At 45.3% G+C, this 71,717-nt stretch overlaps 1 protein-coding gene across 2 annotated transcripts; it reads right to left on the bottom strand.

Moving 5' to 3' along the window:
- Positions 1 to 44,556: 44,556 nt before the first annotated feature.
- GATA3 (GATA binding protein 3) lies at positions 44,557 to 65,329 on the bottom strand. 2 transcript variants are annotated; one of them, XM_086744780.1, is made up of 6 exons: positions 65,162 to 65,329; positions 63,963 to 64,567; positions 60,788 to 61,324; positions 57,811 to 57,956; positions 52,153 to 52,278; positions 44,557 to 45,954 (listed from the first exon to the last, which is right to left on the bottom strand). In XM_086744780.1, exons 2-6 carry the CDS (start codon positions 64,201 to 64,203, stop codon positions 45,670 to 45,672), a joined length of 1,335 nt encoding a protein of 444 aa, XP_086600906.1. In that variant the 5' UTR covers positions 64,204 to 64,567; positions 65,162 to 65,329; the 3' UTR covers positions 44,557 to 45,669. The 2 variants fall into 2 exon arrangements, with proteins under 2 accessions (XP_086600906.1, XP_086600912.1); XM_086744786.1 differs by having other exon boundaries at positions 57,811 to 57,953.
- Positions 65,330 to 71,717: the final 6,388 nt, after the last annotated feature.

Below are 71,717 nucleotides of genomic sequence, written 5' to 3'. Positions count from 1 at the left end.
TGGACATACAGACACACATCTCCTGTCCATCACACTCCAATGTGGAAAGAAGAAACATTTCAAAACCACAGGCAGAGTGGGAGAGATACCACAGGTCTATAAGTCAGGAGGGCAGGTTGCATGGAGAGATTAGGTCATAAGTGGCATGACACAGTGCACTGGGCAATAAGAAGGACTTTTCGTAACTTCCCCAGAGAGAATTTCATCACCTTTAAGTGTAAAAAAAAATCATGACTATAGCATTTGTTTTCCCCCCAAGGTGCACTGTTCCAGTTTTCTTGGGCCATTTCTCTCTATGGCCACCAATAAAAGGCCCGGGAGGAGATCTTGAGCAGATGGGCACCTCAGGACAGAATCTCACTGTGGACTTCTTCAGAGGGTCTAATTTCTGACTTAGCTCTGCTCCTAATATATCACTGGGAATCTCTGCCAATAAATTTAATAGTGGAGTTCAGCCAACACCGAGCACTTCGGAAAATCCCAGCCTGAAACCTTTTCAGGTGTAAGGGATGGGCTGAGAGGAGATCAGATGATTCTTCCTGAAGAGTTAACTCCAGCCATGACATTGGGATATATCATTGAGTGCTCTGCTTTAGAAAATCAGGTCATTTGTCAGATTTTTTCACATACCTGTGCACACCAATTGTACCCACGCGCCATGATTGTATTTGCTGAGTGACACTGAGCAACACATAAACAAAAATCCACTGTTTCTGCTGTAGATTATAATTGGAAAAGTTTTGGCAGTCTTCGTGCCGACAAATATCATATTCTACATCCAAAATCTTGAAAGTTCTCAGGGCTAAGAAATCTCCATGGAGAAAAGCACTAAGGACTTTTTGTTATTTTTATCCATTTCTAAATATGTATTCAGAATCCTAAATTTAGGTCTCCACTTGAAAACAAAATTCCTGATTCAAGTGGTTTCAAAAACACATTCACATAAGAAGCCCAGGGGGGGAAAAAAAAAAGTAATGCAGACCCACACTGGAAGCAAGGGACAGTCATTTCACTCCTTTGAGTTTTGCAATCTTTACTTGTGGCTAAAAGCAAAACCAATTACAGTAAACAGGAATCTGGAATCTGTTGTTGACACCGAGGTCTTGGAACAAGGATTTCAGCCAAAATTTTATACTGAATCAATGTCTCAAGGTCTGTTTTCAGTGGGAATAAAAAAAAAGAAAAGGATTCTTAACTTTCATGGCCAACCAGATTGAATAAAGCAAACATGAAACAGTGGTGGCTCTAGACACTCCCAGAAACAAATTCTGGAAACAAAACAGCTCCATCTCTATCTGGACTGTCTGTAAAGGAGTGATTGTCACAAGTCCTTCCCATAATCAAACTCTTGGTGGAGTCTTCCGATATGAGCTGGAATCCTCCGTTTGAATCTACTTCTGCTTCTGAGTGGATCAAAGATACGGGCCTTTTGAGATCAACTCTAACTAGCAATTCGTGTTCAGCATCCAAGCCCCCTCTATACTTTAATCTGTTCCTTCTAACTTTAATCTGGTTAAAAACAAAGTTACTATGCCTGTATGGCATTTTTTGTATGAATTAGCTAACTCAAGTAAGTCAATACATGAGCAAGAAGCACTTCATGTAATCCTACATCTGCTTTATCAAAGTATTTACATATGCTTCTGTCTTTAAGCTCAGCTATAAGTGTATTTATGTGCTTTCAGGAACTGAGACATACAGTTTTAATGACACGAAATCAGAGACGTCTTCCTATCTGAAATAGCACCTCTACCTTCCCCTGAGCATTAGAGTTTAAACAGTAAACGACTTTGATCTCAGCTACCCTTCATTTTGGTCGTGGAGTTGCAAAATGAAAACCCACATGACAAGGCTATGCCAAACAAATTAACACATCGCTTTGCCTGTCTCTGCTGAACCCCCAGCCTGTGAATGTTAGACAGAGTTTTAGTGTAGCCTAAGTTCTATTGGAAGGTAAAACACATGAAATCACATAGAATATTGTGCATCTAGGTCTAGTGGGACTCTTTTGGGGTGTTTTGGTACAATAGACATTTACAGGGCCATGCAGGGGGAAGAGGATATGGGAGATATCTGAGAGTCATTTCTAAAAGGAGAATTGGAGAAAAAGATCTGAAGTTTTTCTACATTTAGTGCTACTCAAAGTAAAATATAGCATAGACTCATTTTTAGTAGAGGTAGGAAAGTCAACTATGGAGGTAAAGATCATAGAAATGATGTGCAATGATGTATTGAGTAAATCTCCCTCTGACTTTGTTTCTTGCCAAGTTACCTTCACCGAACCAAAATGAAGAATGACATGCTCCACTCCTAAGTGGGCTGGAGCATTTCAAGTACAAGTTTGGGTAAGTATTTCAGGCACCTAGCAAATATTAGTTGTCCTGTATATAAGCTGGAAAGTGGGTTGGAGGTTGGTCTTCAGCACAATGTGCTCTATGGCACTAGCACTTTTCTGTTGACTGTGAAATAAACAGAGCTCACTTCAATCACATCCATGACTTCCTCTCATTGCTATCATCTCCTTCAGACTGACAGTGGATCTCATGTTGACACATTGCTGAAAAAAACAAGCTTTATTTTTTTATTCTGGATCTGTTTGTTTGTTTGTTTGTTTGTTTTCTTTTTTTTGACCAAGTGAGTTTATGACCAGATCAATTCCCTGATCTGTATCACCATGCAGACTCATAAACATCAGTGTAAGCACAAAGAGAATGAGCATCTGTAGAGAAAAAGGGACTCAAAGGACCCTTCCAGTAACTCTTTCCACTAGATTTTTTCAAGAGCTATATCAGATTAAAGCATTACTTAACCACAGCATTAAACAGTCAGCCTTTACTCAGGCAAATTTTCCATTATCAAAGGACTATTTACGTTAGTGGGAAAAATCCCTGTTCTCAAAGGACTCTGGAAGTGCAGTGACAGGAGCAGTGCAAGTATTTATAAAAGTTTTCCAGGAATCTGGTTTGTACTGAAAAATACGATCAATTGCATCTTGATTTAGGTTGAATGGGCCCAGAGTTGTCACCTTTGTACCTGTTTTATGCACCATTCTCATAGCAAGAAATGTATCTTTCCCAGAAGGTTTTCCCAGGGCTGCTATGTAAGATGGCCTCATGGAAAAGAGAATCACACTGAGAAAAATCTGTCACACACTGCAAAATTGATGAGATTTATTTATTAGAAAAATTCCCAGTCCATCAAATGCAAGGCCAAGAAAAATGGGAACATGGCTTTCCCTTACACCTCCAGTGAAGTGTTTCGTGCCATCTCTGACAAACCGTGTGTAATCTCAGGGCAAGCGTGTCATGGGACAAGAGGCTGTTTATGCCCCAGGACCATACACGCTGAGCTGAATCAAGGGGAATCTTCCCCACAACAGAGACAGCTTTTTTGTGGAAACAACAAAACAAAAGGGAGTGCTGGGACAGGCTGCCCCCTCGATTGGAGGAGTGGAGGGTGTTGTTTCCAGCAATCCACCTGCATGTTCATATCTGTCTCATTTGCATGCGTTTGTTTAAGCTTTTTAATTAGCAGAGGGCCAGATCCTGATTACATACACACACAGGTACAACTCAATTGATCCCAACGCTGGTCCATCTTGCTGACCTTACAAACCATCTACCAACACCTTTCATTCAGCCGAGAGACAGAAGACACATATCAGGCACATCAGAGAGAGAAGGGAGGGAGAGCACCCAGGAGTGGTTTGCTGAGGAGATAACAACAGCTCTCCTCCGTCTCTCTGCACCTCTGTGGGATGGGATGGGGCTAGGCATGACCTGGCAAGTCCTGCTGATTTGCTTCATCCCACAGATTACCCAGCAGCCCTGCATCGGTGTAGTCCCACTGCCAATCACATGATATCACCCCAGCATAAATGCGCTTAAATTGCTCAAGAGCCATATGCAGCCCAAGAGCCCCCATGGGTATAAAGTATCTCGCTTTCCCATGCAGCGAGATCAGAATCAGGCGCAGTATTGGGTTAGGGAGCGGCAATAGTTGTTCCATAATTAACTCTGAAACCGGGTTCTCATTAGACCTTGCTTTTCATAAACACCCTTCCCTCCACGCATGCCTAATTTCCTACTACTCATCAGGGAGGTTAATAGGAACTGAAGTCAATAGTAAGCTCTCATGGGTTCCACTAAGGCAGATTCACACCCACATAAAAAAGGGCAGTGAACTGGGTGCATTTCTTTGACTATCTTCTTTTTTCCTAGATATATGCGCAGAACCTAGCAGCACGAAGATCAAGCAAGGCTGCTGCTGCCAATGAATGTTAAATACCTGTCACAGTGACAATCTGAAAGGGCAGGATATTATATCACCCTCCACATTGTGTGAAGTGTTTGCTCAGTGTCAGCTCTATTCAAAACCACTGTCACGTCTCTTTTAGATTTTCTTTATTATCTTTCACTGCTGTTGTTCCTTGGGAATATGCATGTATTCTCATTTATTCACAGCGCCCCATATCTACAAGGCAATAAATGTGGGCAGATGTCTCATCCCATATAGAGCAGACCCTTTCTTATATGTCAAAATCAGGCTCATCTCATCTTTCTCTGAAATGGGAGTTTTGCCAAAGAGAAGAGACCAGGAAGGACAGATGCAGCTAAGGTACAGGTGGGAGAATGGGTGAAATAGAGGTGGGAGGCAGAGAGCATTTACTCTCCAAGGGGATAACTCCAGCTCCAGTTCTTCTTTTGGGTGTGGGATTCATGTCATCATTGGAGAGTAAGATGGGCACTTCATTTGCTCCCCCCCAGGCATTTACACTGGGTAAATCTTAGCCCCCTGTTGCAACAGGATGTTCTTCTCCCAGAGGTACATGTCCCTCATCTCTGTCTGGAGAAGGTGCTACAACCCATCTAGTTTACCCCAGATGTCTGACATCAACCTGCTCAGCATTAGGCAAGCTGCGTCCCTCCCCTGGTGCCTGCTCCAGCGGCAGGGTGCTACCCACGGGCAGGGAGGAGGTAGGAGGCAAGGAGAACACAGTTAAGCTCCTAGTGCCTCTCCTCCTCCACTCCGACCCCGCAAATCCACACCCTGTTTCATCTGCTCATCAAGGTGGGGAAAACGTATTTTTGAGCCTCTTGAAATTAATTAACCCTCCACAACTTGATAAAATTTTAGCTGAGGGATGGCTTCTTAGCTGATTTCCAGCCCGAGGAACTAGTGAAGGGGGTCAACATGCAGTTTGAGAGCTCAGCATAAAGCAGGGATACCATGATGAATGGAGAGTGGTATCCAAGGCCACATTTCTAAGTCCTTTGGTCACTCAGCTTATGACTTCAGAAGAGGAAAGGACCTTGCCTCACTGTAGTCACCTATGATGTCTCTCCACTCACTAGGATTCCCCATCCCAGGACTGGGACTTCCAGACGATCCCATCTTTCATCTGCCCCATCTTCTGAGAAGCCTTCCTCCCACTCCACCTCCACTCGTCTCCACCTTAGCCCCCCACCTCCCTAGCTGCCTCCCTTCCCATCAGCCTGAAAACCGGCCACAAAAATACAAGGAAAGTTTCTGTGCCTGGGTGGTGATGAACAACACAGCCAAGTGATTGTCTGGCTGTAGAGGGTAGAATTTAATTGGAGAGAGGCTTAGTGATTCCTCCTGCCAAAAGAGTAAAAGGAAAAATTCAACAGAGCAAATTCAGAGTGATGACGTCCTCTGGCCGGCCCGAGCAGATGCCAGCTGCCTGGGAAAGCATGGTCCCAACTGGGAAGGTGACAGGGGCAACAGAGTCCTTTTGGCTAGCAGTAGTGTCTGTTCAATGTGTAGAGGGCATGTGATCTCCCCACCAATATAACGTATTCAACGATGGCAGACAGGAAGGAGAAACAGATATGAAGTGACATGCCCTAGGCCATATGGCAAGCAAGTGGCAGAGCCTAGCACAGCCCTGGGGCCAGCTGTACGGTCACTGCTAGCCTTCCCAACATCCTCCAGGTAGTAAACTGGAGACTCCCCGGGAGTGCTGCACCTACAGATCTCAGGGGCTTCTCCACCAGAATCCCCCAAGCCCAGTATCTCTCATGGGATGCCACAGTAGCCATGAGCAGGTGTTCCTGTTGGGCACAGTGTAGCTCTCCTCTCACAGGACATCCTCAACTCATTTAGTCAAGCAGGGATGGCAGAACTCTTCACACATTCAAGGAAATGATTGTGGTGTTTTACTTCTGATTGAAACAATTTCTTGGCAAGAAGATATAAACTCTATTCTCCTTTTTTTTTGGGACCAGACAGCTAGGGTGGTTCATTAACTATGCTCCATAGGTCAGCCCAGAACCTGCTTTTAAAGCAGTGGTGGACCTGAGAACTGGTCCCAGCACATATGTAAAATATGGTGAATATATGTGAATGAGTTCAGAGCCAACATTACAGCTTCGGAGGAGCCAATCCAACATTGTTACTCATCTAATTCCAAAGAGCAGTTATTCCTTTTAGTCAAAGTTTTATTTTTATTTCAAATGTGATGTGGTTACAAACTCATTCCCTTGTATAATTTTGCTTTCCAAGTTAATTACAAGATGTTCTAATTAATTATATTTAATGATTAACGTACAAACTCACAAGGAATGAACATAGCTTAGAGAACGTTTGCTCTCGAAAGATATGTCTAGACTAGTTCGGTTTGTCAGGAAAAGGTTGAAAAAATTAAAATGAGAGAGAGCCAGAGAGTGAGAGCAAAAATACACTGTGTAAGAAAAAATAACAATAAAAAAAGAAACCCAATTATGTCCAAACAAGAGCATATTTTTCTTTGGAGTTCAAACACCACCTTTAACCATCTCCCCACCCAGGATCTGATTACTTTTAATGGGACTCTGCTTGTGATTTAAGTTGTTGTTCATTTGTACAGTAATTAAGTTGAGTTGAGTTGGTGTCTATTACATCATGGTTTATATTATGAATTCACACTGCAATTATGTGTGTGTGCAAGGGTAAGTGAGCAGAAAAAGGACCTTCTAGTTAAGATCAAAATCGATAACTACAGCAGGCTGGGTTTAGCTCCAGTCTCAGCCATGTCACTTCCAGACACCCAAGTGACACATACAGGAGTGGGGACATTGCCTCCAGACGTCCTAGTAACACATACACTGGAGTTAAATGCCCATGAGGAAGCAGAATCCTCAGAAGAGACTGTGAGGTTAATCCTTCACCCTTCAGACTAGACGGCTGCTGACACTTGGGCACTAGTCACTGAGCAGGGAAACATCTAGCCCAGCAGGATCGTGATTTTAAACAGGGTCTCTGTTGCCACTGGAATCAGTTAGGGATTATAGAATGAAGCATCCACCCAGAGATAAAGAATGCACATAAATACCTATTGCACACACTTCTGCTTGTAACACACACACGATGTGTGCATGTATAATACACACCTAATTTCTAATGCAAGAAAATTAGACTTTATATAGGCAGAAATTGGAGTGGATTAAGCCAAAAATATGTTTCAAAGCCAGAATTTAAAAGCTTAATTTTTTTCCCTTCTACATCTTTTTTGTCCAATTCATCAAATGATCAATGGGCTGAAAAACTCCCCTAAATATTAACACCAAGACAGCCGCACTGAAGATTTTCAAGCAGCGTGTTCAGAGCCCCCTGGGTTTGAAACATGTGCATGCACTGCTGGGTTTAGTGTTTGCGGTGTCATGTTGCTTGGCAAGCTGGCTGGGGACAAGGACACCCCTCCACGAGGTGCTGCACGAACACAGGCTCTATTGTTCACCTGGGCAGCTGAGTGCTGGTGGCAAGGGACACAGAGATGCCAGCTTTCATTTTGTGCTGTGAGAACAGGCCAGCATCATGTCCCCGGATTTATTCTCACCAGCACAAATGCTGAAGTCTCATTACCACCTTTCATCAAATATTGCACTGGGGCAGGCTGGAGGGAGAGGAAAATCTTGTTTCTCCAAGTTATGACAAAGATGTCAAACACTTCTGACAAGAACCTGAAGGAAAACACCACAACACCTTGTTCCTGCTAAAAACTTCACTTCCATTCTGGTGCTAAATAATCCTGACTTGCTGCCCCAGTTGTCCATCTTCAAGACTTTTACACTGTTGAGAGATCTTGGAAGCAGCCACAAGTGGATTATGAGGGTTCAAGAAAATAACAGCAGTAGAAAAGGGCAATGAGGAGTGTGATCCCTTTTGGGTCTTCCAGAAATGAAGCTGTGCAAAGCAGGTCTCTGGGAAGGAATGACTTAATATCTGGATAAACTGAGCATCACTTTATCCTCCTTTCTTCTTCAGTGCTAGGATCCCAGCTATGCTCCCAAGTCCCTATTTAGCATCTCAGGCTACATTCTTGAAAGCATTTAACTTCACCTATTCTAGTAAATAAGACATGCATGGGGCTGTTATTTCGCCCAGAGGCCAATTGGCATGGACCGACTTGCGTCCGTGCTGATAAGTGTCTTTCCTTCCAAAACCGGGGGGCTGCATCTGAACCGCCTGTGGTGATGCTCCTTGGCCCGAGCTGTCCCTGGACTGTGCCCAGGCATTGTCTGGGAGAATGCTAGTTGGAACAGGACAAAATCATTGTCAGGGATCATGCTAATGGTTGAATAGTTTGGGAGATCATGTGCCAGTACCTGGGCTTGAGCCCTGGTCTTGTTTAGTTTATAGACACAGCCATAGATTTAGGTGCTTAAGTATAATTATTTAGGGACCTAATCCCCATGGATCTACCTGTAGAAGGTGCCTAAAAACAGGTTACATAGTAGTCTGCACATGGCTCAGGAGCCTGCCTAAACTAACCAATAGAGAACACCACAGAGAAAAGAGAAAAAAGGAAACCTTTTAAATCCTGCCTCCCTCTAGGATGTAGGTACCATATTCTGGGTGGCAAGAAGACATCTCCCTTCCCAGAGGACTCATGGCCCTGACTTCTCTTCTGGAGTTAAGCAAAGATTTTTCTCTCAGAAATCTGAGGAAGGGGTATGCACTTTCCTCTTCCCCACCTCTTTTATCCCTCTTCAGAAGGACCTCACAGCAGATGTGTAAGTACTGGGTGAGCTCATTCCTTCATCTGAAAAGACTTGAACCATCTTTCCAGGAAAATGCATGAAAAAAGGTGGAAGGAGAAAGGTCTAGGCTGCTGAAGGAAGAGGAGGAGAAATATAAAGTGTTGAGAGACGCTAGCCAGGAGGGGTTGTTATTGACATGTAAGTTATTATTAATAAGCAATTGGGAGCAGGAGGGAGAAAAATAAAAAGAAATAGAGATTGGAAGACAACCTAAAATATCATAGTAAAACAAAACTTTGCTTTATTGCTAATCCCACTGAAGTCTCTAGCCTGGTGTTGTCTCAGCAGAACATACTCTGAGAGCTTGGGAAGTAATTTGAGCGTCTCTGAAGTGCTTTGTCTTTCATTGGCTCATCCAGTATTAAATCATCTGGCAATGAAGAAAAGTGTTTAAAGTTAACTTCCATACAGAACAAATTCCTCTGGAAAACTCTTGTCATTTAGCCCGGTTTACCCAAAGTCTGGTAGAATTGATTAGGCTGGGGTTAGGTTTGAACTTTTTAATGTGTTTTCATTTTTTCTGTTTAAAAAAAAAAATGCAATTAAAAACCAGTGCTGTTAACTTCTTTGGACTTAGCCACTTGCTGGAAAACTTAGCAGGCAGATGTTTGAATTGGGGAAGAGAAAGTTGGTGGTAGGCTCCTGACATGCTTGTCTGTCATCCCTGGACAATGAGACTGCAATTGCAGCTCCCCCAGGACACAAAAGTCCTGTGTAGGTGACTCTTCAGACCCAGGGAAGCAAGGTACACCCCTTCTCGATAAAACGAAGGGCTTTGTAATTAGGCCAGAGCCAGTGCTAAAAGCAGCCTAGTATCCCTGCTCAGGGGTAGCCTAACAGGTCTCCTCCACCTCCGATTCCATGCGTGGGTCTTTTGTGTCCACATTAGTCTTTTCTTCTCTACTTTTCAAATGCCAGGGAGGCAAGGAAGCCTTTGATGTTCCCAAGAGCTCTGCTTCAGTGCGTTTCTCTGCACACACCCACCAGTGTTCAGCCAACTCAGGGAGCTCCTGGTCCGCAGGCAGCTTGACGCGCCCTCCCAAAGGGCTAGCACTGTGCCTCCTCCACACATCCACCTGGTCCTAGCTGGTCCCGTCAGTGGCTTGACACCTGCTACTTGCTCTCAGCTGCTTCCACCCCCTTCAACTCCAGTCACCTTGGCTTTTTTCCCTTGTTTCCAACCCAATTCCCCGTTCTCACTAGCTATGCTGACAGTCCTGTTCATGTCTTCCTACCCGCAGGCTTGGGAAGCTGAAACACCCCCGTCAAGTAACACACCTATCTAACTGTGTAATGCTGTACCTATGGGGCAATTCCATCCCAGCAACCTGCAGGGATCCTGATTACACCCTAAAACATGATATTTCAATTTCATTATCTGATCGGGCATTAGCAACGAGCACCACTAATGAGTATATTAGTCAGTTCCTTTATTAAACTAGCGGCAGCATTTGATGCAATGACCTCCTGATGTAGCTCTTTGATGCCATGTGAGTTGACTTTTATTTCTTTTTTTTAATGGAGAAAGATATAGCAAAGCAAATGGAAAAATGGTGAGGAGCAGAATTAGCACATTGACAGTGCAGGCAAATACATGTTCGCAGAGGGAATGAGTTTTACAGGAGCTGCAGAAACGGCAAGTGACGAGCTCAAGCTAGCTAGCTAATATTTGAATATACCCATTCATTACTCCTGTCATTATTATTATGAATTTGTTGTTGTTGTTATTCTATTATGCAGCCAGTCCTGCGGACTGGTTTTGCCATCTATAAGCTGGCGATCTTTCACCCTTAGCAATTGTTGTTTGGCCGTATTACCACAGGGCTCGTTGTGCAAGAAGCTGTGCAAGCCCAGAACAAAAAGGGGATGTCAGCCCCAGGGCATTTCCAGTGTAAGTGTCAGATGAGTGACAACAGGCAGATACAGACGGACAGAGGAGTATGAGGAAACGGGGACACACGTGGGGCTGATTCAGAGGTGAAGGTTTGGAGCACAGCTTCAGGCTTAGCCAGCTACCAACTCCATCAGGGAAACGTTGCATTTAGGTACATAAATTTCCATGCTCTGGCAAAACTCCAGGCTAGGGAATAACACAGAACATCCTACCAAAACTCCCGTTATAGTTTCCACAAAAGAAATCATTGCACTTCTTCCAAGGTACTCTGGTAGTGCAGTCACAGCCCCAGATGACTACTGCAACCCTTTCCAATCATGACTGCATTTTCACAGATTCCATCTCAGGTCCAATTCCAACCTGATAATCATGATAGTGTTCAGGGATCCTTCAGATAATTACTGGAAGTATTAAGCTAGCCCAAACTGAAGCATTAGATACTTTGCACCCATGCAAATGGCTTGCATGGGCTTGCATAAGAAGCATTGGCACTGGCCATAGATCATTTGTGGCACTGCACCATCGTGCTAACACGTGAAACACAATCCTACAATCCATCTGGCTTTGGGATTTTGAGGCTAGCTCACTCAGGCTGCTGGAAGTAAGTCACTAAATACACAGGAGATCTTAATAGAATTATTTCTGCAGTTGTGTTCCTCCAAGACGCAGCAAAGCAAGCTGGGAACATGAGGAGAAAAAACAGCTCTATGGATATGGTAAGCTTTGAAAGACCCAACCTGCCTACTTGCTACATGACCTTGTGTCCAACAGGTTAAAATACTGTTGCCACTGTGCCAAGCATGTAGTCTAAACCTACCAGTCATGTGCCACCAAGCTATTGTCTTCTCCTTCATCAAAGGGAAAGCCGTCTTCTCCTGGCTGCCATGGAGGATGGTGCCTGCACTGTCCCTACTGATAGTCTCCCAGCTGGGGTTTGTGCTGAGTCCAGCTCAGATTTCTTTTCATCCAAAAGAGTCCTACATGAAGGTCAGGATCAAAATACTACAAAATACTACTACAATCTTCAGATAACTGCAGTAAAGGGCCCATGACTTCCCTTGACCAGGGCTGGCAGGTGAGCACTTCGCCACCCACTTCCACATTAGCTGGGAACTGCTCATTTTTCGGGGATACCTACAGAAGATTTGGGATCTCCTTCTGGTATGCTGGAGTAGCTCAGACAAAGAGTCATTTTTTTAGTAGACCCTCTACTACAAACCACCCAGCCAAGCCGTGTGTCCCAGCAGCCCTATGAAAGCCAAGTCAAAACCCAGCATACCCAGATCTGTAATGGGCCAGCTTCCATCTGACTGCCCAGTTAACATCCTCCTGCTACCTCCTTAATTATAATCACTTTATTTTATCTAACCCCAATTGTAACAGTTGGTGAATCACTAGGCTCCATAACAAGATGATCAGGACACATTTCATATTACACTGCAGTTTTCATTCCAGGGCGTGGGCTGAAGGCGTTGTTTATTTATTTTAATTTGGTTCGGTTTGGGGCTTTCTCACATGTGATGGAGTACAGAGATTTAAGCAAGGGGTAGAAGGGTGGAAGGGGTAAAAAACAAAAACAACCTCAATCCATCTGGATCAATTAAATCTTGTTGAAAAGTTTTCAACCCCAGGGTTGCCTGAGGTAGGTCTAATAGTCACACTCTTTGGCACTTAATGAAAATGCTAATGATTTCTCCTTTGGAATATATTTGCACTTCTAGTTTGAACAAGATGCATCTCTCCTCCAATCAATTCCACAAGCTCTTTTTTTTTTTCCCTCCCCATTTTCGCGCGTGCCCCTTCAGGGCAAATTAAGAAATTATTGCCTCTATCCAAAAAGTAGCTGAAATGCGCAGCCTTATGCTTCACGTCACACGGGTGGGGAGGAAAAATCTTTGCATGGTAGCAACAATCCCATTTGTGTCTGACTTCCATACGAAAAAAATGGCATCAAACCATTCTCACCCTCGTTCACCAGGGAAAGCTGTGGGTGCAGATCTCAGCTGGTGAAAATCACCATCAAGTCAACAGAGCTTGCTTTAGATTTGCAGCCACTGAAGACCTCGTCTGTAATGTTCCATTTTCTGGTTAGTAGTTCATTGCAGCAAGAATAAGACTGAGAAAGAGAAAGAGAGAGGTTTAAATATAGGATGAGACTCATCTCCCCTAATTTCTAAGGGACTGGAATAGAGATCAGTGCTTCAGTTCATCCATACATGACAGAAAAAGGCAGATTCTCCCCACCCCAAACTGGGCACTTTTTGATGTCTGAAGTACGATGGCTGAAACAAATGCACCGAGCAGGAGAATTGCCATAAGTCAAACTCAGTTAGAATTTGCAAAGGAAATTCAAACAAATGGCAAAAGTTTCCAGTAAAGGATGTGAATACTGAACATGGGCTTAGAGGCATAAAACTTAATGGGAAAGAGGGAATGGAAGTAGGAAGTCCCTCCTTGAAACTGCTGTCAGCTCAAGGGGAAACTACGATCTCCCTACAGAGGTCTGAGAGAAAAGGCACAGAGAATCGTTAGTTTTGCCTGTACTAGTACACTGAACGAGGCCAGGGAATGTGATTGCTTTGCTCTTAGCTGAGTTCCCAGCAAGTTTTTTCCTGTGGCACCTGGCATGCTGAGCCATGGTTTAGAAGACACCATGTGCCAGGCATCGTTCCCAGTACAAAGTACCCATGGGACCACTCCTTTTTGGTGAAGAGGTGGATGTTAGAGTTTAGGTGTACCGTCTCAAGCCATGCCCTGCCATTCATCTTTAGGATCAGAGAATAAGCCCTGGACCATTTTATTTCTAAACATAGGCACAAAGTCTGACTTTTAATAATTTTAAGAGGTCTATCAAGTCCTAGGTTGAAGGAGTTGATCCAGAAAATGTGGGCTGGCATCAGCAATAAGTCAGACTTTGGAATACCTTCAGCAGTAATAATTAAAGACATGGATGTAAATGAAAATTGCAATAAAACACAGCATGTCTTCTGACAAAGATAGATCACTCTGAACTGACCTGATAGTTTGCTTTGATAAGATCACTGATTTTCTAATGAAAGGAAATGCAGCAGATCTAATCTCTCTGGACTTCAGAAAAGCATTTGTTATAGTACCTCATGGGAAATTATTAAGAGGTAAAGTATGGAGATTAGGAGAAGTTTAGGATAGAGAAGGGAGTCCCTACAGAGGAAATGACAACAGATGGTGTTGAGAGAGGAAGTATTGAGCTGTAAGGAAATTATGACTGCAGTTCTTCAAATATCTGGTTTGGAACTGACTTTATTTAGTATTTTGTCAAACATCCTTGTCACAAAAAGCGGGGCAATGTTATTAAAATTTTCTGCTAGCAGAAACTCAGAAGGCACTGTTGTTAGTGCATAAGAGCATAAAGTTATCATATAAGATGAACTGCATGTTCTTGAGAACTGGAGGTTCAGTACTGACAGGGTCATGCATCTCTCCTAACTTCGTCTATGTTGAACATGTAGTCCAACATAGCTGGCTAAATTACAGCTATACTCAAGTAAAGACACAAGTAGACAAATCTGTCTCCAAGGGTGTCTTTTTTAGACACTTATATTAGGATATGATACCTATTTTCTGTCGTGTGTCTGTAGAAGAACCATAGACAATTAGCTCAGGCTGGACAACAACCCTATGGACGTTCAAGATGGATGCATTACTAGATTACATACCAATCTAGTTTTTGAAGCTATTCAATTTTTAAAAAGGTCTGAAAAGTGGGATACATGGACTAACTATTAGAAGAGAACACGTGACATGACTGTCCAAAATGTGTCTTGCAAGGTATTTCTAATAAGGATACTTCTGTCTTCATCTACACAAAACACACAGAGCACAGCCTCCAAAGTACCAGAGTAATTCCAGAGTACAGAACAACCCTAGTTGCCTGTATTTAGGACAGATGAACTCGAGAGTACAAAGCTGAAGTACTGGGATGCATCAGGAAATGGTGCTTCCATGTCAGGGGAAGATAATATATGTCTTGGCTTGTTTAGCTGACCAAAGTGAAGACTGAGACGACAGCAATGATTTATAGAAATATATCAAGAGAGTAAACAGGGAGAAAAAAAAAGATCCATTTAAACTAAAAGATAGCATGGGCACAATAAATGGCATAAATTGAAACTAAATAAACACAAGCCAATGGAATAAAGACTAGGGTGAAGGACCTGAACAGCTTCCAGTTAGCATACTAGGAGCAAAAACACGCAGACAAGAAACTTCTTTACCCATGAACACTTTTCAGCTTATGGAAGAGATTAAAAGAAGAAGAGAGATGACTTAGAGACTCAAGAGATGCCCTCCAGTTTTACGGGTCTGTCTGGGAGAGAGAACAAGTAAACTTTCTGAAAAGGAAAAAACCCGTCTGGCATGCTATACCAAAAACTGTATGGTTGTCCTTTTAGTACTTGGTACTTCCTTCTTCTCACTAGGCTGCTGGTATTTCACTTGAAACAATACACTAATTGAATAGCGCGTTGACAGATTTGCATGCCACCGTCCTCCCACTTCTGATTTCTTTGTTGCATTTGTGTACATCTAAGCCTGGAGAAAAAGAGGGGGAAAAAAAAAAACCACCACGCCAACAACTAGCAGGAGAAACAAAACAAACACATGCACACAGCACTTCCAAACTGGTCTTGAGAGCAAACAATAGTAGGAAGGGATAACTACCACTCTCAGGGCTCTCGGATGATCGAGTCAGTGAAGCAGACACAGGAAAGGGGATTTCGAGAAACAAATAATACCAGTGCCTGAAATGGGAGCTTTGCTGTAAAGAGAAAAGAAACATATGCTCTTCAGCTGGAGTGGATGTCTTATGTTGCTCAGAAGTGACTGGCTCATCCTCAGTGTAAAGGACCAGTGTTGTATTAACCGTTCTGTATCAGTTTCCCTTCGAGTCTCCTGCCTGAGCCGTCAGGTTATATAATTTCTGACAGGCAGCACAAACAGGAGACTAGAGTAACTCAAGTCCCGACGCTGCTGAGCAGACACCCATCTGTGCTTCCTGGGGGCACATATATACCCTGTCAGGGCTGGATGTGGCTGAACAGCTCTGGCCAGGAGTTGGGACAAGTGGTGACAGTGGACTGACAAATGCAAGTCCCTAGTTTTCACAGGGTACTACATTAGCTTGAGGCTCTTGTTAGGATCCCTGATGTCCTGCGTCTTCTTTGCAAGCTGATCTCAGCCAAAAGGGAACCATGCAGTCACAGCATCCTTCTCGCTCTGCTCACCCGAAGCAGCAAGTCCCCTGGGAACGCATGGACCTGAGGAAGCTCTGCCAGAGCTCTGATTACCAAAGCACAGGCAAAATGTGTGCTCTGCAAGTAGTTTAACAAATTTTGGGCCCATCATCATTCTCCTTGCTCGCATATGATCTTGTTTATGCTTAAGCCAGCATTCTGAAACAGGCACTGCCAGGTTCCACATCATGACGGCTACAGAGTTGGCTCTTTTATTATGTATCCATTCCTAACAGAAAAAAAAAGGCATTTGCCCCAGGGGAAGAAGGAGGTGAGCTACCGTCTGAGCTCTTCTCTGTACCACCCTCTACCTCACATGGCTTCAGAGCCAACATATACAAAATTTCCTTTGCCTTCAACCTACGTAGCCAAACGCAGTTCCACTCCCAACTATTCCCTCCCTGCAGTTGTTTGCCCACTTCTCAGAGTTACATTTCAGCTGTATATGGCCTGGATCCAGAGGAGAAAAAAATCTCCCAGCACCGATGCCGTTGTTTGCCTGGATTCACTTGGTACTGGAGTGTTCACTTCCTTGATAGACCAAGACTCAAGCTAAAAGTTAGGACATTTTCCTGGAACTAGAGCTGGGAATTATCCCCAAACTCTGCACTTAAGCAGAATAACGTCAGGGGAATCTGGACCTCTTTTTGATCTTTATAGTATCAGCCCCTCTCTATCCAAGCTCAAAGCAAGGCAGATTGTGACTTGCCATCTTGGCCCACATGAACATCAAGATAGATGCTGAAGACTTCTTTGTTCCTTGAACATCAACCATAAGTGTGAGTCATTGTGGCTTCAGGAAGGAAGGAATCTTTCAGACAAGGTCTTTCTGAGGGACAGATGGGATTTGATAGCTGATGTAGAATATCCAGTTTTAAAGATACGAAGCTAGATTCTCAAAGGCACTTGTTTCCCATTGATTCCTAAGCGCCTTATAAGATCCAGTCATAATGACTGAATCTGCAAAGAATTAATTTTGAGGGAACCTGAGTGCTTTGTTTCACATTGTTACAGTGCTTAATAATACAGAGTATCCATATATTGCCTAGATAACAGCTCAGAGCTCAGTTGTACTCTTTATCTCCTGATGAGTGGTCTCTTTCTTCACAACCAGATCCACTCTCTTGCATTGCAAGATGTGATTGTTCACCTCTCGATACAGGTCCGTGTCTTTTTCTCATTAAGTGAATTCACTGGGATTTCTTACATGAGGGTGGAGTAACTTAACAATGAACAACTTGGCAAAATTGGGCTTTATGTAATTACTTGAGGATTTGGCCCAACATACTGGTACAACATGAGATGTATCTCATGATCTTTCACTTGCGTAACCCTCTTCCTCTTGTTGTTTATTGTCATCCCTTGCTGGGTTAGTTCCTTGGGGCAGAGACCTTTTATTTAATTAGTCTGGAAAGGGCCTGGCACACCTACAGAGCCATATTAATAATGAGAAACAGTACGAACCTCCCCACAAGAAGATGTGAGCTTCCTTGCAAGATATGTGGCAGGGTACAACCACAGTGATCAGTCGTGCTCTGAACCAATAGGGCTCACCTTGGTTTGTCTTGGGTGGGAAACGTGTCACCAATATGTCCCCAGGCTTTTTCTCCTCTTATGTTCAGAGAAATGTCATTATGATAGATCATCTGCCGATTAGATTTACCTCAAATAATAAGATAATAAGTGTTTCTTCCAGCCTCTGGAACTCCCTTTCCAAGACACTGGAAGAGGAAAAAAAATAGCAAGTGGACAGCAGGTGTCATGGAGCTTGTCTCCAAGTGATATTTATCTGATGGTTGACTGACTTGTAATAGGGTAGCATTAAGGTTGCAGCTGGAGCTCCCTTATTAGTCATAAAAAAGAAAGAAAGAAATGAAAGAAAAGAAAGAAAAAAGAAAGAAAGAAAGGAAGAAGGAAGGAAGGAAGGACGCAAGCTAGCTTAAGCATGTGTTTGTGACTTCCTAGATGCCACAGAGAAAACAGAAGCAAGCAGTGATTTCTGAGTGTTTCACAGAGCATAAATTCATTAAAGCTGTTGCTACAGGTAGTGCATTCAAAACATCTTCTCTGTGTGGATTCTCTAATGTTTAATGGGGGCGGATCTCGTGTTGCTGCCTTTCTTTCAACACAACTTCCAGCTCCAGTCAGTTGCCTGTTTTCTGACAACTTGCAGGAGCTACATATCTTTAAATCTTTAGCTCTGCTGTTAAATGTGATTGAATTTGGCTAATGGCTTCCAAAGTTACCGGGTGGACAGACACGTAGATGTGCACACACATCCCAGCACAGAGCATGATCTCATGAGCCAAGTTTCCATCAGAAAGGAAGCCTAACAAGAGCAATGTGACCACTTCCCCCTTGCTTGCACCCCAGATGTGAAACATTGATCTGCACCCACATTGAAGATCAGACTTTGCAAAGAGCCTGGGAACAGGCAGCCCAACAGTCCTCATTTAGCCCGTGCGTCATGCCTTGCCAAAAGTAGCATGCTTCCTTTTGTCTCTACTTCAGGAAGAGTCTAGCTTGAATCAAGAGGTGTCATTGACTTTCCCTTTTTGTCCCATCCAACAAAGCCAGTATGCTAAAACAGAACTGGAAGAGCATGCTGCATGTGTGGCTTTTTGCTGTTTATACTGCACAGCCTGAATTTCAGAGGCCGCATTTTGGAGGCTCTCTCTACTCTCAGTTAGAAAAGTAGACACCTCCAAAAGGCAATTCAGACATTGCATGAACTGTTCAGCCTGGAGAAGAGGAGGCTCCGGGGAGACCTTATAGCAGCCTTCCAGTACCTCAAGGGGGCCTACAGGAAAGATGGGGAGAGGCTATTCAGTAGGGCCTGTTGTGAAAGGGCAAGGGGTAATGGTTTTAAAATAGAGGGAGGTAGATTTAGATTGGATATTAGGAAAAAATTTTTTACAATGCAAGTTGTAGAACACTGGAACAGGTTGCCCAGAGAGGTGGTGGATGCCCCATCCCTGGAAACATTCAAGGCCAGGCTGGATGAGGCTCTGAGCAACCTGATCTAGTTGGGGATGTCCCTGCTTCTTGCAGGGGGGTTGGACTAGATGACCTTTGAAGGTCAGTTCCAACCCTAACTATTGTGTGATTCTATGAATACAGTCTTGTTAGTCAGAGGCCAGAAGGAAGGAGGATTGAATCAGATCAGAATGTGATTTTTTTTTCCTTTTTTTTCAGTTAAAAAGGACCCCAAAGTTGTCAAACCTTACCACCTCCCTCAGTTCGCCTGATTCTTTTGGTAGCTTCCAGGCTGTGGATATTAGCTTTTTATCTGTGGATATCAGAGACAAAAGACAATCTCAAAGGCAACAAAACTATGCTGAGAATAAAACCAAAGTCTATTTCAGAAAAAAAAAAAAAAAAACACAGAAAGAGAAAAAACCAATAACACACGCTAAAATATTCCATATGCTCTTACGGTGGGTTGCCCTCGGCACATAGAGAAAGATTGTAACTAGGCATAATCTGATAAGGCAGAATGCAACTGCTAACTACTAGGCAACCGCCAAATAAAGAGAAAAAAAAAGGACAGAATCAGCATACACACAGGAAAGAAAATGGTAGAAGAGGGAGGTGAAGCTGAGTTTCTGTGCATAAAATATTGCTATTCATGGAGAAGCAGATGTTAATAAAAATTTGCAAGGGTTTCCAAGCGAAGCTGTGAATGACGCTGCAGTTTGGAGGCCGCACAAGGATGCCTATTGTAGTCTAGCTGGTTTTCTTTCCCTTTTTGTTGCATGGTGGAGAAACACACGCTAACCGCATAATCACAAGACACTCTCAGCACCTCCTCCCTCTGTAGGTCTCATCCCATTGTCAAGCCTTGTCATTAATAGAAGCCTTGATCCTGCAATATGAAGCACGCACGACATGGCCAGTTCTCACACATTCAGCTGCTCTTCACACGGAAAGCAGTTGTGCACCGGGATGCTGAGGAAGAGTGTTGCATTGTACAGATTCCAGCCAAGGTCTGCAAAGCTAGTTTTATTCCCAGCTTACAGCTTCCCAATAAAACCTGTGGACGTTAGCACATAATTAGAAGTTAAATTCTGATGGATCTAGACCTGAGATCTCGAAGGACAATTACTGTTTCCTGGCACAAGAGCTCTGATCACTGATTAGGAATTCGATGCACTACTGCAATGAATATTAATGCTAATAATAATAATGCGGTAGATCTAAGCTTGCAGCTCTGGTTCAAGCAGACTTCCTACTGAAATTAGCCAGGCCTCTGTGCATCCTGAGAAAGTGCGTCTCCTTACAAAATGGAAATGTGATCTTGCAGTCCTACCCCATGGTAGCAGTCAGGCCCAGGAACAGCGCCAAACAGCTCAGCAAGATGAGCCTGTACAAGGGCCGTTTTACATAAAGGAGTAATCATGGAAACATGGCTCTCTGGATTTGAACCAAGCCCCTGAGTCACAGTGCAGGACCCCCCTGTTGTAGTTTCTGTAGAAACACACAGGAACGTGGGAACATGGCCTTGTGTGAGGAGACGAAGGGCGAAATCTCTTATTCTGGGTTTTTAAGGCAAACTCTTTCACATCAACCTGCTTTTTGGCTTTGAGCAAATCACTTTGCTTACTTAAGTTTGTTTTTAAAAAAAAAATTAATACTGAAATGGGTTTCGACACATTTTTCCTCACGGGGGTGTTGGGAGCCTGAGTTAATAAATGCTTGCCAAGCGGTAGAAGATTCTCAGATGAATCTCACTTCCCCTGGATGTGTACCATGCTCATTGCGGCTGTGTCTGAACACTTACGCATGTATAATTAAGAAGGACCATGATAACAGAAAGTGCAAAGCACTGCTCGTTTCTCACTGCATAATCATGTCTTGGAAGTGGGTGGCCCAAGAGGGAAGCATTGCATCAGGTGCGACAGGGTTTGCTGCTGAGGTATGTTCTGGGAACAGTCGTTTTTTGTCTTTCACCAAATTGAGGCTAGGTACAACCTTTAGATTTTTCACTATATGCTAATTAAACCTTCCCTGGGCATTCAGCTATTCCCTCCAGCCCCTGGTTGCTTTCTGTGCACAAACCCTCTACAAGCCTACACAAGCACCCATCAGCTTTCATTACAATTTACCTGCAAAATCCACGCACTCCTGCTTTCATGTAAAAAAAAAAAAAAAAAAAACCCAAAAATACACCCCAAACCTAAGTTATAAAAACCATTGTGAAAGCCAGTGAAATAATCTGTTGCCTACAAATCAGGCCTGGGATGGCAGGAATTAGACCTCCCACATCACATTAGCTTGGAGGGCTCTCCCTTCCCCTTAGCCTGCAGTGGAATTCCCATTCCTACCACTGCGGTGGAAGCCAGTTCTGGCCCGGTGTCTGCATACCACCCGTCCTGTAGCTTCAGTGTGCTTACTTCATGACTAAAAAAATCAAGGGGAGAAATGATTGTGAACTAACAGCTGCCTCTTTGTTGTGTGTGGTATAGGCAGGGCAGGTGGAAGAATCCCACCTTGGTCAGAGGCCAGGTTGCACGGCCTCCCCGATCTTTTGTCACTGAGATCTACGTGATCTCAGGTGAGGCAACGTGTTAGAAAGGGAGAAAAGGCAGGCTGGGTCAGGCAGTCTGACAAGGTGGGGTTGGTCTGTTCCCTAGTGTCTTGTCCAGCTTCAAGCCCCCTATACAGTAAAGTCTCTACTTTTATAGAACTACTCCACTTCCCTCAACCTCTCACATCAAAGAAGATCCTTTCTGATATGTAAGTTCAATCTGAGCTCAATTTTGCCCCATTGCTAGTTGTTATAATACATAGCCATGGCACTGTATTATCTCAATGCTGTTGGTTCCACAATTTGTATTGCCAAAGATAACCCTGCACACATGTAGACAGCTCTAGATGGTTATCATGTTATGTGTACAAAATGGAGATATCTCCTAGCCAAGTGCTACAATTCAAGCTCACGATGGCCTCTCAGAGATGAGGGCCTCACATGATTCAGTGGCCATCCCAATACTGTGAGGAACACTGGGTTGTTCTTGTCATCTGTGTGTTGTTCCTGTTTCCCTGCTCATGTCTCACTCTGCCAACCAAGACGGTCTCCACCATGATGGCTCCCATCAGCACTCTGTGCACTCATGCGCCAGACTCCTTGATGAAAAGAGGAAGGAGGAGGAGAAGGAGGAGGACCGTGAGCAAAGCCAGTGCTCCAGGTTCTACCGTCTGCAAAATTGAGGGCTTGAAAATACTGACTCAAGTCAGTGGATGCCAACTCACCGAAGCCCGTACCGCACCCTCTCTTTTTGGCATACCTGAAGCAAACACTGGGGAGCCTTCAAAATGAGGGCTGTACAGTCATTGAGATCTACAAAATGGCTTGCAGGACTCTGCCAAAATGGGTGCTGCAGCAAGAGCTTGGGGAAAGCTGGAGTCAGGAGGATGTTTTTGGAGAAGGGAGGTATTAGGAACTCAGATATTTGAGCATTTCACCCACTGAGGTTTCTGAGAGAGTACGACAAGGAGTAAGTGGATGTGAGCATTCAATGGTGAAGCCAGTTGATCCCCCAAAACTCCTACTCCAAATACTCCCCTAAATACACAGCAGCATATATTACACAGTAACAGGCAGCAGCAGCTTTTGTGCTGGGATCTGGCCCTGAGGAAAGGAAGACTGCAGAAAGGGGAGCAGGAGCACCCAAAGAGGGATAAACAAATCAGTTTAAGAGGTGCAGTAGGGTACAGAAGAAAAGCAGTGAAGAACTAGTCTAACAAGCTTCAGACTCCCTGAGCTAAGCGGGGACCCCTCCTCAGTGAGGAAGAGGCCATGCAGAGAGACACAGGTTCCCATCCAGAGCCATTAAGGATTTTCCTAGGGGACTTGAAGGGGATTTTGGATAACATGCTATAAGAGGGCTTACAACTCTGCTGAGCCCTGTTGTGTTCACTAGTGCAATAGTTAATGAGGAAATTATTTCAAAAAATCAGAAAGGATGACAACAGGGATTTCGATGTGATATACAAAAATCAGTTGATTCAGGGTTTCCCACTGCACACTTTTGCATCATGATGAGGAAGACAATATACCACCACCATATCCAGGAGGAAAACAAGGAAGTGGACAGGCCATCTCTCTTTGGGAGCTCCTGGGCAGAGAGGATATATAGAACCTGGACATGCAGAAAGTCATTTATAGAAATGGGATACACTTGTGTCTCTTGGATATGATGGGTCTGCAAGAGCAAAGATGCCCCTTAGCTTCTTTTGCATAGCTAATGAATTTGGTAAATATGATTATGAAGAGTCTAAAGCAATACTCATAGACCTGTCAACAAGGCAAAGAGTTACAGTTCTTCCCATTGAAGATCCAAGTCCTCACATAGCTTATGCCTGCATTCAGATCTCATATCTCATTGGTCCTCATTGGATATCCCACATGGTGGAAGATTAGAGGGCTGCCAAAGCCCAGTGGAAAAGCCGCAACCCCAGAGATGCATCTAGGTTCATGAATCTCTTCGATAGTTGCATATTTTTCCCTTGTGGTTTGCCAGCAAAGGAGATACCTTCTCAGCCGTTCCCAGCTATAGAATGGTTGGCAGTTCTCTGACAAATTGAGCGCCTCGCTCATGATCCTCCCCTTTCAGTTATCCAAAAATCAGATCGTTATTTTCCATAATGGGTAACGGCTGTTTGCCTGAGGGGCAACTTATGATCTCCTCGGCTTGCCATGTAACTAATAAGTAATTGGTGGTTTAGGGATACTGTGAAGTCTTGTGTTTTTCCTTGGAGACATCAGACAAGACGAGAGAAATAATTTCCAATGGTGAGTGTATTAAGGAAGAGGAGGTTTGAAGAACCACTGACAAATATCAGCCCATAAGGAATATAGCTGAATCAGTCTTCAGGCACCTCAAGGTCAGAGTGAGAGACTGACTTCTCTCATCCCTGAAGTTCCTTCCCAAGTTATTTACTGCATTTGCTACTTCTCCAGGAAAATATTGTATTTACTTCCATTCTGCTCTCTACAGGTCCCCATACTACTTCTCTCTGGAGGTGTTCAGACACTTTTCAGTAATGCTGGAAGGATCATGACCAATATCTCCCTGTTCAGTGGCATCCACCAGAAGCAAGCCAAAGGCAGGCAGCAGAGGCAACAGCCTTCATAGATACCCAGCTCAGCAACCTGAGGATCTCACACAACCTCTGGTTGGAAACATTGCAATGCTTCTGAGCCACCCAGGACCTCGTCTACCGGGACCAGTTTGCTGCGGTCTCTTGCCACCTAGCTGTACTGTTTAAAGACATAATCAAACAGATTCCTGAAAACAAGCCCTGACTGTAAAGTTCTACTACAACCCCTAACACACCTGCTAACGCAGCTATTGCCTGGCTGTGTGCTATCAAAGGTGTAATAACACGGCCGTATCCTGCTAAAGCTCCAGGGGAAACCTTGAACAGAAAAGCCTTCATAGTCTTAAGGCAAGGAAAATATTATTGCACTTCCACAAAGCAGCTTCCCTTCCTCCAGAACAACCACCTCAGGTCTTTCATCTCAGCGAGCTCTTGGCATTTATTATTTCAGAGCTTTTTCGCATCAAGAAATGATTATTTTTATTCTTGCTTTGAGATCACTCTTTATTGTTAGTTAAATAAATGAAATTGGTGGAGAAAACAGCAAATGCTTAGCAAAAGTGTATTTCATCGAGCTGTCTGATCCTGAGGAACCCAGCTATTTATTTGACATGGAAAACCTACTCAGTTGGATTTATATACACATATATACACACATATATATGTACACAGACATACACATATATATATCATAGGTGTGTGTACATTCCTATGATGGCTAGTATCAAGTCTCTCTTTCTCTTTGCTGCTGGGGGTGATCATGTTTCTTGAGTGCAGACCTAAAGACTGTCTCTTTCATAGGCAACAAAGAGCAAAAGTCCCAGAGACTTCCATTGATTTCATTTCCCTTGGGAAATTTAAGGTTTGTCAGCAAAAGTGGAAGCACTTCACTGGCAAAGGAGAAGAAATGAGATCATGTTCCCATCTGCCTCACTCTGTGCTTGTCCAGCAAAACTTCTCCAACAGACTCTGGGAAGGCTGATACAGATGGTGAACCTGAAAAAAAAATAATAATCCTAGGTTTCTGAGGGACCTGGGAAATCCTGCACACATCCCTGGACATACCATCACATGTTGAGCATCCCTTAGTGCCTTTCAAATGCTGCGGTTTCATGGAGCAGATGAATATTTGCTTTTTATTCACCCTTTGATCAAGAACAACTCCAGCAGCAGCCAGTGGGCTCTGCCGGCTTCCCTTTTGGATCTGACCCATTTTGGGTACTGATTTCTGCAATAACTATCCATGCATGCTTTAAGGCATGTTTTTGTTTCTCATCTATCTATTCACTTAACAAATTAGCACAGTCTAGTCTTATGCAAATTGGAGGTTCGATTTCCTTGTGTACATTGAAACTCTTCCTCTGCCCTTACCAGCCAACGTGCAGCTACTGTTATTTCCCTGCTAGAATGGTTTTTCATTGTTCGCTGCAGGCTGTAGAAGTTAATACGTGTGAATACAATGCAAGTAAGCTGAGCTTGTGTTTTACTATATACAGAAAGTAAAACATGGGGATAGCAGAGAGAAAAGAGATGGGGGGCAGAAGAGAAAGAGTCAGGTTCATTTTGCTTCAGATGATAGCAAAAAAAAAAATAAATAGGAAAAAAAAACCCTCAAAATTGGATAGTTTGCGAGGAGAGAGTTCAACTAATTACCTCCACTGAGGTCAAACGCAAAATGGCAGCTCCCTGCCTAGATGTCTTTAAAGAGAGATGGAGGGTACCTCTCACATATGAGGGCAGAGTACAGGGAAAGCAAGATATAATTTCCTTTCAGTAGCACCTAGATATCATAGAATCCTAGAATCATTTAGGTTGGAAAAGACCTTTAATTAAGATCATTGAGTCCAATCATAAATCTAACACCACCAAGTCCCACTAAACCATGTCCCTGATTGTCACATATGCATGTCCACAAAGCCCATGGGTCAGTGTTCTAGGAGAAAAATAGAAACCTGTTTATCAGGCCCACAGAGTGTAGAAACAAGAAAAAGGAGGAAAACTTTATGAAGGCAGGAGAGAGATTTCAAGGAGACGATCCCACAGTAAACCATGGACTAGATCCTACAGCCCCTAAACCCCAGCTCCAAGCTCTGACGACTGGACAATAAAACCTGCCACCCAACTGTTGTTTTCACTTGATTTCAGCCAAGCTAAAGTGGGATGTGATTTCCATGTAACTGTAATTTTGTCAGGGGGATTGTGATGTGTCCTTTGCCAGCACAGCTAAAACACCGTAATAGATGCTATTCTGATGACAGCCATGAAAATAAGTAGATAGATTAACAGACAGATAGACAGAAAGAGTTTGAAGTAAGGAAGATACACACAGAGAGAGAGAGAGAGATGGATAGATAGATGAGCAGGAAGAGCTGGGAATATAAAAGATTATATAGATAGATAGACAGATCTTGGCATAAAGCACATGCATCAAGGTGCAGTTGGCAGCCCTGATTTAATGCATCATTTGTTCAAAGGGCTCATCTCCCTCCCTTTAAGTAAAACGAAGTTGTTTGTTATGTGTTACGGAACAAATCTGTGTGTGGGCTCCCTCAGGGTCATAGGATTGCACGAGGTGAAGGGCCTGATCCTGCCAAGTTCCCAGCACTCTCGCTCCCCTCTGAAGCACAGGGCAAAGGGATGGTGCCCAGCATCCTTATCTGAAACGCCAAATGCCCTGGCAGCTCTGGTTGGCGCTGGAAGGAGGGCCAGGACACAGGGAGGAAGGAAGGAGGGTGGATTACGACTTACTCACATCATCTCACAACCTGCCTCAAGATGTATTTAAATTATAAATAAGTAGTAAGATTCTTTCTGTCAACACATTTCAATTTAGGACTTCTGGTTTGGCAAACAGTTTCACAAGAAAGCTCCTTACAGTACCCAAGACGATGTGAACACAGAGGACTCATGGCCACTCTTCTGCATCACAGAGCACCCTTTCCAATTTCACCTGAGAAATACTTCTTGTAATTTGTTTAAACTTTGAGGCTCTCAGGAGGCTGCCTACCCTTGATTTTCATTTAAAGTAACTATACCTTGTTTCTGTGCTGCATTAAACCCCAGTGTAAATGCCTTTTTGTCAATCCAATACCATGGCCCCGCACAATGTTTTAACAAAGACAGCTTTATGCAAAGCTTGGAGCTCAGGAAAAGAATCAATGCAAATAAAAAAAAAAACCTGTAATTCTCCTGTTAAATACTCTTGCTTTATTCTCCCTGACTTCTCCCCTGCCAGTCCATATCTGTCGGCCCACCTCTGCTCTGTTTCAAGGTAGGGGTAAAATTCACTCTGATTTCAATGAAAGCAAAAATTTTTGCAGCCTTAAATAGGGACTTGACCAGCAACAAGGCTTAACTGTAAAATTCGTTTAGGAGTCAAGATTTTATTTCACCCTCTTTATGTCTGTAAACCAGGATCATTCTTAGTCACCCATAATGAAGAATCAATTTTTACACCTAGGATGGCGAGGCTGGGTGAAGGTTTCAACTCATGGGAAAAGCCCCACCTCCAAACCCGCTCATGAACAGGAGTCGTCCTGAGCTCTGCAGAAGCGTGCTGGAAACCTACCCAGACCAGACAGCCCTTTGTGGTATTTCAGCACATCCTGCTTCTTGTCCTACCTTGGAGGAGTGAAAATGAAAATATGAATATACTTTCCAAAACCTCAACATAGTTTTGGTGTAAGGGTGGGGAAGGCAAAGCTGTGGGTTTGTTTGCTTTGCACATCCACAGAAAGTTCAGTCTTTTTTTTTTTCTCCAGTGCCTGATTATCCTTTGTGAAATGTCCCACACAAGGCACCACTGGGGCTTGGAACACGTCATCTGTCCATAGAAAAAAAATATAATTTCTTAGCCAAATTTACCTACTTGTTGCAGTGGTTGTTCTTGACCACTTTACATGGACGGATAACCCCAGCAGCGATGCAGAATTGCCTACTGTAATTTGAGGAGGAAATACTCCAAGAATTTCAGGTTTTCTCCTTCCTTGGTAAACTGACGATCTAAATATCTCCAGCCAGGTCACATAAAATCTTGCATTTATTTTGTGGTAATAGCTTTCTCCCTTGGCACTATGTGGCAATGCTTAATTAAGAAATGCTCAGACCTGAGGAAAGACGTGAAAGACTGGAGACGTTTAAGGTGTATCACCGAAAGTAGTTTCAAAGAGGTCACCAGTGGTGATTCACTTCAGTGAATTACTGCATTTTCCAGCAGCATGGCCAAGCATAATAAGTGCAGAGGAAAAAAAAATGACAGCAGCAAAGCAAAGCAAAACGGAAAGTTTGAAGATTTTAATTTGGTTTTAATGAAATAAACAAAAAAAAAAAAAGTCATTTGAGTGAGCCCAAAACATTTTCTTCAACAGAAAATGAAAAGCTGAGTATCATTTGAAAGTCATTTAAAACTTTTCTTTCTTTCTTATCTTTTTTTTTCTAAATTATGTCAGTCCTTCAAAGAAAATGTTATTTGGAAATGAAAAATACAAAAACTTCAGTTTAAAAAAGACAAATCAAATTGTTATTTGCCAAAAAAATATCTACATGCTATGATTTTTAACACTTTATTTATTTCTGTCACAAATTTCTTCAGCAAATTCAACCAGTGTTTTAGAACTTGTTAAAAATATACTATTTCTCAAAAATATATACATTTCCCTCCACACCATACAGTACAAAATGCTAATTACTTGCTACCAAGAACTGAATTTACTAAGTAAGCATGAGACAAGACAGTGTTCCAAATCATCACCAGTGCTCTGGCAAAAATACCCAGCAAGTAACAGACTGTATCAAACCAGACCAAAACTGGAGGAGGTTTTTTGTGGCCATTATCCTAGGGAAGGGGCTTACAAACAGCATGATGCCCACAGGCAGAAATTCAGGGTCTACACACCAAAAAGTTGTTCAAGTGCCAAAAAAAAGGGCTACAGACCATGACCCTCACATTTCCCCTAGTGGTCCTCATAGCAGAAAGTTTGGAAATGTAACAAAAAATCACTCCTCCCATGGCCCTTTGGACATTTCTGCTAATAGTAGCACTTCTCAGCTTAGTATCAGGGTAGTTGCCTACCTCAAAGGGTGGTGATGGGTAGGGGAATAATCAGAGTGTTGGGATTTTCTCGAAATCTTGGGGTCAAATTATGCCTATCCCACTTATGAATATATGCCATTAAAACTAAATTTTTTTAAATAGAAAGTGTTGTTACTCTAAACATGCTGCACAAGAGAAGGTTTATTCTTACTACAGGCTTTGGAATACTTTCGGCTGAATGGCCACATTTGTGTCACGTTGGATGCTGGATATTTTGCCCCTAGGGCAAGGAGCACAACCCACGTATTTATGCATGTGCTGAAGCGCAGTTACCCTGATCTCTGTATCAGGCTATCTCATCATCAGCACCTCCATCTGCCTGTATGTTTTATCTCATCCTTCTCTATTTATTTATATTGCCATGATATCTGAGATCCTGCCTACACTCAGCTGCCAACGTCTAGAGCTCGTGTGCTGCACGGGAGGGGAAGGCACGAGGAGAGGGTGCAAGGCTCAACCTGACCAGACACAGTTGTATAACGAAGGCAGATTTGAAGCACCATCTTGCCTCTACAAAGTGCAAAATCTGTGTGGGTTTATCTTTTTTTTTTCTTCTTTGGCTGAGAGGTTGTTTTTCTGCAAGGTGTGCATGTGGGGAGGTGCAAAAAGGTATTCAGCTCACTTCCAGACAAGCTCAAATTCACCCAACTAGGGTCAGAGATTTAAAAAAAAAAAAAATTATCTCCAACATTTGTTTTTCAAACATTCGTTCCCCAGCTGTGTACTTTGCTCATCTCTGAGTGTTAAATGCAGGGAAGCAACATCTAATTGTGGTTTTCCTGAGGGTGGTGAAACATTTAAAATGCAGACCGGCTCGAGGTCAGTGTCCTGGAAGTGTCAGCTTTCTCCCACAGAGGAAGTAGGTGCGAGTGGCACCTCATGAATCACTCTCCCAAGGCCGTATACCTGAGATTCTCAAATTCTACCTGAAGGAGGGGAGAAACGTGGCTCAAATGCTATTTATCACCCCTGTCTTTCAACAGCACTAGCAGAGTCATCCAATATCTGCGGCACCTCGAGAGACTCCTGTCCACCTTTTCAAGGAAGGTCACACAGAGGTAACCGAGCACTGCTGCAGTTAACCACTTCTCTTGACCTGATGGGTTGTTTCTCCCTTAAATCAAACTCTGGGCCCAGCCTGGGTATGTTCCCTGGGGAATTTTTTTTTTTTTTTTTTTTGGTGCTTGTCTCTCTAGAAATGGGAGGTAAAAGGCAATATGAGAAATTTATTTTTGTGGGCTCTCTGCTGGGTGTCCTCATGGCAGGAACCCCCAGTTCCAGGCTGGTAAGGTCTCTGTTAGCAAGAATTAAAATGAAATGGCAATGTCAGCACTGTTTTTCTTACAGCATGTTTGATCCATGCTGTATTTTACTTGTAAGACCCAGATGGCCTTACAAATGTCAGTGAGCTATGCCCAATGTCAAGTAGGTGGAGCTATTATTAGTAGTAGATCAAACATAACTAAGATATTAGATTGGGATTTACACCCCTACATTCCTGGATTACAGGGAAGCAGCTGAAGGACTTGTGAAAATACACAGCTTTGGCTCATCTAGGCTTACTTCTCTTTCCCCATCAGAACACCATGCCTTGGAAGAATCTGATGTATGACTACGCCTCAGCAGCCTACCTTCCAAAAATGTCTCCTAACAAACTAAAACAATGTCCAATCCACGAACCTGCCAAGACACCTACCTTTCAGGATGAGCCTTCTGGAATCATTTTAGACCGATGCCTTGCATTGCACAAAGCCTAGAGCTGTCCCTGGAGTGCCTCTGTCCAGATAAGTGAGTCTTTCGGAAAGGCAATGGTGAAATGGTTCTACTTTGTTAATTTGGGGAATTTATTTTTTGCATTTTGACTCCAGAACAACCAACAGAATGTTCCCATAAAGTGCTAGAATGTTATTTAAGGTGAGTCAGTACAAAAAGAAAGGCAAATATCCTGGGCAGAGGGTAAATGGAAAAGGAGAAGGAGAAGGAGAAGGAGAAGAGAAGAAGAGAAGAGAAGAGAAGAGAAGAGAAGAGAAGAGAAGAGAAGAGAAGAGAAGAGAAGAGAAGAGAAGAGAAGAGAAGAGAAGAGAAGAGAGAAGAGAAGAGAAGAGAAGAGAAGAGAAAGAGAAGAGAAGAGAAGAGAAGAGAAGAGAAGAGAAGAGAAGAGAAGAGAAGAGAAGAGAAGAGAAGAGAAGAGAAGAGAAGAGAAGAGAAGAGAAGAGAAGAGAAGAGAAGAGAAGAGAAGAGAAGAGAAGAGAAGAGAAGAGAAGAGAAGAGAAGAGGAGACGAAGAGACAAAGATACCTAGTGAGCTATTCTGTTAGTCCAGGCAAACTCTCATCTCCTCTACTTGTTAGTGCTCTTTGGGAAAGATGGCCTCAGAGATCGTCATGCCAAAAATCCAGTGGGAAGTGGGACAATTATTTTACAGTTGAATTGATAACTATATAGTCAAAAGCCCTTAGGTTTATAGGCCCAGCAAAGAAGCCCATCTTTTCACTCTGTGCATGTGCACACACACTGTTTTTACATGGTATCATTATTATTGTTCATCATTCTGCCTGGACAGAAATGGGCAATCTCATTCATTGGTACTGGTCAATATGTCACTCACAGATGAAATAAAGATTTCCTTGCACTGGACATCTTTATAGGGTGTCTAAAGAGAGCAGTAAAATGTCCCGATCCCTGTTAATGATGGGATTTCTGAAGTCAGGCGTGTTGGCCTAGCTTGATTATGATCACAAACAGAGCAGATTAAGCCCAAGAATGATCTGGGGGGGGGGAGAAATTGCTAGAAAGAAAGAAGGGATTCCATTAAGAAATTGAATAAAAAATTAAGGAGACTTAACATTCATTTTAAATTTTGTGCTGAAAGTTTTTTTTTAATTAATTATAGTTCAAGGCAAAATATTTTCTTCAACTTGACTCTTTAATTTTTACGTTGATTGGCCTTATTAATTTCTTTTTCCTTTTTTTTTTTTTTAGGTAAGTCAGTTTTTTATGAAGAGTGTCTTTTCAAAATGAAAAATTGTCCTGGTTTTGGCAGGGATAGAGTTCATTTTCCTGTCAGTAGCTGGTGTGTTTCGAATTTTGTGTGTGAAAAATGTTGATAAACACCCTGATGATAGGAGTTGTTATGAATGAGACCAAGGACACCGTCCTGCTTTCCAAGTCTCGCTAATTTGCAGATGCAGGAAGCTGGGACAAAGACGGACAGAATAATTGACCCAAACTGGCCAAAAAGAGCATTCCATGCCATAAACGTCATGCTCAGTATAAAAGTGGGGGCTGGCCAGGGCGGGTATCTGCCTTCCTGGCATACATCTTTCTCCCTCGTTTTGCTGACATCGTTCCCTCTACCTTGCTGGCTCCCTTTTGCTCCTTTGCTTGCCGCTCGGTTTTGTTTCCATGATCGCTGCTCGGGATGGGCTGTATCGGTCATTGGGACATCGGGTGGTGAGAAAACATATATTGTTCACTTTGTATATTTTAATATCCTTATATTCTGTTATTATTGTAGTAGTTTTCCCCTGTTATTTTAGTAAATTGTCTTCATCTTGACACACGAGTTCTCCTTCCTTCCCAATTCTCTCCCCCATCCCATTGGGGAAGGGGAGGATGAGCGAGAAACTGTGGTAATTCGGGCTAAACCATTACAAAAATCGAAACAGTTTGCTTTGGAAACATGAAAGAGTCTGCATCACTTTTACACATTATTTTTCAGTAAATCTAACTTAAAAAAATACCCAGTTGCAAGGAGACTACAAACTTGTTTGCTCCACCAGGAACTTAGTTCCTGTGAGAAGAAACCAAGGCAGTGCCATAATCTAACACCATCTTGAGTAGTCAGAATTATTTTTGACACTATTAGTCTCTAACATTTTGAGATCAGCAGCTGAAACAACCCACCGATTTTTGCAGTCATGCTGTTCTGGTTTTGTTTAGTGAGGGGGGGCCTAAGGTGGCAGCTTCTGTAGGACACTGCTAGAAGTTTCCCCTTTGTTCAGTGGACTCGTCTGGGCCTAGGGCGGACCCACTGCTAGCCAAGGCCGAGCCGATTGGTAGCAGAACGTTCCCTGATAACGCCTCTGCAGTAACGGTACTTAAGAAGGGGAAAACAGAAAAAAAAAGAGAGAAGATGTGAAGCAGCTGAGCACGGGCAGAGAGAGGGAGGCACAAGCCTTGTGGGCCTTGCAGGCCTCACCCTCTGGCCTCCTGCCGGGTGGCAGACTGGGCCCAACTCAGCCCGGCTGCAAGAAGTGGAGGGGAGATGAGATGTGAATGAGATGTAAAAAGGATCCTGAGAGGCATCTGCCAGCCTGTTGTGAAGAATTTTTCTTGAGAGGAATGGCTGCAGATGCCAAGGTCAGTGAAGAAGGAGGGGGAGGAGTAATGCGGCTCCCGGCCAAGATTCCCCTGCAGCCTGTGGTGACGACCATGGTGGAGCGGGTTGTCCCCCTGCAGCCCATGGAGGTCCACGGAGAGGCAGAGATCCACCTGCAGCCTGTGGAGGACCCCACGCCAGAGCAGGTGGAGGCCTGAAGGAGGCTGTGGCCCATGGAGGCCCCGCTGGGGCAGCTGTTCTGGAAGGACTGCACCCCATGGGAGAGATGACCCATGCCGGAGCAGTTTCACAAAGGACTGTGGCCTGTGGGAGGGACCTCACGAAGGAGCAGGGGAGGAATGGGGGGAGTTCTTCCCCCAACAACAAAGTAGCGGCATGAAACAACGCGTGATGAACTGACCGTGACCCCCATTCCCTTTTCCCCCACCCCCGTGCCGCTCGGGGTGGGAAGGTAGTAGAGATAATGTTAAGCCCGGGAAGGGGAAGGGGGAGGGGTGGGGGGAGGTTATCTTGTTCCCTGTCTCATTCTCCTGCTAGTTTTAGAAATAAATGAGTGTTTTTCCCCAAGTCGAGTCTGTTTTGCCCATGACAGTGACTTTAAGGATTTCTACCTGTCCTTATCTCAAACCTTGAGCCGTTTTTTCTTATATTGTCTCCCGCTATTCTCTCGGAGGGTGGGGGAAGTGAGAGAGAGACTGCGTAGTCTGGTCCTGATCGGGGCTGAACTATGCTTTGTGGGTTGGCATGCTTGCAGATTTAGAAGAGTTATCAGGACTTTATCCTCAGAAAACAGTATTTCTCAGAGCATCACCTACTTCCCACCATGGCAAAGTACCATAATATTAAGTAGGTGTGTTGTAAAAGAGGTTTTGACATTTCTGAGGTCACTAATTGGAGTTGGATGGGGTCTGTGCTGTTGTGCCAGCCACTTTATTCTTCCCTTTTAGCTTTGAAGCTTTTAACATCACACTCAGAAATGTATTGTTATTCTTGCATAATGAAGGAGATACAATACTTTGCATCTCAAATGGTTTCGCAATCTTTGATGACATAAGGCTAATTAGCCTCATTTTTCAGATGTACAAAAAGGTGAGAACGTAACAATTTACAGAAATAGACATCGGAGCCTAAATCTCTCTTCCACCATCCCAGATAAAACCTTGAAAGCTAATGTGGGCAAGGAAAAAAATGCACATAATTAATTAAGGGACACTTCACAGATTTGTGTCTACATGACCATAATTTTGTGACTGGTTAAATGCACAAATTAAAATAGGACTCAGGAGTCCTGACTTGATTTTTGTGCTTTAACAGTGCTTTAACAGTGAAATAGCATCCCCTTAAGATGCGTGATCCATTAATTCTGTGTAGCTGAGAATCAAAGCATTATGTGTTTGTTTATTTACTTATACAATAGCATTTCAAGCTCCTTTAACATCATTGCTGTGTCTGGGTGCCCTCCAATTACATGCTCAGATGTTAGATAAGATAAATATTAAAATAATTTGTGTCTATAATTATTGCTGCTGCTGCCAGAAGCCCTTTTGATACCACGACTAAGACCAAAAAGAAAACCCGATTCATGTAAATTAGTTGATCATAATAAAGTTAAGGACGAATCACTGCAGCACCGAGTATAATATTGACAGCACTGATAAAAAGAAGGAAACTCAGATCTGAAAAGACTTGGCCATTGGGGACTGGGAAGCCATTTTAGGAGGGGATTTTTAGGTGACGAGAAATACGACTCTCCTTCCTACTCTACCTACTGTATTCCTTGGAAAATTCCTTACTCTCAAGTAGCACTGGACCACTTTCAAACTAACCAGAAAATCTTCTGTGCAAAGGCCAAGTGCCAGCAAAGAGACCCTTGCCTTGCACGAAGAGAATTCTTGCAAATTTTGCACTGATGCCTGGGGTGGGACTTACCTCTCCTACCTCCAGGTAGTGGCAAAGCCAATATCTTCCACAGAGCTACTCCGCAGAAAGAAATGGGCACTTTCAGGATGTGGTTGATATCCTAAAATGACTGTCTAAAATATGTACAAGATTCAAACCTTAAAAGTGTGTTTTTCTCTGAACTTACTGTTGAGAGACTCCAGACAACTACCGGTAAGTAAATCTCTCCTCTGTAGGGTCCAAAGTTGTCTGTGAAGAAACTCAAGTTTGATAACATATGATAGTTGACTAGATATATCAGAAAAGGACATTTCTCCAGTTGAATATTTAGCCTAGTCTAAGGACCAAACTCCAAGCGTGAGGAGGTAGAGGAACGTGCAAAATGAGCCAGGTAACACAGCAAGCACAGTCAGAAACTTGTCATAAGAGACCTCAGGGGAAAGCTCAGTTATTTTCTGTGTCCACAATGAGCCACTGGCCAGCTCCCGTAGACACTGATGAAGGTTTCAGAGATCAGAGGACAATAAATATACATCATGTTTCAGAAACAGGAGCATTGTTCCTAGATATTCACTACAAAGAGAGTCTGAACACAAATGCTGTTCCTATTGCTTGTGGCTCTACTGGTGGGTATAATTCAGGATATAATTTCATTCTTTGGATTAATTCCAGCCTTAGTTTCACAGCTCTAATACCATTAAAATCAATTACACTGATGCACTTGAGGGCAGAGATGGACTTCTCCTGACCACCTAAAAATGTAAAGGGCTCAGCCTAAGTGCTGACCCCAGTCCAATATAAATAAGGTGTAACTCCACCTCCCTTAGCTATAGAGGTTTAAATGTACCAGGATACCAGTATAAAAAAGCAGTGCCAGAGAAGGATCAAGTGACCTCTTCTCTATCTGCTTTTTTTTGTTGCTTGAGGACACATGTGCTGTGAACATTTTGAAGGAAAACTACTACCATCATAACCACCTCTCACTGAATATCAGCTGAGTGTGGTTAAGATTACATTCCGGATTTGAATCCCCTCCTGGTAGTTTCTTCTTCTTCTGCCACTCCAGGGCAGGCAATGGCATTTATTGATCACCTCTGACAGGTTGTCTATTCCTTTGAGGACCAAGAATGGCTGACAGCCCAGGAAATCCAACATCTGACCCTCGGTCAGAGCTGATCCAAAGCCGACAAATTTAACAGGAGGCTTTCCATCAGCCCCAGTGGGCCTGGAGATGGACCTCAAGGGACAAGAGAGAGCCTTTTCAGCAGCAACATCTTCCAGAAGATCAGGATCTGAGTTGATTCACATTTCTGAATCAACTGCTGAATCAACTGAATCAATCCTGCTGCACTTACTGCTGCAAGCTGCCTCTGCTTCGCTGAACACAAATAGCAGAGTCAGCAAATCTTTACTTGAGCAAAGGCTAGAGGCCATGGGAAAGCCTTAAGGATAGAGTACATATGACAGGGGAATGGAGTCAAAAATGACTGAGCAGACACTCGAGTGCAGGGTCTTTTGAAATGAGGTCATGCGTTTTTACACATAGGAAAAGTCTGGCTTTGGTTTAGCAGAAGAGATGTAGAATAAACTATTTTGTAGGTCGATCTGATTAATTGTATTTGCAGGTGCTCATCCACCTGACATATACACTGATATGCTGAGATGTGGTAGAGTTCATGCAGCCCTGTGAGTTTGCCACACATATAGCTGCTCCTGAGCCATTACTGCAGCTAGTGTGGACACAAATGTCTCTACACTCATGAGCTGTGAAGAGGGCACATCCCCTCTTTAGGTAATGCATTCCACCCATGTTCCTAAGCCATAGTCAGTCAACAAGCTGAAAAATAGTCAAAGATGTCATTTAAAATGTATTACAGAACTATCTAAAAACACCTAGAAATCTTTGCGATTGTCCTGCAACAGTAGGAATATGTTTTTCTGGGTTGATCTTAGCCCAAGCACTTATCAAAATCAATAAACTTCTATAGGCATGATAGATGTTTTCTCTTCCATACCACGGGATTCTTGTTGACTATAGACTTCCCACTCCCTTAAAAGAAAAATGGTTCATGTTCCTAAACCAGCAGGAGATTTATGGTGGAGAAGAGCAAAAATGTGGGTATCCAATGGCCTGAAGGGAGAACTTAGTCAAAGGAACCCAGCACTTCCTGGGAGTGAGCAGAGAATTAGACCTGGCAATTGATTTTAGCAACACTGGGATGGAGACTTGATCCTCAAAGTTTGAAGGTAGATTTGAGTTGAAAGGTTATTCGCTCTACATATGCAGTAAAGATGCATGAGATCGCATCAGAGGTGTGGATCAAGCAGACCACAGGGAATGGAAAGAAAATTTGGTGAAAACACAAGATTCCCACATCTCTCCAAACATCATAAATCTTGTCTGAGCGGCCAACGCACTCTTTGCTATTCCATCATACCCAAGTAAAGCAAGCACTTACATGCTTGACCAGCCTGAGGTCTTCAAGAAGGCAGAAGGCATGAAGATATACCACTTGAAGGCTTGGGAAGCCTGCTGCCTCCTACCTGTCTCCCAACTCAGTTCTCCCAGAAAAAAAAATCCTCCCAGAGACCAACTGCTTGCCCTCAAACAGGTCAGGAACAGTTTGAGCAGATTTTCTCCGCACCATGGGCAAATGAAATCTGAGACACACTACTAAAGCTACAAGCCAAGTAAGACATGAGTGTTGTCCACTCCAAGGGCAAGAGCTGAGAGAAGGGACACTTTGAAACAGTGACTGAGATTAGAGATGCTGAATTTGATGCTCAGAGTTTGTGTGATAAAACTTCAAGTCAATTTGCCAACGAGGTGGTAAGGACAGATGTCCTGCACCCGGCTTTTACATCCCCTGATGCAAAGGGACAACTCTGTACAGCAAACATAGCAGCCATTCCTGTGTGACATCCGTGAAATACCTATGCATACACAACAGGGACAGATATACGTCATCAAATCCATAGGCTTTCACCTTCCTCTCCCATGACCCTTTTGGAAAAGGTCTGCTAAATACAAACAAGGTTGACAGGTCCATATGCAAGCATAACTTTTTTGATGTACAGGATTTTATAAAATAGCCTTTCTACGGAAATTAATAAACAACAATATCCCTATTATGCACATACATACAGGACAAACTGTATGACAATTCTTACAGAAAGGTTATCAGTGTCTGACAAACTTAATTGGGTTTTCATAAAGGAAAACATCCTGCCTGCTATTAATGGAAAGACCCTGGATGACTGTTCAGAAATCCATCATAGGTTCAGTCCCTTCTTCCTCATTTTTCAGCTTTCCCAGGGGTCCTGTTCAATTCCTTCTTGAGGATCCTCCTCTCTCCATGCTCAGCATGATTTTATATTCCACTCCGCTTCCTCTCCCATACTGGTACTTTTTTTAAAAGTCTATTATGAAGCAGCTGCAATCAAGAATCACAGTTCAGGACCTGTGCCTATTCATTACTGTTTCCTCAGAGTCCCTAAATATAGTTTAAAATTTATGATAGAATCTATAAATCTGCTCCAGTGCGACTCTGCAGGAAGTATATTCCTCAGCAGTCATTTCTGCATGCATGCAGAAGAGGGATGGCCTTCTGCAAGCAGCTTAAGGTTTTGCGAGTGAGACAACTTCACCTCTTGCAGAGAGGGATCCTCTGTCCTCCCTGGCCATGGGCAATCTTGGCACCTGGGGCAAGAAACCAAAAGTCTCAAGAAGCCAACAGTCATCAACCCCCCCTGCATTTACAGCAGTTCATGTTGCTTTCTCCTGACTTCTTAGTTGTTCATAATGACCTCAGACAAGAGAGGAAGCTCTCCTATAACTGGTGAATATTAGGGAAGAGTGTAATTAAAAGCAGAATTGGAGCTGAAGGGTTGTATCCTGACCTGGAATAAAGCAACTGAGATCTGCAGTTGATGAGACCACCTCGATTTACACACTGGGTGATTGGTGGCTTATCGGGAAAAGAGTCATCCAATAAAGTACTATAAGAAGATTAATGTGGTTCTAATACAGAAATAGTTAAGCAAACAATTGCACTATAATATTGCAATATAGTATTAATTGGGAACTAAAACAGTTCATGGGCTAAACCTAAATACTCACGCAGAAGGTCAGCTAATTATTCATGCTAGCACGAACATCAGCCTGCGAGGCTCACAAACAAGCTTTCTCTGAGCATTTCAGTCACTTCTGTCTTCCCAGAGGACAGGTTCTCATGAATTATTTCAGTGCCTCTGGAGTTGACAGTAACCCAGAGTGGAAATGTAAAAGGACGGGTTAAATAACCAGGTGTTTTGTACCTTGAGAGAAAAAAAAAAATGAGTTGAGCTTCAGGTCAAAGACTTAATTTAAACTTATAGCAAGGGAAATATACTTTTACAATAGAATGATCCAACATCCACCCAGGAGCCTGCATAGCCTCAGGGGATTGTGTGAAACAGGTATAAATTTGCTTTACATTTGTGTTGTGCCTTGGTTTCTGTAGAGCTGTAGCTTAGAAATCAACACAGGCACACACAGAGCATCCCACAACCAGTAAAGACAGACAGGTGACAAGAGATGCCCTCCAGTTCTCTAGGTATAGACATGCTTATGCACAGGCATGACACACACTGCATTTTATTTGTTGACAAGGTACGCAGTCCATACCACCGATAAGCACCCATCTATACCTGTACACGTATAATTTTACAGAAGCATGCAACTAAAAATATACATTTTAAAAAAAAAAGTATGAAGATTAAAAGATCAACCACTGAATTGTTAGGAAACACTAGACTGAATTATTCATCCTCCCTCCACCTCCGTTTTTCCTTCTACAAATGACAATAACACTCTTTTTTTTTCCTTCGCCTCATTCAGGGCACAGGGAGGACATTGCCCTTCATGAACTGTGGACCTGTGTTTTGCTCACTGCTCAGGCCTGCCTTCCAGCAGACCTGCTGAAGCTGATGGGTTTTCCATGGTGCTCATCAACTTGCATCCAAGCACTTCACAAGTGGCTGATTTCTCTTCACAACACATCTTTGAGGAAAGAAGGAGTTATAATCTGTTCTCCAGTCGGGGGTGGAAGGAGGTGGAAGAAATGAAGCCCCAGGTTTGCAGTTCAGGCTGACAGAAACCTTATATTTTTAAAGAATTTGGTATTATGTAGCATTAATCCAGGCACAAGATCTCCTGGCTTCATGTGCCGCTGAGAGCAATGAATATTTATGCAAAGCAGAACTCAGGGTCTGAAATTAGGCAACCCCAAAAGGGAGGATCACGTGAGTTTTCCAATGCCATATAGAACCTCTATGAAAGAGGTATGGATAAATGTGACATTTTTTAAGGCTTAGTTTACAGGTTTCTTCCATAAGAACACCTCCCACACTCTGCAAAAAAAAAAACCATGAATGGTTCCCTCTAGTCCCTTCATCAACCTTATGAATTCTTCCCCAGACTACAACAAATCTAGAGTGAATCAGAAGTTTCCATGACCAGAAAGGTGTACGAGAACGTGTAGTTTGTGGCAATGTGTGCATTAGCAATAGGAGTGACTCTGGAGGTTAAAGCAGTCTGTGCTGAGGATCCAAAAACTGTAGTTCGGAGTGTTGCTTCAGAGTAGTTTTAGTCCAGCCCTATGGCTTGAGTTCCCATTAGTGTAGTAGCACATTAGGTAGATGTCCAAGGAAACTACGTTGCATGAGTCAAGGTAAAATCTCATCACTCTGAGATTGAATTATTGGGAAATCACTTCAAAAGCACACTGCTAATCTGAACCTAAATGCAGGTCTAGTGGCATCCTAAGACAGCTTGTAATTCAAATGCATAGGACAAAACATAAAGATTTTGTAGATGGTGTTATTTACAGCATTTCTTGTTTCTTCAACCTTGAAGCATTGAGCTTGGTAATCTTAAAAATATCCCTTCAATATCGCATGTGTGTCTTTGTGCGCACATGTGTACTACTAGCACAGGATTGATACAGCTGAAAAGTTAACTAAGGCAGATAAATCAAGGCGATAACACTGAAATTAATACTTAGGAGGTCTTGATTCAGGTCTTATTGCATTACTCATTAGGAGTCTTTCCACTGATGTCAATGGACTTTTGCTGGGATCATGTGTAAAATGTAGTTACCACAGTCACATCAGCAGAGCCGCCATTACTTACGCAACTTCCCAGAAGGCATTCTGCCTGTGAAAAGACCACAATTTGATCCTGCTGATGACTTCCATGGTGTTTTCTACATAATACAGGTTATCGAAGTGGAGCCATGACTCAGAAGGCTTTCCTGCTCCAACCTGCCTATCATCAGCTCTTCCCTGCGATTTTGGAAACTGGGAAAGGAAGAGCTGCCATTCACAAGATGTTTGCCCAAGAACGACAATTCTTGGCCCTTTCTGTAAACCAGCTTTTTCCCATGTGTTAAAGGGAAGGAAAGAAACAAACAAAAAAAAAAACCCAAGCAAACAAACGAAACAAAGCAAACAAAAACATTACCAAAAATAAACAAGCAAACAAAATCATTCAAGACATCAAAATTCTGCAATATTTTCTCTGGGAGAAGAAAGAAAAAAAATGTAACTGAGAAAATGGTAGACCACTCATGTTAATTCAGCATCTCAGGCAGTAATCAAGAGTATGCGATGAGAGAGGTCTTATTTATCCTGCTCCTGGCATCAGACTACAAGATAATGGATGTAAGAACTCCCTAGACAAACTGTATATGTTTCCTAGAGTATATGCAGACAGACTGTCTGCATTTGTGTCCTTTTCAGGATGCCCATCCTCTGACCTGGCCCCATTCCTGCTTCATCTCACTCAATGCCCTTAAGATCTATGAAAGAACATCAGAAGGAAACTGCAAGAAGGTGTTTCCAGTTTTTAGGAAAAAAAAAAAAAAAAGTTAGTGTGAGAAAGTCAGGAGCCAGTTCCCTCTAAAGCAAATGGAAAGATTCAAACATAACAATACACAAGTGCAAAATTATTCCATGTGAATCCTCCTCTAATTTTCACCATTGCTGAGGTCCTGGAATCGATATCTCAGTCCAACTGCAATCTGTTGATGAGTGAAAGGAGGGAAAGGTTGTAGCATCACGAATTAAAAAATAATAATCTCTCAAGCTTAATATCAGCAAAGATGATTATTTCCTTTGATTTGCCAGACTAATTGAAAATAGCTTTATAGTTCACAGATTATTAATTAGGAGCCAACAAGATCTCCATTTGCATCTCAGCAATTCTTCACTCTTTTATTTTGACATTTAGTCTTTATGCTTAAAATATTCATTGAGAAAGCAGAAAGGTGATTAACATAAGATTTTAAATGTGTGCCATTTGTTCTGACTGTTTTTACACATTTTTGTCAACAGAGTAAAAAGGAAAGAATATACAACATCACAAAACGATTACTGCCTGTTCCGCTTACATCTGCTAAATCCTCCTTTATGGTAGGCATACTTTAACTAGGTTCACTTTGAAACAGAGGAGAAAAAGCCAAATAAAGGTCAATCCTCTTCCCCTCCTTCCCCATTCCCAAATCAAATGACTATTTGACCTCTGTATAATGATCTTGAAAGTTTTGAAGTGGTCTTTCTTACATGAAACATCCTCACTCATGTGAGCCATCCTGTAGAAGAAGATTAGACCATGCCACTGTTACCCCCTCCAGTTATCACCCAAGAGAAAGTGGGTTCAAAATAGCATCTGATAGATGTGGTGATATTTTGCCATCCATGTGGCAATGAAAGGCAGGGATGTACATATTTCTGGGTAAAAGTACTCAGTTATTTCATTATGCATCAAAAAAAAAAATAATAATTCATTTGCAGGTCATGTCTGCTGAGGTTTTTACATTTGGGGGTTGGTTTTTTGTTTGGGGTTTTTTAAGCATTTTCTCACAGCCTTGGCAACCTCTGCCTTATCACATCGTGTTTAAATCTCCAGGAAATGGAGTGAGGTGATAAGTTTAACCCTTCGTTTGGAAAGTAAATGCCCATCCCTTATGATGGTGTAAAGAAAGACTGAAGAGTAAAAGGAAGAGGAAACACTGAAGACTAAAAGGAAGACTAATTCCTAAGGATTAAACCATGAGTAATCAAATTATAAGAACCAAACTTTGTTATTAATAGTAATAATGTTAATACAAATGGCCTTATTTCAAAGAAAACTCTTGAAGGAAGGGGCTGGCTGATGGCCTTTGAATTTTTGGGAATTGTTCTCTGTCTACCATCAAACCCAGCCTTTTGTAAAAGGTTCTGTCCGTTCCCCTAAGCACAGGGACAGCGTCGGGTCCATCTTGATTTCATATCAAGAAGCCAACTTTAGACCATCAAATTGTACCACTGAGTACCCAATGGAGCAGAGGAAAAAGCGCTTTTCCAACTCTTGACCAAAGTCTCAAGGTCTTCCCTAGTGCTGCCCAAAAATTAGCCAGGACCGTAAGGACCCTGCCATACCTTTGAACTTATCCCAGTCCCAAATTGTCCTCGACACAGGTTTCCCACCGTCATGGCCATGACTGACTGAGACCAAAAGGAGCTCATCCCACATGGGAGCCCAACAGCAGGCAGGGGTAGTAGCTGGGCTGTGGTTTGAGGGATGGGGAGCAGTCCATTCTAAAATGCAGTCCATTTATTTTTAAGGGTTTTTTTTTTTCCCCTTGTTCTGTGATTGCTTTTTTTTTTTTTAATCATTCTACCACAAATACTGGGTTGGCTGTCAGCATAAGTGCAGAGACACGCATTCCCGTGCCCATGGTAACTATGTAATAAATACATCAAAACAAATTTTTAAAAAATAATAATAAAGAAAGAAACATATTCCCTTTCCCACTCCCAAGCACAAAACACTTTTAAGTCAACAGAATTTAATCTAGTTTATTCTCAAAAAAAAAAAAAAAAGGAGGAAAAAAATATGAAAACAAAACAAAAAAAGCAGGTCTTATCACTAGCAGTAAATAAATTTGTACAACCATTCAGTCTGTATAATAGGATGAAATAAATCTACATCTTTCTTATTTTGGTGCGTTGAATTATACATACAAACAACAATTACAGGAACTTGTTCACAATGCGTATAGACCTGGAGAATGGCTATCTGAAAACCCCTTGTTGGCAATGTCTGCATGTTAACACTGATTGCCTGACACCATTGGTACTTCCTATGTAAAAGGCCCATGGCCCAAAATGAATGATCTCCCTACAGGTTTTATTTATTTAGTTATTTATTTAGTTAGTTAGTTAGTTAATGCATCATCAAAACCGTTCTAGCCAGCCCCCTCCCCCTCCCCGGAAACGAAAAAGAAACGGAAAAATAAAACCAACAAAAAAAAAACCCAAAATGAAAATAAAATAAAAGGAGAAGACATGACTGGCAGTTGGTCCATTTGTTCGTAAGACCGCGTTTCCTCTTGGTCTGCATTGTTTGTTTGTCTGGTTTTTAAATTGTCCTCCCATCCTCTTTTTTTTTCTTTTCCTTTAAAAAAAAATCTCTTGGAGTCCTTCATGCCTTTTTCTTTACAGCTCCATGGATGCAATAAAGTCTTCCTCAAATGTACAGTATTTCTTACAATATAAGTTATATGCAATGTTCAGCATTTTTTATTTTATTTTATTATTTTTTTCACAGCACTAGAGATCCTGTCCAATAGGGAATGCAAGTTCTGAATGGCTTATTCACAAATGGTATCCAGATTCAGTGGGTAAGAATACATAGACGCCATAGTGAGTTCCTTTAAAAAGTGGCAAACATCACTTTTTTAAAACTTTTTTTTTACTTTTTTCTCTTTTTTTTTTCATTTTTTTTTCCTTTTTTGTGCTTTTTGTAGTTTTTTTTCCTGGGTTTTTTAATTTTTTTTTTTCTCTCTTACGCCTTCAAATAACATTTTTATTTATTTTTTTTAATTCTTTTTTCCCCCTCCCATTTGATTCGGGACGTCAGACCCATAACCATGCGCCTGCAAAAATGCAAGTATATAAAGTAAATCTCATTTTGAGACCGTAAGCATTCAGCAGGGGAGTCTCTCGCTAACCCATGGCAGTGACCATACTGGAAGGATGGTGAGGTCCAAAGGAGAGGCTGGATGGAGGATGCATCGGTGTTGGTGTAGTCAGCATGTGGCTGGAGTGACTGAAAGGTGAAATGTGGCTGATGGAGGACATGTGTCTGGAGAGGGCGGCGGGATTAAAGGAGCTGCTCTTGGGAAAGTCTTCAAGGTTGTCATGGACCTTTTTGCACTTTTTGGATTTGCTAGACATTTTTCGGTTTCTGGTCTGAATTCCTTCTTTCTTCATAGTCAGGGGTCTGTTAATCTAAACAAAAATCAATTATTTTTTTTTGTGCTTCCATCCCTTCTCCCCGGATCACCATGGGATTCGTGTATCCCCCATGTCCGGGTAGGCCCGGGAATGTGTCCAGGCCAGCAGCCCCCCTCCTCCCCTTGTAAGCCCCATGTGCCACGGCTACACAACCTCTCCTCCCCATCCCAAAGTTCAGATCCCACCAGGAAATCCCAAGTTTGGTTGAAATTTCTGAAGGCAAGATGACAGAAAATTGCTGGCAGAGCCTCATGAGTGCAAAACATACCCAAAGATCTTGTAGCAGCTGAAAAATTTCGGCTATCTGCACATTAGGTAATTGCGCCATGTTTAGGAATGAAACCCATCATTATCACCTTGAAATATTCCCCGCAGATGTCGTGTCACCCCGAGGCTTCCTGACTGATCTAAAATCATTAGCTGCGAGAGCTGCTGGGATTTCAGTGCTACAAGGGATCTCCAACTTCCACAGTGGCATGAAGGAGCTGGGCAAACTCTTCACAAAAGACAGGTCTTATTTTTTTTCTTTTGAAAGACTTTCTGACCATTCTTTCAGGTTTACTTTAGTCGATCCGATTTTATTCCTAAAATCCAGATTTTTGGGGAGTGCTGAAACAGGTGTCCATGCTGCCCAGGCAGAGCATTTTCTACTTTCATGCAGACACAACTATAGGAAACCTAAGTATTGTATTCTTCTGCATGGGTATAAGTGGCTGCAATGATCAACCGTACACCCATCAGGGTTAGGAAATGGTAGCAAAAGGTCTGTTGGACCTCATATAAAAAACTCTTATCACTGCACAGAAAGCCAGCATCACAACATGCATTAGCATAGGTGCCATGAAAGCCCCAAAGACCACCCTTAGGAAGATAATTATGTATCCAATATCCATAAATATCCTTAAAAGTCCAGACTTGGGAGTCAACTTGGGGAGCTGTATGGGTCTTGCCCTGGATCCTCTGCAGAATTTCACCCCTAGCAAAAGGCAAAAGAGCCCAGCAAATCACCCCAGGACTGAACATCACTTTTCGTAACAAATGTGAGCACAGGGCAGTGCTGAAGGATATTCTGCAAAAGGGAGAAAAGGGGGAAAAAAGAGATCCACTATCCTGCAAACCACATTCTCAGTCTCGGTGAAGGACAATGAAAAGAGGTTCCTGCAAGAGTCCTGAGCAGATCTTCATCCATAAGATCTTAAACCAGTGCAAGGGACAAAGCACTTCCTTCTTCCGGATTACAGCAAAGTTTCACTTCTTGCTCATCAGCCACTGCCTGGTACCTTTCCCCACAGCGTGAGAATCATTCATGGATTTCTCTCCCCCAGAAGGCAGGGATACAATAGCTCCCTGTTACACGTGGGGATGGAGGCACACGGTGAGGAAGAACCAGGTTCATCTGCTCCGGTTCAGGCATCCCAAAGTTTGCCATCCCAGTTTGAATTACTGATCCTAGGCTCTCCATACCAGTAGTGATGGGAAACTTCATCCTCTACCTCTGGATAAAAGGAGTTGGAGGGAGCAGCCCTGCTTGCTAGCAGCTAAAGGTAGGAATGAGAAATCTGCCCATGTGCAGTCCAACAGCAGCCCTGAGGCAGCAACAAGCAAAAACCTCAAATGTCATGGGCTTTAAATACAACATCACTCGTTTCCCTGGCTTCCTGCCCTGCCCTCGCTGAGGGAACAGGGATACACACACAAGGAAGGCCCTTTGCTCCAGCTGGATGGCTGGCATGGGAAAGCTTTGCCTGACCTCTTTTAAGTCAGCCAGAAGAGATGTGTTGCCCATGTTCAAAGCCAGAAGGAAGCACCAAGCAAGCCTCACCAGGCAGCAATGCTAGAGGAGACCTGGAAGTCTAAATCCCTGCTAAATCCAGCTCAGATCTGGGGAGGTACACATGAGCCCTGGGCTCCCCAGTTCCTAATGAGGATTTGCATTGCGACACAAAAGCTCAGAGGCAGCCAGAATGGATTCCAGGTGAAGCAGCAAAGGTGCAAGCTCAGGAGCTGGCAGTGACAAAACAACATAAGCCTGGTGCTGGGACTGGGATTGTGCTGGCTCTTGGAGCAAGCACGGGGTCCTGACCCTGTGTTGCTTGGTGTCATGCCTAGCAAGACAATGACCACTTCCCCAAAGCAATGTCTCCCACATTTCACTCAATTGCTAAGAACAGACTAGCCGAGGCCATGATTTGATGTGAAACTTAGGAACGGAAATACCAGTTTTGCTCAGGATGGTGACAAAGTCACAGCCAGCCCTGCAACTGGGGTCAGAGATGCCATCCAAGCTGGACACATCGTCCCAGTGTATGTGGTCTCACCCTCCTAGCAGGTAACTGGCTCAAATGCCAAACAGATAAGGACTCAGGCAAATGTCAGGAGGAGTCAGACCAGCACAGTCACAGGAGCAAGCTTGAAAATTTTTCCCGTGACTTCAAAGGCCAGTCACAGCAGAGCTGAAGTGATCCTCAAAACATCAAAGCCATAGACCCATCTCTGTTTCTGGGGCAGAGAAACAAGAGACCTGGAGGGAAGACCTTCTCCATGAAAATTCATTGTAATAAAAATGACAAACACATGCTAAATTAAAATTAAACCAGCCCAACACATGTATATGAAATTCATTAATTTCAGATGGAGCCAATTAATTATGGGCAAGAATAATGCTCTTTGTTTTATTATATGCAAAATACCGACTGCTCTGCTCTTGGGATGCATAGCCTTGCTTTAGGATATTGTGAAAGGAGCCTTTTCTGAGGACTTCTACCAAAAACAATGGCAACTATGACCACAGGCCAGTCTGCTGTGCACCTCCAGCAAGATACGCTCCCACCCATCCCTGAAGTGTGTGAAGGCTCATCTCGCTTCTAAGAAGGACTAAAATAACAATAAGGAGAACCTCACATTCCATAGATCAAATCCAGAGGATAGTCTTACACATTATAGGTCTGCTCTAGCTCTGACTGAAGACAATGGGATTTTGCCATTGACCTCGATAAGGTCCTGTCACTGAAGCGGATTTATCCTTCAGACATAGTCATTACAATGTTGGGTTAATCTTCCAGGCTGGCTGTATCTTCGAAAGCACTCTGGGATGCCACAGGATGAAAGGCACCGTATCAATGTGAAATATTAGTCATTGTTAATACTGGTGTTAATGGAGCCGGCTCTTGTTGAAGTCAGTGGGAGAAATGCCAGTAGCTTCACTAAATGCACCCCAAGACTATTATGATTATTGCTTATATCCTACTGACAAACGGGTTTGCTTAAGCTGTGGGAATCAACAGTAAAACAAACTGATACAGCCCCATAAAAAAAAAAAAAAAAACACAGCACCATGAAAAAAATAACCTTATCACTGCAGTCGTTCCTGGTGTGGACTTAAAAACTGGGTACGTTTCATCTTCAGATCAATCCATTAAAATATCCTAATGATCCAAAGGTCCAATGAAAATTCATTAAACCCAAAGAAAAGACTAAAGCAGGGGGGTGGCGGGGGGCAGAATAAAAAAAGCAGCCAGGAATTTGCTACAACCTAGCTTGAAACAGAGTGAAGGCATCTTCCGAGCGGTCAAAGACCTTCAACTGGCATTGACACAACATCTGTGCAGACACACTCAGCTGCTTGGGAGGGACATGCTACAATGAGCCTATTTCTGAGACCTCTCCTGAAGGAGAACCGAAGCAGATAAGATGTACAAAGGGAGCAGGACCACCGCCTACACAATCAAGTCTCTCACTTTGACAGACCGGACCAATTTGCACGAGCCAAGGAGCCTTGTCCACGTGCAACCACCAAACTTCCTTCTTGCCTTGAGCTGATTAAAGCATGATGCTGGTGTTAATCACCAGGCAGTTAGCAGAACTCCCTAGGTCCTGCCTCCCTGCAGCCAGAAAGAGAAGGCATCTCCATGAATCTACCCCCCCGCCTTACCACTGGTCACAAAAAAAAACTTGCTTGTATTTGGCTTCTGAAGCATGTGGCCTTCACAGTCACAGCTTCTAAAGCCATTTGGGCTGCAGAGTAATACTCCAACACTCTGCCATCGTGGACCTTTAAAGCTGAGGGTAGTACATTCAAGGACTACTGGCTGCAACGTTGCTTGTTTCTCGCTGCAGTGATAACTAAGCATCATCTTTTAAAAGTTTAAAAAGAAGGATCTACCCACTCGTAGCCAGATTTCAGTATCCTTGCCCAGTTACATTGCTGCACACAGTCTCTCAGTCCTCTGGGGGTTTCATTTAAGCAGGTCCCAGTAATGGAGTTGCGCATAAGGCAAGACACTACTTGACTTTGGTAAGTAGCTGTGCTGAGCTTTTAAGCAGCTGTCAGAGTTTTTAATGAATATGAAAATGGTTCCAATGTGCTTAAGGCCTTCCCCATGTCACAGATTTCACAGCTGGATTGGAGTTTCCCTAAACAGTGGATCTAGGGGTCAGTTCAGGCCAACTAAGTTCAACAATGTTGGTGTGAAAAAGAAAAGAAGAGAGGGAGCGAGGGCTCTTGCAGGCACATTTCTGCAGAACCCTGGCACACAGGCACTATTCTAGACACTTCGGGGGAGATTCCTCCAGTCAGATGTCTACAACACAGGTACTCACATCTAAACTCATCATCCTGCCACCCTTTGTAATCATGGTTAGAAACTATACAATCTTCAAGGAATTGTCTCATCCAAACACAGGCGTCTCCATCAGGTCCAACGAATGGCACCTGAGAAGAGCTTCAAAAAGCTTTGCCTGGGGTACAGGGGGAGCAGCTCAGGTACAGATGTCTCTGTTGTAGGTCTCCCAAGCAATGTGATTTAAGTCCTACCACTGGCGACTAGAAGGCCAAAATGAAACCATAGCACAAGCACAGACTCCTCCAGTGAAGCTGGCTGACCTTGCTCCCTTCTTGCCATTGAAATAGTAAACAGAATATTTCCCTGTGATATTCTGAGAGCTTTCACTCCGAGTCCAACCCTTTTGTTTGCAGTGATCACACTGAAAGTTTGATGACAAGCTTTGCTTGCTACATAGGACTCAAAACGTGCTGAGACGCCTGCCCACTAAAGGGTAAACACGTTTTCCTTTTTTTCCGAGAGAGATGCCCCTCCATGAACAGGTGAAAAATTAGTCTGGTTGAGGTTTTTTTCCTACTTAATCCAAACTTGTTTACTCATCCCAAGAAACCAAAGAGCTTGAAATAACAAATGGAAGGGACTGAGACACCACAAAGGTTGGGTGCCCCATGAAACTCGATCTGTCTTTGATGTATTTGCGTGGGTGGACATGAGGGCAAAACATAGCCTGAGATTTCTAAGTCAAACATAAAGCAAACGACCACTAGGAAAAAAAAAAAAAAAGTGATATCAAAGCAGAGAAATTGAAAGTATTTTCCTTCTTCTGACATAATAATTATTCTAATGCCACATGTGGAATGAGAGTAACAGGAGTAGCCTTAAGACTCCTTTATTAGCAGTATTATTCAGTAGAAGACTTTTCAGATCCCTTTAGCTCTTTCCCTGGGGCACATATCCCTGGTTCCTGCAAGCTGGCTTTGCATGGAGATATTAGATTAAATCTGCCAGCCATTTCATTTCATTTTTCCTTCCCTTCCATGACAGACACTTTAAAATTCACATCAGAGGTTGAGCAGACTCTGCAACCCACTAACTAAATCAAGTCCTTTTTGGTTTAGGAATCGCTTGCGTCAACTGGGGCAAACACAAGACCTAAATAAATCATCTTTGGGGATGGCTGGAGGGAAGGGACAAAGGCAGCCACAAACCCAAGAAAGACCTAAATAGTAGCTGGCACATTTTGCTTTTTTTCCAGAGTTTGTATTTGCTGGAGGAACCAAGCTACACGTAGAAGGGGTATCGGCTTGCAGGACGGCGTGTTGTCTTTTCCGATGCACTGAGCCCAATCAGCATCAGATAATGTCTCCCTGTGTTGATCCACCCCTCCTTTCTTGGCTCAGGCATGGGAAAGCTCTAACATTACCTATGGACAGTCCTGTTTTATACCTCCCCAAGTGAATCGGCTACATTTGAGGGCACGCCAACTCATTGCTCCAACCCCCAAGGTCTCCAAAGGAGTACAGGAGATCTCAGCACCACCCAAGACTAGAAATCCTTAAGTCAAGGAAGAGTTTGGACCATCGAGCGCTGAAACTGAGGCCCTATTATTGAGCGTTACAGTCACACTTACATTGTGCAGCTTGTAGTAAAGCCCACAGGCGTTACAGACGGGGTCGCCGTTGGCATTTCTCCTCCACAGGGTGGTAGTGGTGGTCTGACAGTTCGCGCAGGACGTGCCCGCCCTCCTGGCTGCAGACTGCGGGAAGGAGGGGGAGAGACAAGGGAAGAGAAGGAGAGGGAGAAAAAAAGCACTTGTGTTAAAAAGAAAAAAAAAAAAAAGATACAATCAGCAAAATTGCTGAGAAAGACAACATCAGCCCTGCAAGACTGACGCACATCGGCAGAGGCCTCCAGAAACTGGCTTGTGAGAACAAATAATAATTCTGGAAAAAATCCCCGAGGTACTTTAATCCCAAATTATATACGAGCTGAATCAGGTGCCAAAGGGCATCCTAAAAGTGAGTGCTAAACCTCTGACAGAACTCATCAAAATTAGCAGCGCTGGCACAGCCCATTCCAGAGGGGAAAATATTATTTAAATGCCAACGTGTCTTTCCATCTTAATTCTCTCAGACCCCCCAGGGGTCTAATTCTGCAGTCAGGGCCTGAACCAACAATTGCCGGAGTCGACGGCGTGAGTCACGCCGGCTCCAGCGAGCACCAGGTGAGACCCGCGCTGAGCTTGGTGGGCAGCTGCTCGCCAGCTTCGACCGCAAGCACGGCCCGGTCCCGTCAGTTCAGCTCAGCTTCAAAGCAGACAGGCTCCAGATCGGAAATAACACCATGGCAAAGAGTGAGAATCCCAACTTTTTAATTATACCCTGCTGCAGCCTATGCCTTCATGTTTATTTAAGGATTGGTAATGAGCCTGAAAGAAGAATTTACCATTTCATACAGCGGGAGGAACAAGAAAAAAAAAAGTCTACGTGTCAAGGTATACAAAGAAGCTTTTTTGTTAGCTGTGATAATGGTTTAGCAAATCCAAATTTAGCAAAGTCGCTCCTCTTTCGCATGCATGAATTCGTGCTTATCATTTAAAAACTGTAACTTTAGCAAACAAATTGTCCTTCTGACACTGAAGGAGGAAAAGGAGCTTGTGGACTCCCATGCGAGTGTGTATGCATGTTTGCGTGTGTGCAAGTGCCTACAGCTCCTAAAAAAAGACCTTTAGATCCCCGTCCTATCTCTTCTTCATCAATATGACACAGTCCCAGAGCTCTGATTTCATCCCAATGCGTTGCTTTCAATGGGACTGCTCATGTGCTTAAAGTTAAAACATGTGCTTAAGCGATTTGCCAGATCATAGCAATGCTTGGCACCTTGCAGAACTGAGCCTTTAATGCTCTCTTTTGTGCTCTTACTGTTTCAAATTTACCCCTCACCCCACACAGCCGCACACTGTAGCACATCCAACATTTGAAAAAAAAAAAAAAAAAAAAAACCGCATCTTTGGATACTGTACAACAAACCCAAAATGCAAACATGGACACTGGCACAGCGCTAGCGTTAATACCAGCTCTTGTTAGGTCATGTTGCAATTTTAATCATAATTGAATGCGGCGTAGGTGGAGAGAGGACGGGTTGGTTTTGTTTTAGATAGAGTAGGATTTTTTTTTTCTTTTAATTAGACAAAAAGGACTGTCTAAAATATAAATAACACAATGCCCATGAGCATTAGGAAGCATCACAGAGAGCCTGATCTGGCAGCAAGGGGCTCTTACTGGTTGCCCATGGGGGCAGTTCCATTTCGCCTGGACCATAAACCACGCCAAAATGAGCCAGTCTCAGGCCTGAGGAGGCCTCTAGCTGACTTCTCCACGCTGATGACAAGCAGGAGCCGGGAACAGCACATGGGTCTTTGGTTGCACAAATCCCAGTGCTGGCAGGAGAAGCTGAAGCATCCCACCACGAATGGCAGACACCTCAGCAGATGTGCGCATATGTGCCATGGTCCTGTCCTCCTCCGTGCCACGGCCCCATCAAAATCACTGGGTTAGTACGCATACTGCAAACGCAGCACGGACACCACGGCTTGCAGAGCCAGGCTCTCGTGGAGACCTGGGGGCCAAGTCTGCAGGTCTCTGCTCCCCCCCGGCTCCCGCCAGCTGGCATGGGTGGCTCAGAGGCTGGATTGAGTCTCTCAGTGGCAGCTTTGCCCTTATCAGACCCAAAAATCAAGCCTAAGGAAATTTCTGAAAACCAGTGATATTTGACTCAGCCCACACAGGGGAAATATCCCCTTTGAAGGCATTTGGGGTTTTTACACGGCACTCGCCGAAATTTCTTTTACGGCATTTAAAAGACACGCCTGGTCACCACCTTGCTACCTTCAAACCAACCCCGACATTAAATAAACGAATAAATCACAGCGTCCACTGTCTTCTCTAAAACCTTTTCCATCTGCCACGTTTCCCCTACAAAAAGTCAGCGTCGTTAGCTGAATATTTTGAACCCTGTGCTCTTTCGGTCCCAGGCTGTACCTTTTATGCTGTACCAACTTATACTGGAGACACCGGCAGCGGGCAGGAAACAATGAATAATAAGGCTATTGTAAAAGCTCCCAGCAAAGGCATCCACTGACGCTAATCACCGACCCAAGCCTGGCCATGTAAGTAATGGGATGACTAATAGGGTGCCCTATATCATCTATAGGACCAGACCCCATGGCCTAGTTGCATGCGAGCGAGAACACAACTTCAGAAGCACTGGCAGTGATGAGAAGGTGGAATTGAGGACAGAGCAGGAGGAAACAAGCACTGATAAAGATGCTTAATTACGGGGCATTTTTGGTGTCTGGATTTACACAGGGTACCCACAAAGCTGCAAGCATCAGCTTCCAAAAAAAAAAAAGACTGCACATGCATGGGTCTTCTGAGAAAGTGGCCATAATCCTTCCAAAACCACCATGGCTGGGCACAGAAACAGAGAACTCTGCATCCACATGAGTAGGGAAAGGAAGAAAATCCAAAGGAAGTTTTTTATCTCAGCAACAGCAGTGACAGGGCTGCCGTTGGCTTCAACAGGGACAAGAACAGCCTCCAAGAAAGCTGCAGACAAGGCAGTGGTGTGGTACCACCTGCCCGTTCTTGATGACCCTGCCAACATCTCCAGATCATCCATCTCCCCCCTAAAATGAAACGAAGCTACCTGAGCCCCCTCGGCTGGCAAGGCTACATCCATCTCCCCTAAAGAAAGTCCTTACAAAGACGCCCATTGAATTCAATAAGGCTTGGTCTGGGTTCTCAGCATCCAAGAATTTATTTGCCTTCTCCTTCCAACCCACCGGAGTCCTTTCATTAGTTTCAATGCGCCTGGGATCAGAGCCTACAAAACCAGCCCAAGGTCACGCAGGAAACTTGTGGCAGAGGGAGAGGAGAGCGCGCTGGATCCCCACCCTGGGCCTCCATACGCACACCGCCATCCCCAGCCCGCTCGCCTTCACAAGTCAGGAGAGATCAAGCCAAGCCGCAGACACGCACACGTCTACATCCGTGCGCACGAAATGCAAACGCGGGCCCGGCTTTGGTGCCTTCTGATTTTTTTTTTTTTTTTTTGGAGGTTAGCAAGGGAAATAAACATAAACGTAAATAGCATTAGAAAAGTTTCTCTTTTTTTTTCCCCAGGCAGTGCTGGAAAAAAAAAAAAAAATAGAAAAATCAAATGTTCCCATTTAGCAAAGGCCGTATTCAAAGAATGGCAACTTTTTGTAACTTTAACTAAAATGCCCAAGATTAGAGTGATTATGCAAGACAAAGTCTCTCTTTTTTTCTTTCTTTATCTTATTTTTTTTTCCCCAAGAATGACCTTTTACAATGTATTTATTTATATAGTTCGTTTTACATGTGCCGGGCCAAGGGTGACTTGGGACATTCTTTCGTGGTTCCATCAGACACTTTTTGAAAGCTCTCCCCCCCTTTTCCAGCCGCTTTCCTATTCTGCCTCCCCCTCCGCTTGTTTGGATACGCTCAAACTCCTGTGTGTTTGGGCTGGGGAAACAGAGCTGTTGTTCAGGAGTTATCTCCAGGGCTCAGATATCCGGCAGCTTTTTCCTAGGAAGTTAACTTTACACATAAAGAGAGAACGAGGGGGGGGGGAAAAAAAAAAGAAAAAAAAAAGAAAACAAAGCATGTATGTTTAAGACAGAAGGGCTGGGGGGTGGAGGAGAAGAGAACAAGAACTGCCCAAAAAAATTTAAAATCCCATCCTCTACTTCCCTCCCTAGAAAGCTTTTCCTTTTTTCTAACAAAGCTGTGAAAGACGAGGGAGAGCAATGTTTTCCTATATGGGAAAAGCCCGTATAGGAAGGCACGGTTTCACCCAGCGGGAAGTTTGTGGGTAGAGAAGCAAACCCACATCTTCGCCAAAACCCGCGCCGTCAGGCAGAGCCGACGCCGCTGCCCCTCGCAGCGTAACCCCTCCTGGGGCCGGATCCTGCAAACCCTTCCCGGCGCCCATGGGAATAACGCCGGGCCAATTTTGCGGGCATTTCTCAGGTGAGGAACCTGAATCCGTGCCTCGGAGTTGCCGGATCGAGGCCATGAGCACCTTCACGGGGAACATGAGGCCACCCCTCAGCTGCCTGCAGGGTCCGGCCGTGCTGGGCACAAGCCTCACGCCACCGGCAGGATCCATCCACCGGCTCAGAAACTCAGCGGAGAGGCGAGAGCAGCTTTTCCTCTGCGTTTTGAGCAGCCCCCAGGAGCCCATCCGTGTCTTTAATCCTAACAAAACCAAACGTGCCTCGATTTGAAGCATTCAATAACTTCCCAAGCAGGGAACATATTTTTTTCCCCTGCTTGATATATTTTTTCCCCTTGTGGTTTGCCTGATTATTTGCCAAATATACTTCAACGCATTTATTAGCCATACCCATAGCTTCCAGACCTTTTTGTGGCTTCCAGGGAAATTCATAAATAGATCGCTGGGGATGCTGTAATGTATCGCCTGTACAGAGTACAGTTGGGAGGCTTGCAACTATTATTTCAAATATTTACCCGCGCATTTCATCTTCCTCCAACTTTTGTGGCCCTGGACACGCGCTCGGCTTTGGTCATTCACTGGGCTTACTCATACTTTGCCGTCCTCTACCTTGTGTCCTGGTTCACACTGACTCAGAGGCAAACGAGACAATTTGAGACCCACATGACTCAGGTACAAATGACCACACCAGGTTTAGGTGGCACTGGGACCATTAGCCAAGTGCTTTGCAGGACCAAGGTCCAGCTGATGCCCCAGCAGCACCCAGCACCCAGCTTGGGTCTCCCTCCACGACACCGCCGACCAACGGGGATGGAGATACTCTTGGGAAGGGGAGGACAACAGTGTAGAGAGTCCAGGAGAAATCCTCTTCTCCTGATAATATCTTTGGCCACTAGGAAATTATTCCTCTGCCCTTGTCCCCTGGAAAGAGACACCATCCTTGGCTCACCAACCAGGAGCACTCTGCAGAGGCATCCGCCCCATTGCGACCTGGGAGAAAACTCAGTTCTGGTTTGCAAGACGCCCCTGGATCTTGATTTTTTTCTAGCTTGTTTTGCAGTTTGTGAGAGGACCAGACAACTGAGGTCCACAGTGGTTGGGAGCATCTCTCTGAGCATCCCCCCACTCTCAGCCCTCTGACATAGCTTTTGGAGCTGGCTGAGCTTTCCCCTCTCCATCCCAGGATGTCGACAAGGAGTTAAAGTTGCAGAAGAAGGAAAAAGAAGAATTAAAAAAGAAGGAGACTCACCAGCCTTCTCTTGGGTTTGATCAGGGGCCGGTTCTGCCCGTTCATTTTGTGATAGAGTCCACAGGCGTTACACAAATAGTGCCCGGTGCCGTCTCTTCTCCACAGAGGGGTTGAGGTAGCCCCACAATTTACACACTCCCTGCCTTCTGGAAACAAGAGAGCACATAGTTCACTTAAGGAAAGCGGAGGTAAAAGGGGCTCAGGAAAGCCCCTCCAAAAAAAAAACCTCAACCACCCCCAAGACATCCAGTCGTGCCAGACCCTGCCAGTCGTCTCCAAGCTCAGGATGTCCAAGCAAAGGTCCAAGGCCACGGCTGAGCGACATCCCTGGCACAGGCCGGGGAGAGTCTGGCAGGGCTTGATCCTGTCCCCCTCCCCAGCACCACCCCGCAGACAGCATCAGGCCAGTGTGCCAGCAGCAGGGAAGAGGGATGGTGACAAGACAATCTGAACCCTATGGTGGCTCAAGGGGCTTCCTGGCTTCTTCTGTAAGTCCCTCCTTTGGGGGTGGGAGTGCTGGCAATTCCCCCTTACTTCTGGACTAAGGGCTCCTACGGCCCTCCAGACCCCATCTCGCTATAGAGACCAGATAAACCTTGGCAGGCTTTGCGTCCAACCCTCTCCGAGATGGATGAATACCAAATTTATGTCCTTGCTCCCCTTTCTGATGTGCACGAGAACCCCAAGGTCATTGCCCCAGCTCCCAGGGGGAATGCATGAGCCTGGAGGGACGAGGGGGGTTCTTCCTTTGGCCTCAGGTCAAACCACACCAAGGACCCCCAAAATAATCACAGGTCAACAACCAAAACAACTCCCCGGCCCCAATTAGCACACAGTCTCTCTGCCGATATCCACTATCGGTTACTTTGCAATTAAGCTTCCACCACCAAACTTGCAGAAACCCCTCTGGCTTCTCCATCACATCCCCAATGATGGTCCATCCCTGATATCTGGGATCCCAAACAGCCCGGAGTGTGCCTGAGCCCTGATTAAGGTTTTTTCCCCTCCTTTTGGGGAGCTCTCTATCCTCTTCCTGGCTACAGGGGGGGGGTCTCCCTCAGCCCACTGGCTCCCAGCTTAGAGAAGGGAATTGGGGAGCTGTGGCCATGCCTCCCAGCTACTTTCAGAGGGTTGAGTGGGAGTTTTTCGGGGTGTTTGGTTTGTTGTGTTTTTGTTTTTTTTTCTTGCACCTAATGTCACTCCCAGCCCATCTGAAAGCACCAGAAGACCGGAGCTGGCCAGAGGCAGAGCTAACTCAGTGCAGAGCCGGCTCCCCACTGCCCCAGCCCGCGCTGCGTTCGAGCAAGAGACATCCGCGCCCTAACCACAAACAGCAACCGTTTTTCCAGAGCCTTTGCACTAAACCCCTCTCCTCTCACCCCCCCCACCCAAAAAAAAAAAAAAAGACATTTGCAGTCGTTTCTCCTTCTTTCATCCTGCAAAAACACCCCTTCCCTCCTTTTCCTCCAGCTCTAACCCTCTTTGTCTGCAAGCTTCCCAACTTGCTAAAACTAACTTTAAAAAAAAAAAAAAATTTTTAAAAAATAGGTGTTGCTCCTGGGGTTGGTTTGTCACCAACCGCAGAGGTGTCTCTAGAAGGTAAAGTAACAGAAAGTGGCAAAAGGAAAACACGAGGCGGGGGGGCCTGGAGGGGGAGGCGGGGGGCAAGACGGTTTGAAAATACCGCGCAGCCGGTGCCCCGGCGGGAGCTGCGGCTCGGCGGGCGCCGGGGCAGCCGGAGGAGCACAGCACCGGTCCGTAGCCCGACACAGCAACCGGTCCGGACCGGGACCGGGCGGGGAACCCCTCCCGTTTAACACCCGGGTCGTTTTATTCCCCTGCGATTAAACGGGGCAGCAGCTCCGAGGCTGTTTGAGTCTCTGTCCCTCTCTTTTGTTTCACTCCATCTCTCTCTCTCTCTCTCCTGCTTTCATGTACAAAACATACAGGTCTGGGTTTTTTTGTCACTCTAACCGCATCCGGACTCTATTAAAGTTCCTGGCGCTGGATAAACAATGCAACTGTCGCGTGCAGCAGTCTGAAAATAATTGGATTAGCTCAAACATATCAGCTAAATAGAGACAGTCCCTGCTCAGACAGACAGAGTAAATGTCACCCTGGAAAAACCCTGAAAACTGATCTCATTCATGCCAGGCAACCCTGCAGCAGCCTCCTCGGAAAAAAAAAAAAAATAGAGAAAAAAAAATTTAAAGTTTTTAAAGAGTTTTGACTAATCACTCTTTCTTCTGCACACGTACACACACAAACACACCCCTTGGCTCACACACACCCCTCGGTGCGCACAAACGTTCAAGCTTTCAGCCACCGGAGCCGCACAAATCCCCCCTCGCAACTTCCGCGCGGGACGCGCAGAGCGCTGAGGACCCTCAGCTCCTCCCCGAGGGGTGCAGCCGAAGGGACATGCTTTTGGGGTCTTGCACTGGGGGTGGTCAAAGACCCTGGGATGAGGCTGGGGGACTGCGTGGGCGAAGTCCCGTCCACCCCCCCGGGGGAAAACCCTTCCGCATCTCCGGGCGCCGCATGGGAAGAGGCCCCTGGGAACAGCGAGGCGGAGGGCGGGCGGGGGAAGTTGGCCGGGATTTGGTCCCATTATTAAAATACAGAGAGATAGGCTAATGCTGCGGTTCCCTCGGTTTCGCTTCCTCCCGAGGCGCCGCAGCTCAGCGCACCCGTGGGCGCTCGGGGGTGGCGGAGGGGGCTGGATCTGTCCCGGGGCAGCGCGGGAGGGGGGATGTTTGGGCTCTTGCTCTGGGTTGTACCCCTCCAGCACGGGTTGTACCACCTCAGCCCGGTCCCCCAACCCTTCGGGGGGTTCAGCCCCTGATGCTTTCATCACACAAATGTTTGTGCTCATCCCTCTGCATGCAGACAGGAGGGGGGGGGCGGTTCCAGCCCCCCTTTTCCCCTCATAGCTTCCTCTCCCTAGCAACGGGGATGAAGAAGCCAAAAGCCCTACCTGTGCTCGACCGTGCTTTCGGTCGCGATTTACACCCGAAGCCGGTGGGCGATCCTCCTAGGAGGCTACTGGGGGGAAAAAGTCCAGAGCCATATTCTGGGACATACGGTGGGTAGGTAGTGATGGGGTGATGAGCGGAGGAGGTGGCTCCTCCTAACGAGGCCATGCTGCTCCGAGAGTGAGAGGACTCCAGCTTCATGGTATCGGCCAGGGACACCTGGTATTTGATGCATTCCTTCTCGTCCTGCCGGGTGGAGCCGGTGGAGCCGGGGGTGGAGATGGACGGATCCGGGGATACATCTTTAGGAGGGGTCGGTGGGAAGGTGAAAAGGTGCGGGCTGGAGTGGCCGGCGGATAAAGTGGAAGAGGAGGCGGGTGGGTAGACGGAGAGGGGTCCCGGTGAGCTGTGATGGATGGAAGTCTTGGAGAAAGGGCTGAGGTTCCAAGGGGAAGCGCTGTGGTGGCTGCTCAGCGCCTTGCTGCCGTCCAGCCAGGGCAGCGAGCCGTGCAGCAGCGGGGGCCGGCACACCTGGCTCCCTGCGCGGAGAGAGCAAAGCGAAACGGCCGTCACATCCCCGCTGCCACCCCGGGAACCCACGCGTGGGGAGCCCGGCCTGGATCCCCCCCCCCCCACCCTCTTCTTCCCAAAGGGTTCGACATGCGGGAGGGGGGAAGCAAGGAAAATCGCATCTGAGACAAGCCTCTCTCCCCCTCTTTCCATCCCCGTTCCCCTTTAAAAATGAAAATTTTAAAAGCCTGCAGTGGCAGCCCCGATCCTGCTTAGGGACGAGGTCTCTGGGTCAGGATCCATCGAGCAGGGATGTCAGCCCTGGGACAGGGAACTTGGCCGGCCCTGATCCGCTCTCCCCCTTTTCCAGACAATCCCACGAGGACTTTGAAGCGAAGATCCTGCATGAAATTGTCAAGCCCCGACTGCAGAAATCTTTTTATTATTTTTTTTTTCCAAGCTAGAAAAAAAAAAATTCCTGAACGCAGCCGTGGGCTACTAACCCTAGGAATATTCTGGCCAAACGAAGAAGACCAGAAGACATGACAGTAACCTTTCCAACAGAGTGGATAAACTTTGCAAACCGCCCATTTGTCTCTTTTTTCTTCCATGGGGCCGCACATAAATGTTAGACGGCTTTTTTTTTTTTGTGGTGATATGGCACATGCAGAGAGTACCAACTTCTTTCAAAAGAAATTCTCCATCCCCTTTTTGTGACAGGAGACCCTTCGCTTGTTTTTTAAAATACAGATCTAGACTTTGCAGGGAAAAAAAAAGAAAAAAGAAAAAAAAAAACAAAACTAGATTTACGCAGTCAAGCCTTGTTTTCTCTGGTTATAAATGTTCTTAAGGGATGATACCTAATATTTTAAATTAATCGCAGTCCTTGCTTAAATATATATATATTTTTTCAAAGGATCAAATCTACTCAAATCCACAGCAACTTGAGCAAATAGCTATAAGCTGAAAAACTGTTATTCAAGCGGAGGAGAGCAAGTTTGTGCCTGCTCATAAAGCCCTGGAAAGGCATTGACATCTCGACAGCCTTCACCTCTGTAGGTATCGTGATACGTGTATAGAGACTGCTAAATATACAGAGGGAGAGATGCAAACACAGATCTACAGAGCCTGAGATAAGTAAAAAGCTGGTGCAGTGTGTTTGCATGGGAGCTTGTGTCTGTCTAGAAAATCTCCAAGCTAGTTTTCACCGTATCAGACATTTGTGAACAATACTGAAAGTAACTGCTCGAAAGGAAGGGAAGGTGGGTTATACGAATAGAAAGGGTCAAGATTCATTATCTTCTCCAGGAAGTAGCATAGTAAATAATATTCAGGCTAGATCAGAGAGACCGCATTTCCACTTTCTGCTGATATATTGGAAAACAGAAATGAAAAGAAAAGAAAAGAAAGAAAGGACAAAGGCTGCTGATCCTTAGAAATAATTGTTTTAAAGAGACTAATAGCAGAACAATGCAGTTACTGAGCGGAGCCTAATGCAGGCTCGCACTCAACAAGTAGCTGAGGGCTGGGAGCAGCCCCCTGAACCCGGCTCGGCTCCATCGCCACTCGCTCGTCCCACTTTATTCTCCTTGATTTTGGGATGAATTCCCCTCCAAACCTCGGGCTTTTTAGTTTTCGCCACTACGGGGGTCACTCTCTGGCTTCACAAATCAACATCTTCTTTTTTCCCTCCTTGTTTTATTTTTCTCCTTTCCCTATTTTTTAACCATAGACCTAGAATCCAGCTATAAATACCGGATCTTTCGGATTCTTCATAAAAGATGGCACCAAAGCAGTTGTCCCTCCACAGACCTGGGCCGCACCAGCCCCAGGTATTTCACCTCCTCTGTAAAAGCTGTGACCCAGGAACAAAATTCACATTGCGGAACATTACCTTCCTGCAGGACCCGTAGGAAAACACACCAGGTCTAATACCAAATGACACCAGGGGATTTTTTTTTCTTTCTTTCTTTCTTTCTTTCTCATTTTTAACACACGCCGTGGGGCGGCCCTGGGTGCATGTGTAAAACTTTCGGCCCGAGCCTAACAAGCTCACCGAGTGCGAATGAAGCAGCCGGAGCGTGAGGAGAGCAGGGTCATTTTCACACCCCTTCTCTCCAGCTTGCTTTTCTTCTCCAGAGCAGCCCAATTGTGCAAAAACTAAACACCGTATGAAAACCCTAACTGTTAACCTAATGAAGGGGGGGGACGGACGACGACTAAAGTGAAAGAGGGAGGGAAAGAGGAAGAAAACAAGAGAAAGATTAAAAGGAAAGAAAGAGAAAGAAGGAGAGCAAGAGAGGGGGGGAAGGGAGCGAGAAAGGAGAGGGGAGCGAGATAAGAAAGAGCGCAAGAGAAAGAAAGAGTGAAGAAATTAGAACAAGAGAAAGAAAAAGAAGAAATAAAGAGAAAAAGAAAACAAGAGAAAGAGAAGAAATAAAAGAAAGAGTAAAATAAAGAGAGAAAGATAAGAAAAGAAGGGAAGAAACTGAAAAAGAAAGGAAGGAAGGAAGCCTGAATTTGGATTTATTTCCAATAAGCCAACCCCAAAATCCACCCGTGACGTCGTTTCCCCGCCGGCAGAGGAGCTGCCCGGGCACCCCGGGGCACCCGGGGCCGGGACCGGGGCCGCTCCGTGGGAGCCGCGGTCTCGCCGTGGACACTCACCGTGGTGGGTCGTGGGGTATCTCTGCACGGTGGCTCTGACGGAGTTGCCGTAGTAGGGAGGGACGGGGTTGCCTTGTCCGTCGATATTAAAAAGTACATCCACTTCCTCGGCCAGAGGATACTGCGTGGGGTCCATGTAGGTATGGCCAAGCGTGGGGTGGTGCGAGTCCGGGTGCTGCCCATTGAGCACGGCCGGGTGGTGGTGGCTCACCCACCGCGGCTGGTCCGTGGAGACCTCCATCTTCCGCGCCCGCTGCTCTTCCTCCTCCTCCTCCTCCTCCTCAGCAAGGCGCGGAGGGCTTGAGATCGGAGGGGTAGACGGTGCCGAGGTTATGAGGGGAGGGCTCGGCGAGTTTGGGGGTGTTTCTGGTTAGGTTTGGTTTAAAGTGGAGGGAAGTGGGGGTGGGTATGGTGAGAAATGACCGATTCCAAAAAAAAAAAAAAAAAAAAAAAAAAAGGAAAGAGAGGAAAAAAGGGAAAAAATAATATAATAAAAAGGAGGGGAAAAGGGGAAAATAAACAAACTCAGGGGAAAAAAATCTCTACGAAGTGAGATCCCCTCGGTATCTTCCGCTCTTTTGCAGATGTTTCTCTTCTTTGATCACCTGTAACGAGAAAGAGGAAAGGGAAGGAGCAGAGAGAGAGAGGCAGAGAGAGAAACGTGCTTGAGAAGTTCTGAACTTTAGCACCTGACTTTTTAGGCAGGAGAAAACCCATCCCATCCCTCGGCAGCCAGCCCTGGGAAGCGCCTGCTCTGCCCTGGACCCACCTCTCCCCAGCTCCTCTTTCTCTTTCGCTCTCTCCTCTCCCTGCTCGGAGCAGAGCCCAGCAGCTCCAACCGCGCTCCTGCTGCCTCTTACTCTTTTTTTTTTTTTTTTTTTTTGTCCTCGCGGTTGTTTGTTTATTTGTTTATTTGCTCAATTTGCACCTGAGAAGCTCCAGCGGCTTAAGCCGGTGAGAACTTGTGCCATTCGCTGCTCTGCAGCCTACAGCCACTTTGATTGCTCATTAATTATTATGCAACCGAGAAAGGGGGGAAGAGGGGCAAAAGAGAAGGAGGGAGGGGGGAATCGAGAGGGGGTAAAGACATGGAGAAGAGGGTGGGGGTGAAGGGAAGAAGTGAGGGGAAAAGGAGGAGGGGAAGAGGCGCGGGGCGGGGGGGGGGAAGCGACAAGTTGCTAAAGAAATTCCGCACAAACCTTGGTGGAGAAGCAGTGTGTGACCCAGGAGGGATGAAGCTGAAAGTTCTTGATCAGATCAGATTGTGCTCGCTCGCTCGCCCTATTTTTTTTTCCTTTTTTTTTTTCCTCCCTCTCTCTTTTTTTTTTTCTCTCTTTTTTTTTTTTTTTTTTTTTTTACAGGGAAGGCATTCTTTCTGAAAGGAGCAGGATGGCGCCAGCCGGCTCAGTGCTTACAGACAGCTGTGGCGAGACGCAACTTAAGGAGGTTCCAGTGTCATAAGCCCGGGGGAGGCGGAGCCTGTCCCGCCTGAGGAGGGGACCGCCGGGGCGCACCGGCCGCCTCCGCGCTGCCCCCGCCGCGCACCCGCGGGAACCCCCTTTTACCAACCTCTTCTAATTTATTTCTCCCCCTCCTTTTTTTTTTTTTTTTTTTGTTTTTTAATTCTCCCTTTTTAAGGACAGGGAGAAATTAACTTTTTCCCGCTGGCCGGGAAACTCTACGAGTGGCCACTCCGGGAGGTCCTAAGCGGAGGGGACGGGCTCGGTTCTCCCGCCGACGCCCAAGGGATGTGAAGAGGGACCGGACCTCCCGGGAGCGGGGCCGGGCCGGGCCGGCAGGTGCAGGACCTCCGAGGGAGCCTGCCCGCCTGAAATAAAGCTATCTCTCTTCCTACACTGGCTGGTTTCGAGCTGCTCCGTCTCACAAAGGATTTAATTTTTATTTTTTTAAGGATATAAGCGCAGAGAAACGGCCGCGTTTGGAAATATCACGATTTGGGGGGCGGTTTAGGGTGGGGTTTTTTTTTCCCCATCCCAGGTCCAGTGGAGACAGGGAGGCTGCGCGGGGCTCAGGGCAGGGGTAGAGGGAGGCTCCCGGCCGCCGTGGGGCTGCGGGACGGGACGGGACGGGACCGGACCCCCGGGGGCCCCGGCCCCGCCGACCCCCCGCCCGCAGCGCCGCCCGCCGCCCAGCGGGGGCCGCCGCCACCGCCGCCGCAGCCAATGGAGGGCGAGCAGGAACTGGGGCGCCGGCCCAGGGAGGCGCTGATTGGCTGCCCGCCCGCTCCCCGCCGGCCGGCCCGGCCGCTGCCTTGAGCCAGGGCATCCCCTAGCGGCCCCGCGGCGCGGCCCGGCCCGGAACCGGCCCGAAACGGAACGGAACGCAACGGCGCGGAACTGGCTCGGCACCAGCACGGCCTACCTCTGCTCGGGCCACTGGCCCGGGGACAACCTTGGGAACGTGCGACTGGAGGAGGGAAAGGGGGGAAAGGGAGGAAAGAGAGAAAGGGGGAGGGAGGGAAGGGAGGAAAGAGAGAGAAAGGAAAAGGAAGAGGGGGAGAGAGAGAAAAATAGAAAAGATGCAGAGATAAGCGACTGGCAGAAAAACAGAGAAAAAAAAGAGAGAGAAGAAGAGACGAAAATAAGAGCAGAAAAGAAGTATAGAAAAGAAGAAGAAAAAAAAAGTAGAAAAGAAAAGAAAAGGAAAAAGAAAAAATAAAAGAAGAAAAAAGAAGAAAAGGAAAGGGAAAAAAAAGAAAATAAATAATAGGAAAGGAAGGGCGAAACGAAAAAGAAAAATTAAATAAAAATAAAAGAAAAGAAAAAAAAAGAAAAGAAAAAAAAGGGGGAAGGAAAAAGGGAGGGGGGAACAGAGGGAAAAGGCAGGGGGGAAGGATTTTTAAAAGCCCAAACCAACTGGAAAAAGTCAGTTACAGGGTGCCGTCTCTCCGCACGCCGGCAGGCGAGCGCGTACCGGCTGCGGGAGGAAGGGGCCTCTCGCAGTTTGGGTACGGGGGGGGGACTCTGATTACAACCCGAGGTGCTCAGCGGCGGCTGGGCCGGGGCCGGGGCCGGTGCCGTTACCGGAGCCGGTGCCGCGCCGGGCGGAGAAGCTGAGCCTCCGGACGGGTGTTCCAGGTCCTCGCCCTCTTTTTAAGCCCGGTTTTAAGCCCCCCGGTGCGGCCCAGCCGCCGCTGGGCGTGGGGACAGAGAAGCACCGCTGAGGTTTCATGCTTTTCGGTGGGGGTGCACACACATATATTTGATTTTTCTCTATTTAAAAATACGTCTAGGGCAGGGGGTCCAACCCAGGGGGAACCGGACAAAGGTGCCCGGTCGGGAGAACCGGGGCGGGGGGTACGGGGGGAGGTGGGCAAGGCGGGATAGGGGTGCCAGGTCTGGTTTCTTTGAGAGGATGAGGACGGTAAAGAGGGAGCATCGTTTGCAAAGTATTTATTTGCAGGCAAGAGCGCAAAATCTCGCCCCCCACCCCAGCTTTAAACACTTTAGGGACGTGAGGACGAAGTCTCATGGGCTTTTGCCCTTTTATCCCCGCTCCCCAAATTTTCCCAGACCCCCAAGCAGACCTTGCGGGAGAGGACGGTCCCCAGCACTTGGAAAAAAAAAGTCACTTAAATAGAATTATTTTAAAACATCCGAGCTGGGGGCGGGGAGGGGGGTGTCAATACCAAGCTGGGATCTTTGGGCAGGTGAGCTGAGATTCCCAACCTCCCCGCTCCCGCAGTTACAGCCCTGGGACATACAGCCGTGGGATCACAGGAAGGGAATTTCCGTCTAGAGGTCACAAAAATTGCTAAGCCATTGAAGAAAACGTGCTCTTCCCCCTGTCCGAGGGTAGGGGGAAACCGCTTTCTTTTGGCTGTTTGGAGGTCACGGAGTGCTTAATGCAAAATAAAATGAATTAAGTAAAAAAAAAAAAAAACGAAAACAAGAAAATGAATAAAGTTTTAAAATAAAATAAATAAAATAAATAGAAGAGAAGAGAATGAAATAAAATATAGTAAAAATAAATCAAATAGTTATACCAAGTCGGATCAGTAGCGAGGGGGGGGAAGAAGGGGGAAGAGTCCTGAGGGCCCCGTTCTGCCTCGACGGGAGGGGACAAGGGGTGGCACAGAAAAAAAAAAAAAAACCACAACATAACCACCCCACCACCCCCCCCCCCCGCCAAATCCATCATCTCCCCCCCAACACACTCCTCGGATTAATCTGCGATCCCCGGGGGTTTTGCGAGGAGCCCTGGCCTTGACCGTCCTTTTCCCAGGCTGTGGCTGCAGATCCATCACCTCGCCCCCCCCCGCCTCCCCGGCAGCCCCCAGCATGGTTTCCAGTGACAGCTCGGCGTTAAGAGGAGCCCATTGTCGGAGCAATTAGCCCCAAGCTCGCCACCAGCCGCCAGATAAGGCTCGGGGGCTCGGGGGTTAATTCTGGGGAATGGGAGGGGGGTGGGCTGCTGGGAGGGGGACTCCAGCATCCCTCCAAGCTAGGGGAGGGATGGGGGGGGCAAGAAAATGAGGCGTAGTTCTGGCGCTAAAAGGTCAGGAGGAAATGCTTTTGACAAAAGTCACCGAAAGTCCCAAAAGGGGGGCAATTAAAAAAAAAAATTCAACAACCAAAAAAAAAAAAAAAAAAAAAACCAAACCCCAAAACGCGGGGAGATGGGGCGGTTACCCAGCCTACCCCTCCCCTAAAAATGAGCAAAGGGCATTATAACTGCCCCCCGGCCTTTTTTTCCCCTCCAGCTCTTCCTATTAAAATCGGTACAGGGGAGGTTTTGTCGGTGCCGGGACCTGGGGGCAGCCGCTGTCCCCGTCCCCATCGGCGCCTACCGCTGACACCGGCACCTCGGGGCGGGGACAGGCAGAAAAACCCTCTTCCCCCCCGCCCCCCCCCCTTTTACCCCCCTTTTACACGACAATTGACTGAAAGCGGATTAAGTTACGTTTGCAGGGCTGGGGTTTTTTTTTGTTGAGGTTTTTTTGGGTTTTGTTTTTTTTTTTAACAGGGTACCAGAATAGTACAGGTAAAGCTGTACAAACAGCCGGGAGCGAGGAGTCGGAGGGTTATGGAGAGGACACGGCCCAGGGCAGAGCTCCGAAGATTTTTTTTTTTTTTTTTCCCCCTTCTTTCCCCCCTGTATACAGTAACTCGCCGAGGGAGAAGAACCCGGGGCTGGGAGCGGCGTTGGCACCTCCCTGGCATCTCCCTAGCGTGAGGATGGCTGGGCCCTGGTAATGCTGCTGAGATAATCTCGGTTTAAACAAAGTGGGAGAGAAAAGGGAATATTTTGTTTTCCTCTTCCTTTTTTTTTTCCCCCTCTTCGTCAATCAGACAGGAATTATGATCTCTTTCCCCAAGGCCACCCCCCCCTTTATCAGTGAAATTATAATCAGCATCCCTCCATCTAGAGGCTGGCAAAATAAAAATAAAAATAAAAATACAAATAAAAATAAAAATAAAAATAATAATAATAATAATAATAATAATACCACCACCAAAGAGAAAGAGACATAGATACTACACTGGCATTTCTGCGTCTCCCCTTTCTCATCCCATGTGAGCCTTCCCCTCCACTTTTGTATCAGCCACATGGGTGTTTTTTAATTTTGTCCCTTTTTAAAATATATACATATGTATTTCCATTCTCTTCTAATAATTCATTTCTCTCCTCTTCGCGAATATCGGGAGGAAACACGAACACAGCACACAAAGAAATGACGAGCCGTGCAAGTTCAGAGAGGGAACAAATCAACCTCTGATTACATCGGGTCCAATTATTTTTTTCTCCTTTCGTGCACACCCCCCCCTTCTCCCCCGACACATACACTTTTTTTTTTTTTCGGCGCAAATGATGTTATTTGATGGAGGAGGTGGCGGGGGGGGGGCTGGGGGGGGAAGAGATGGGGAAAACCCTGCTATGCCGAAGAAAAGAAATTCGAAGAATTAAAATTGGGAGGAGAGAAACTGGGACTTTTTTATCCTCCTCCCCCTCCGCCTTCTTTGAAGCTGAGAGGAGGGCGACTGCCCGGGGACACTGCAGGAGTCAAAAAAAAAAAAAAAAAAAAAAAAAAAAAGTCTGAGAAAGATCAAAAACCGGCTCCGCAAGTCCCAGGGCGACCTCTCCCCCCCGCCGCATTCCCCAAACTGCGCGGCAGGGACGCGGAGAGAAACCGGGCAAAGGGGAGAACGGAGGTGAGGGGGGGCACGGGTGTCACCCCTGCTACCGGTGCCCCGTCCTGTTCCGGGATGGGGAGCAGAGTCCGGCTGCCTTCCCTGCCTCCTTCCCCCCGCAGCTCAGCCCCGGTTTCAGCCTCAGCCCGGTAAGTCCCGTTTCACCCTTCGCTCCCTTTCCCTTTCTCAGACAGCAAAGAGGTAGCTTGAAAAAGGCTTCTCCTTCTCCATTTAATTTTTTTCCTTCTCCTATCTCCCCCCCCCCCCTTTTTTTTTCCGCACCCTCCGGCCCCGGGCATCGCTGCCGTCCGCACGGCCCTGGGGTAAGGACCGGAACAGCTTCTACCCCATAAATTAAGAAAAGAAAAAATAAATAAGATAAGGAAAAAAAACCCTAGAAATCCGCCTGCTCAACCACTCTAAATTAAGGTGAGGTTAAGGAAAGGCGCATTAGCAAAAGTGAAAAAAAATAAAGCGCGGGGGGGAAGTCGTTTTATTTCGGGTTTCTCCTCTTTGCTTTATCGCCCAGGATCGTTTCGAGCGATGAGTTTGAAGGCGGATTGAAGCGAAGGCAAAGCATCTTGCTGGGTTTAAACCCGAGCCGCTCCGTTTTCCTCGCACTCCACGGAGGAGGTGAAACTGCCGTCGGGTTTAATGAGTTATATATTTTTTTCCCTCTCTTCACAAAAGCAGAAATTACCCTGGGACTCAGATAAAGCAGAAAACGCAAATCGCCGGCCGGTTGGCGTGAGAAGAGGAGGTAAAACTCACGCCCGTCCCTTGGTGAGGCGCGGGGGCATATCCCGACCTCCCGGGATTAAAAACTGGAGCGATTTGCTCCAAGAAGCGTCCGGCTGCCGCAAGTTTAGAGCGATGCCTGCACCCTCAATACTCCTTGAAATGACCCCCCACCCCGTGCCCACAGCCGCCCCGCACTGTGGCACATCCCGCTCCCTAAATAAGGCGGGGGCGGTGGGTGTCAGGTTTAATGTCCCAGGCTCTCAAATTGAGATAGGACCGAGGAAGGGGAAGGAATCTACACTTCTTTTTGCTCTGAGGGGGGACAATCTCACCCCAAATTCCCCTGAGGTGCCCGTATCGACACCTCTGAGATGCTCTTTCCCCCCTTCCCGGGGGGATGCTGCCTGTACTACGGGGAAGGGCGAGGGGAGCCCCTAGACTGGTGTGTCCCCCCCCTCCCGCCGCATCCCCCTCCTCATCTTTTTCCCCTCGTCTTGAAATTAAAATACCCCCTCAGCTCTGTTAAATATACATATATATAATATATAATATTATATATATATAATATATATATGTATATCTTCGGGGAGGAGGAAGCTCTTCACCCCAGCCGGGAGCAAAATGCCGGGGGCGGGGGGAGAACTTCTCTCTCCCCCTTATTCCTTCCTGGGAGCATATTCCTCCTTTCCTGTGCTCCCCCCCCTCTCCCAGCTTGCCGGGACCCTCTCTGTCCCCCTCCACCGCCAGCCCCGGGGAGCGGGGACCGGTGTCCACCCGGTCGGGGCAACCGCACCGCCGAGCCCCGGCTCCCCCGCTCCGCACCTGCGGTCCAGAAATAATGGAGGAAAACAAGCGGAGCCGG

The sequence above is a fragment of the Chlamydotis macqueenii genome, chromosome 1 (assembly GCF_036417535.1).
Source record: "Chlamydotis macqueenii isolate bChlMac1 chromosome 1, bChlMac1.mat, whole genome shotgun sequence".
Taxonomy (NCBI): domain Eukaryota; kingdom Metazoa; phylum Chordata; class Aves; order Otidiformes; family Otididae; genus Chlamydotis; species Chlamydotis macqueenii.
This window is presented reverse-complemented; position numbering and strand designations above follow the sequence as displayed.

Coding starts and splice junctions, on each gene's coding strand:
- GATA3 (XM_086744780.1), bottom strand. CDS start 64,203: ATGGAGGTCTCCACGGACCAGCCGCGGTGGGTGAGCCACCACCACCCG. Junction 61,325..63,962: donor ATACCCCACGACCCACCACG/GTGAGTGTCCAC, acceptor CTCTCCGCGCAG/GGAGCCAGGTGTGCCGGCCC. Junction 52,279..57,810: donor TCAAACCCAAGAGAAGGCTG/GTGAGTCTCCTT, acceptor TCCTTCCCGCAG/TCTGCAGCCAGGAGGGCGGG.